This window comes from Cornus florida, unplaced genomic scaffold, assembly GCF_030987335.1.
Source record: "Cornus florida cultivar Cherokee Brave unplaced genomic scaffold, ASM3098733v1 CherokeeBrave_3.0.0_Hap2_Chr11, whole genome shotgun sequence".
NCBI classification, from domain to species: domain Eukaryota; kingdom Viridiplantae; phylum Streptophyta; class Magnoliopsida; order Cornales; family Cornaceae; genus Cornus; species Cornus florida.
In genome coordinates, this window is record NW_026775581.1 from 61,276,015 (window position 1) to 61,348,103 (window position 72,089).

A 72,089-nucleotide genomic window follows, 5' to 3' on the forward strand; every position below is an offset into this window, starting at 1 on the left:
GCCAAGGTCAAGGTCAATCAAGTTGCATGCCTCACAGTTAAGTTTCCAATGTGCATCTGTGCATTGTGAAACTTATAAGAGTGTAAATCCAGCAAGAATCTAATTGAGGCATTTATACAGACTACATTGTATTTACATGATCATTTCAACTCAAATTTTTCTTTATTTTCAAAATTTTCAATTGCTTCTATACACAAGGTATTAAACATATGTTTCATCTCCGACAAGTGTCAAGTTATACTATCATTGCTTAGCAAAAATTATGGAACCAAAAATATGCCAAGAATGCTTGATGCACCCCCAAACTTAAACGACACAGTGTCCTCAATGTGGACATGGATGCAAGTGAGAGACAAAAATGACAACGAGTATAAAAGGAACAACAATACCCAGGGGGAGGGAACGGCATTTTGAGACAAAAACCCCCCAAACTTGAACTGGACTGCGCAACCTGGAAAGTAACATGAAGAACCAAAAGAAACAACCACAAACAGCATTAATAGCACAAGCATAAAGACAGAAAACGAATGTATCAAAAGTTAACAGAACATAAAGAATTTGCATTGCAAAAAGAGTTTACATGATGACAAAAAGAGCTGTACAGGGATCATGTCGACCAGAGCAACCTATACATAGCAAATTCTTATAGTGCAAAAGGAAAACAAAATATACAAGAGAAATAGTTACAAAGGAAACAAAAGAGAAGGTCCACACGCGCAACAAGCTACTGGCCAGAAGGTAAACGGGCGAGGATGGAATGGAAGAGAGATTGAGTCTTACGCCGTTCAGCGGAAGCCAAACGATGGTCCTCAGCAGCAACACGGTGATCTTCAGCAGCAAGACGACGATCTTCTTCAGCACGACGACGATCTTCTTCAGCACGTGAAGAAGACTCACACAGAGCCTGAGTGCACGCGGACAAAGAATGCTCAAAACGATCTAGTCGCGCATGAATACCGGCAATGGAAGCCCGGATGAAAGCCTGGTCCTGGTGAGAGTCGACCGAAGGCTCTACCCTCGCAGTGGCTGCGGCGGTGGAAACTGCCTCAGAAGGAGGAGGAGGTGGAGCGTGGATGAACAGGGGGGCAGGAGGCGGAGGGGTACTAGAATGGCTCAGAACATTGATCCACCGGCGCTGGGTAAAAATTTTAATTTTGTCGCCTTTTGGTTCGTGGGGAGGAACAACGAAACCCTTGTGCTGAAGGAGTCGAGTGATGAAAAACGGCAAAGGCAATTTCCGATTTTCAACTCGCGGAGCCCGTGCATTATGAGCATCATGCCAAAACTTCATAAAGGTGGACCAAATGAGCTCTGGGATGGAGAACCATTGGCCTTGGTCCATGGCATATAAGGCTTGCAGAAAGAGGCCCCGACGCTCGGTGCTGTGCACCAAAGGGCAAACATTGTGCTTGAAAACAGTGTCAATGAACCATAGGCGTTCCGGAAGATTGGTCTTGCGGATAAAAGACCGGGGCCGAGAAGGATCGTCAATAGGGCAAATGGCAGCGGCAATCTGCGCCACAGTTAATGTATCCGGCTCCTCATATAAAGGGAGATTCTCACGATTGACAATGTCATTGGGGCACTCAATGGGGCAACCAGAAACCTGAATGATGTCGGTCATAGTGAAAGTATAGGCGGTGCCATCAATGGATGTAGTGAGAGAAATGGGTGGCTCTTCAGGGCACTGGAGATTCTGGTAGAAGAGGCGCACTACACGGGGGTAGGCAACCCTGGCAAGGGGTGTGCAAATGTGTTGCAGACGCCGGTTAGTCAATTCGGCTACAGCCCACGAAGTTGTGGGTAGAATGTCAAAGGCATCTGTGAGCGGAAATGAGAGTTCGTAGTTGAGTTGTTTGCGATCCCAAGGATCACGTGGTCGCTCACGAGTGACAGCAAGGGCACCTGAAGAGGGTCGAGGAGGGCGAGAAGGACCGGCACTAGACATTTAGAGAGGTGGACTCGGTTGAGGAATTTCAGCGAACACCTGGCGTGCACCACAAAAAGGAGAAGATGGAAGTGAGTGGGATGGAGGAGCAAACCCAAAAAATTTGGCAAGATAACAAGCTCTAGCATAGAGCAACATCAACAACAAGCAACCCAAGCATCAACAAAATCACCGACATGCAATCCCATCCTCCTTATGATGAAATAAAGACAAGGAAAGGAGAAAAATAGGAAGCTCACATACCTTGGGACAGAATAGGAAATGGGAACTGCAGAGATGTAGGGGTGGTGGCAATGTGGGTGGGCTGGTGGTGGATGAGAGATGGATTGGGTGGTTTGGGTAGAGAGAGGAAGTGGTTGCATGCATTTGGTGCATGGAGGGGTTGGTGGGTGGGGTGCCGAGAGCTGGGTGGTGTGAGGGGGTGAGGGTGTGGGGTGAGAGGGAGATGGAGTGGGGAGGTTGGTTGGTTGGTTTGGGGAAGGGAAGAAGCCGAGAGAGAGAGGTGGTTGTGAGGTGGAAGAGGGGTTGGTGGTGGTTTTGTGGGTTGAGAGGGAGGGAGCTGCGAGGGAGAGAAGGGGTTTTAAAAGAGAGAAAAGAGAGCTTGGTTCGAGCACTCGAAGGCCCACTTCGAGTGCTCGAAATGGTGGCAGAGAGTTGGGTTTGGCATAGGGTGTGGGCATGAGGAGTTCGAGCACTCGAAGCTTGGTCTTCGAGTGCTCGAAATTTGAGCAGTGGGTTGCAGGGAAGGGTGAGGGGTGCCGAGAGCTGGGTGGTGAGGGTGTGAGGTTTGGCATGCATGCATGGGCGTGCATGCATGTGGATGCAGGAAGGTTGATGGGTGGCTTGAGAGGGTTGGTAGGAGGGTGGTGAGCTGGGTGGTGAGGGTGTGAGGTTTGGCATGCATGCATGGGCGTGCATGCATGTGGATGCAGGAAGGTTGATGGTGTTGGAGGGGTGATGAGGTGAGAGGGGTGGTGAGGGTGTGAGGGGTGGCATGCATGCATGCAGGGTGGTGAGGGTGGTGTTTGGCATGGTTGGGGAGGGATGAGGGTTGGATGCCGAGAGGTGGTAGTGTTGCATGGTGTTGGATGGTGGGTTGTTGTTGTGTTGCCGAGAGAGAGAGAATGTGGGTTTGAGAGGGATGGTTTGGGTAGGTTGCAGGAAATGGGGTTGTTGTTGGGGAGGAAATGGTGTTTTTTGAGGAAGCCGAGAGTAGTGAGGGTGTGAGGGGTGGCATGCATGCATGGACGTGTATGCATGCATGCAGGGTGGTGATGTGTTGCATGGCCGAGAGGGTGGATGTTGGAGCACTCGAAATGGCCTTCTCGAGGGCTCGACATTGTGGCAGAGAGTGAGGGGTGGATGGTGCATGGAATTCGAGCACTCATTCTTAGATGAGAGTGCTCGAAATGAGAGCAGCAGGGTCGGTAGTATGGGTTGAAGAATTTGGAGCACTCAAATTGGAAGTTAGAGTGCTCTAACTGAAGGCAGTAGGCACATGGAAGCTTGGTTAAAGCCTTGGAACATTATGCTTCATTCTTATGCATTGTGAATGTGAATATGATCAACTGAGAGCTGAAGAATTGATACAACTTTGAAATATGCTTCCAAATCAACTTTGAATTTGATTTTTTTTTCTTTATTATTATTATTTTTTGTTTTTAGATATATATATATATATATATATATATATATATATATATATATATTTTTGATGAGTGTATGGATGATTGCAAGAAGAGTTCCCAACTTTTGCAACCTCACATAATGCATGGATGATTTTGAGAAAATTTTCAAGCTTTGGAACATCTCGTCAATGCATGGATGAGATTAAGAACATTTAAGAAATGCATTAAAAATGAGAGATTGCACATGAGTTGCATGTCAAAGATCCTATGAAATTGCTCGAAAGCGATGGAAATTTCCGGGAATGAAAATGAGAGCTGAGAAGGTCTAAGAGGCCAGTCTAAAATTGCGAAACACAACTGAAGACCATTTCAGAAAAAAAAATCAAATTTTTGGCTTATCTAAACCGTTTCCCAGAAAAATTTTTTTTGTAAGGCACGAGCAATTTCAAAGAGAAGGAAGCTTGGAACATCGAAAGAATTTATTCCCTTGCTTTGCTAAATTTAATGTCGATAGCTAGACCAAGCTAGAGCAGGCACTATTCCTCATAAATGGGATCCGTCAAGGGGACTTCCTCAACTTTTCGGGTTAGAATTGTGCTGTCAATGCAAGGCTTAAGCCTTTGGCCATTTACCTTGAAGAGTGATCCACTTGCAGGATCATGAAGTTCGATTGCTCCATGAGGAAAGACGGTAGTGACAATGTATGGACCATCCCATCTTGACCGGAGTTTACCGGGAAAAAGCTTCAAGCGGGAATTGAAAAGCCAGACCTTTTGTCCCGGGGCAAAAGACTTTTTGACAATGTGTTTGTCATGAAAAGCTTTAGTCTTTGCCTTGTAAATTTTTGCATTTTCATACGCGTCATTACGCAATTCCTCAAGTTCATTTAATTGCAACGCACGATTAGAGCCGGCTTGTTTGAGATCAAAATTGAACCTTTTTACGGCCCAATAAGCACGGTGCTTTAATTCTACCGGGAGATGACATGCTTTGCCAAAGACAAGTCGATATGGTGACATGCCAATGGGTGTCTTATAAGCTGTCCGGTAAGCCCAAAGTGCATCGTTTAGCCGTAATGACCAATCTTTGCGATCCGATCTAACCGTTTTTTCTAAAATGTGCTTAATCTCCCGGTTAGAAATCTCTACTTGACCACTCGTTTGAGGGTGGTAAGGTGTAGGAACCTTATGAATGACTGAATACTTAGCAAGGACGGATTTGAGATAACGATTTCGGAAATGAGATCCGCCATCACTAATGATTGCTCGGGGTGTACCAAAACGACTAAAGATGTGAGATTGAATGAAATGGATCACGACTTTATGATCATCGGTTTTGGTAGCCGCGGCTTCAACCCATTTAGACACATAATCCACCGCTACAAGGATGTACTCATAGCCATAAGAAGATGGAAATGGTCCCATGAAGTCAATCCCCCACACATCAAAAATTTCAACAATTAAAATGTTGGTGAGGGGCATCATGTCTCTTCGGGACATGGATCCAAGTTTTTGACATCGTTCACACGATTTGCAAAAATTGTATGCATCCCGGAACAAGGTAGGCCAAAAGAATCCGCTTTGAAGGATTTTGTTAGCGGTCTTTTTGGCACTGAAATGGCCTCCACAAGCAAGAGTATGGCAAAAATTTAAAATGCTTGTGGCCTCGGTTTCAGGAATACATCGCCGGATGATTTGGTCCGGGCAATACTTGAATAATTCCGGATCTTCCCAAAAGAAATGCTTGACTTGGGAGAAAAACCGGTCCCTCTCTTGTTTGGACCAATGAGCTGGAATTTTGCCAACCGCAAGATAATTGACAATATCCGCAAACCACGGAAGAGTAGAATGTGAAACTTGAAGAAGTTGCTCATCCGGAAAAGAATCACGGATGGCTGCAAATTCTGAAGATTTCTCAATAAGTAAGCGAGAGAGATGATCGGCGACAACATTGTCGGTCCCTTTTTTGTCCCGGATGTCAATGTCAAACTCTTGAAGTAAGAGGATCCATCGAATTAAGCGGGGTTTTGTCTCTTTTTTCGCTAACAAATGCCTAAGAGCGGCATGATCTGAAAAGACGATGACCTTGGAGCCAAGAAGATAGGAGCGAAATTTATCCAAGGCGTACACCACAGCTAGCAATTCTTTTTCAGTGGTGGTGTAGTTCAATTGGGCATCGCAGAGAGTTTTGCTAGCATAATAAATGACATGCGGAAGTTTATCCACACGTTGGCCCAAAACCGCCCCTAATGCATAATCGGATGCATCACACATGATCTCAAAGGGAAGAGACCAATTAGGGGGTTTCATGATCGGGGCAGAGGAGAGGAGAATGCGAAGTTTGATGAAAGCTTCCATGCAAGCGTCATCAAAATTGAACGGAACATCCTTGGCTAAGAGATTACACAAAGGCCGTGAGATTTTGCTAAAATCTTTGATGAAGCGACGATAGAATCCGGCATGGCCAAGAAAAGAACGGATTTGACGGACAGAATTCGGAGGAGGAAGATTAGAGATTAACTCAACTTTTGCCTTGTCTACCTCGATTCCCCGCTTAGAAATGACATGTCCTAAAACAATGCCTTCTTGGACCATAAAGTGGCTTTTCTCCCAACTTAGAATGAGATTCGTCTCTTTGCATCTTTGGAGCACAAGAGATAAATTTTTGAGACACTAGTCAAAGGAGGAGCCAAATACGGAAAAGTCATCCATGAAAACTTCCAAGAACCTTTCAACCATATCGGAGAATATGGACATCATGCACCTTTGGAACGTTGCCGGTGCATTGCATAGACCAAAAGGCATGCGTCGATAGGCAAAAGTACCAAAGGGACATGTGAATGTTGTTTTCTCTTGATCTTGGGGGGCGATGGCCACTTGGTTATAGCCGGAATAACCATCAAGAAAACAATAGAAGCTTTGGCCGGCTAACCTTTCTAGGATTTGATCAATAAATGGGAGTGGGAAATGATCCTTCCTAGTTGATGAGTTGAGTTTACGATAGTCAATGCACACACGCCACCCGGTGGTGGTTCGTTGTGGCACGAGCTCGCCCGCTGAATTTTCAACTGATAAGTGCTTAAATGTTGCACATTTTAGCACCTAAGTTAGGGTATTTCAGTCGTTATAGCTATCTTAATTTCATGTTTTAGTCCTAATTTATGTTTATGTGTATTTCAGGGTAATAAAGTTAAACTGAGCTAAGAACGGTCCATTAAAGCCTTTTTAGAGTCAATCAAAGATATTCAGAAAAAGCTCAGAAAATGGCAAAAAGAAGGTCGCAGCCCATTGCTCGTATAGTGTGTTTATTCTTCAAAAGGGGTCAATCTCAGGCTTTTGATGATGTTCCCAAAGATGAAGAAGCAAACTAATGAGTTCGGGGCTAAAATGGAGCTAAATAGGGCTTAAAGGAAATTTTCAACTCTGGGGGGATCGATCCCCCAGGACTTAGCAACATTACAGTTTTTATTTAATTTTTGGGCTCATTTTGGGAACTGTTGGGCTTTAATGAGATTGGTACTTAAGGCCCAGTGAGCCATTAGATTAGGGTTAGTTTTAGTTTTTATTTAGGTAAAAGATTATTAGAGAAAAAAAAGAAAGAATTTTATTTTTTTTTTCTGTATCGTAGTATCGTATTTTCTCTCTGGAAAAACACGCGAAGAAAGGGAAAAAGAAGAACAGGCTAGGGTTTGGAAGAAAAGTTCAGAGAAGATGAAGCAGATGATGGGGATTGTCCTATCTTCGACTCCATCAACCATGAGTGGCTGATTCTTCTACTTAGGGTTGGATAAACCCTAAGCATGTAACCTATTCTTTCTCTCTTTTCATACTTTTTGGGGATTAATTTATGTAATTAGTGTATAGTCTTGAATATTATGAATTAAATTCTTCCAATTGATTATCTGTATTAATCTCATATTGTCTTATGTGCGGTTGACTGATAAACAAATTTTACACACGAATTCTTTGTTAATTGATTCTTGTGATGGCTATGCATGGTATTGCTTAGTTGTAATTGTGTTTCAAATTGATGAAAAATGCTTACATTTGATGGATGGTACTACATGTTTAGGTTAATTTGTTGTTTAATTAGTTTTAAATTCATGTTTAATTAGTTTAATTTAAGTTTAATTAATTTAATTGCAATTCAATTATTAGGTAAGTAGACCATCCATACTTATGTTTGAATTCCATACTTTTTGTCACAATTGCATTATCTTCTAGATTAATGTGTGTTAAATTTGTAACTTGGATTGATAAATCATGCTTTGAATGGGTGAATTGCACTACACTTAGTTTAATTGTCATTAGGTAGTTGATTCATGCTTGAAATTGATGGTTTACACTTTTCATTGCTCTTGTTAGCCACATATAGATTACATAGTATTATTTCCCCAATTAGTTGAAAGTGAGTAAGTTAGGGAATGTTCTTAGTGGTGAATCCTACACCCTAAGTCTCTTTCCAATCTCTTAAACTCTATTTCTTTATTGCAATCATTTAGTTTAAAATTAGTTTTAATCACAAACAAAACCCTTTTGGCAATCACAGAAGCACTAAAGTATAATTCAATTCTGGAAAACCTATAATTGTTTAGATCTCTTGGGACGATCCCTGCTCACTTCATACTCCATAGTATAAGTGTTTAGTGGTTTTATAAATTTTAAAATATGGTGCCCACTTGACATTATTTCTAAACCTAAAGTGTTGTGCATTATTTTGTGCACACGCTCGGTCGCACCATCAACAACGGTGAGCCCGGATTTCTTGGGGACAACTTGTGTGGGGCTCACCCACTTGCTATCAGAGATAGGATAGATGATTCCCGCATCTAGCAATTTGATCACCTCTTTCATGACCACTTCCTTCATGTTTGGATTTAACCGGCGCTGGACCTCTCTAGTAGGCTTTGCGTCATCCTCCATATGAATGCGGTGCATACAAATGGAGGGGTCAATTCCTTTCAAATCTGCCACTGTCCAACCAATAGCTTCTTTATGCTCTTGGAGCACCGCTAAAAGGTTGGTCTCTTGGTCTTTTTGAAGGTCCGAGGCAATAATGACCGGAAGGGTTTGCTTTGGACCAAGGAACACATACTTGAGATGGGCCGGGAGTGGCTTAAGCTCAAGTTGTGGCGGAGATAACAATGATGGGACCGGAGGAGTGGTGGAAAGTTGGGGAAGTGGTTCTTTTGGAATTTTCCAAGGAGGTACATCCATGATAGCATTAATATCAAGCAAGGAATTGACTTCTTGAATGGCTTGATCAACATCAAAGTTTGAGAAGTCAAAATGAGACATGCAAGTTTCAAGGGGATCTTTGCTTAGGATGAAGGGGAGAGATTCTTCGACCACTTCATCAATGACATCCACAAGAAAACAATCATCCTCATTGGAGGGATGTTGAGTTGCATGAAAGATGTGGAGTTTGACTTGCATGTTTCCAAAAGCAATGTCCATCACCCCGGTTCGGCAATTAATCGATGCATTAGCTGTAGCTAAAAATGGTCTACCAAGGATCACGAGAATGTGCTTTTTTGGGTCATGGACTGGTTCCGTATCAAGAACCACAAAATCTACCGGGAAGTAGAATTTGTCCACCTTGATGATGACGTCCTCAAGAATACCTCGTGGATGCTTGACCGATCTATCGGCAAGTTGCAAAACCACGGAAGTCGGCTTAAGATCGCCCAAACCGAGTTGTAGGTAGACCGAGTATGGAATTAAATTCACACTAGCTCCTAAGTCAAGGAGGGCCCTCTCGATTTTGCTGTCACCAATGACGCACGAGATTGTGGGGGCACCCGGATCCTTATACTTCGGGGGAGTGCTGTGCTGAATAATAGCACTAACATTTTCAGTCAACCTCACTTTTTTTGACAAATGATTTTTAGAAGTGCGCTTTTGAGTGCACAAATCTTTGAGAAATTTTGCATAGGGGGGGATTTGCTTGATAGCATCCAACAGGGGCAAGTTAATCTTCACTTGCTTGAAGACTTCCCACATGTCTTGAATTTTACAATTCTTGTTCCCAAAGTGTGTCGACTCTTGAAGACGTTGAGGAAACGGAGCTTTTGGCTCATAAGTAGTTTCCACATTTGGGGAGACATGTGTGGGATATCCGTGAATGGTATTGGGACAAGAATTTGGATTAGAAGAGCTTGAATTTGGATTTTTCAACGGCGAAACTTCTTCACTTTTGTCTCCATCGACCTTGTTGTCCACCACTCTACCACTCCGAAGGGTGGTGATAGCTTGAACTTGTTCATGAGTCGGCCCACTCGGAGGAGGGGTTTCGTCAATCACATGCATTCCTCTAGGATTTTCAAAAGGTTGAGAGGGAAGCTTGCCCTTGTCCTTTTGAAGCAATTGATTCACCGAGTTAGCTATTTGGCCCACTTGATTTTCGAGATTAGCTATGGATTGAGTATGAGAGTGAACCATTTGGAGAGTAGGCTGCAAGGATGTCAAGAGTTGCTTGTTGGCATCCATTATTTGCTTATTTAATGATTCCATCATTTGCTTGTTTGCAGCTACTATCTCGTCAGTTGGACACACAGGAGGTTGATTGGAGACATTTGGATTGTAAGGAGGACGGTAGCTTGAAGAGGCTTGGAAAGGTCTACCTTGATATTGAGAAGAGGGCTGATTTTGCCGCCCTTGGTTTTGGAATTGGGAATTCTGTGGGGCTTGTTGCCGCCATGAGAAATTCGGATGATCACGCCAACCCGGATTGTAGGTGTTGGAATATGGATTGTTCCCGGGCCGCGAGAACATGGCATTAGCTTGCTCTTGGTTGGGACTAGGAAATTGCTCCGATGTGGGGCAATCTTCCGAGAGATGGAATGGACTAGTATATGAAGCACAAACTGAACTTGCCGAATTTTGAGACAATGAAGGAGGAAGATGTGGTGCCATCAATTGATAGAATTTATGAGCGATGGCATCCACTTGAGATGATTCCTCCCTTATTGACTTTGGTTGACAAGGGTTGGTGTTGTTTGGAGTGGTTGCGGTCGGAGCCCTACGAGAATTGTGTTGAAGTGAATTTTCACTCAAATTCTCAAGTAAGGTCCAAGCCTCATCCGCATTCTTGGACATGAACATCCCACCACAAGAAGAATCAACCATGAATCTATGGGTTTCGGTCAAGCCGGCATAGAAAGCTTGCACTAATTGCCATTTTGGGATCAAATGATGAGGACACTTCCGAAGAAGATCTTGTAACCTTTCCCAAGTCTCGTGGAGTTGTTCTCCATCAACTTGAGAAAAGCTTAGAATGGAACGCCTCATTTGGTTGGTTTTACTCACCGGATAATACTTCTTAAGAAATTCTTGTTGCAATTGAGCCCAAGAAGTAATAGAGTTGGGAGCGAGGGAGTTCAACCAATATTTTGCCCTATCCTTTAGGGAGAATGGGAAGAGATGGAGATGAAGTGCATTGTCTGGAAAACCTCTCAACCGGATGGTTGAACAGATTTCAAGGAACTCATCAAGATGCTTGTATGGATCTTCATTATCAAAGCCATGAAATGATGGAAGCATTTGAATGGTACTAGACTTGATCTCATATTGAGCTGCATCGATGTTTGGCATCACTATGCAAGATGGAGAAGCATAAGTGGTAGGGATGAAATGATCTCTAAGAGTCATTGGCTCGATATTAGGAATTTCAGCCTTTTCATTCCCCGGATTTCCTACGTTATCCCCCATTATATTGAATTCAGTTTCAAGGTCCCTTGTAAGAGTGGGTTCCCTAAGGTTCCGTCTAAGAGTTCTTTCAAGAGAATTGATATCAATGGGCGAATCGATTGTGGGTAAGGAAAGTGACCTACGACCGAACATCAACAACAAAGCATAAACTCAACAAAGCAATTCATCAACCACAACTCCACATACGATGTTCCCTTTCTCCTCAATTATCAAGACAGAAAATGTAAATGGCCACGACAAGGACCGATGCTTGAATACAAAATATAAACAAGTTAAGAGCCTCGACAAGGGCTTCACAACTAAATTAAACACATACACAATATTCACAATACGAAACTAGAAGTCAAGAGACTTACCTGGGGTCCTCTAGACTTACAATTTGCTAGCAATCCCACGGCGAGCTTCGAGTCCCTAGAATCTTACAACACGAAGATGATCAAAACATACAAGGAATATTCACAAGACACAATATGCACAATCAGACTAAATTTAACCCTAAACTTTGGTTGCTAAACCGTTTGCAGTCCCCGGCAACGGCGCCAAAAATTGATCGGTTGGTCAATTAACATCAACCTTCGCAATAGCACGAATCATTGTAAAATAGGGCTATTGGTCGGGTAAGTCGAACCACAGGGACTACGCTAGTCTAATACAACCTAAATGTCTAGAATCATTCTTAGAATGATGAAGGGTGTATAGAGGTTTTGTTGGATGTCACTTAAGCTAGGAAATTAAAAGTGCATAAAACAATAAATTGCAAGAATTCAAGGGAGTGAAGTACAAGTAAAGAAGGCTAGGGAAATGAATCCACCTCCATCCCTATACACATGCTAGGTTAAGATTAATTTAAGGGGAAAACAACATATATGATAGTCATGATACATAACAATACTAGGTTGCTATAATATCCTTAAGAAGTTCATTTAATTAGAAAGGCAAGAATAAACCATCAATGGTTCACATGATCAACTACCTAAACTAAAATGTAGCTTAGAACATGCTTACTAAGCCAAGGATTATCAAGCCCTAATTTAAATGGTGAATGCACATAAAGCTAAGAATCAAGTATAGCCCATCAAAGGGAAACCCTAAGCCATGAACTATCTAGGTTCTCCAACTCCATGCCATTAAAACCATTCCATGATCTAACTTCCATTGTCACCATGGAAGTGCAAGCAATATGATTAAGAAAAGCAACCATCCAAGACAAGATGAATAACTCACAATAATCATTTAAAACATTCAACATTCATTACAACAAAAATGAGGCTCTTGACCATGGAAAGACTATCAGAAATACATTGTAATCCCCAAAAATAAACTATACTAACACATGCTTACAAGGGAGGGGTTTCATCACCTCCCTAGATGAGGTTTAGTTACCCATTGGTGAGCTAGAAGAAGGAAGAAGCATCATCCTCATCTCCATTTTCGAGCTCCTACTGTAGCACTCAAGAACACCCTTCTCCTTACTCTCTTCTCTCTCCTTTCTCTTGCTCAAGATAAAGCTTAATGATATATGTGGCCTTTGGGTAGCCTTTTATGCTCCAACAATACCCTCCCTCCTCCAAGGAACACCTCCAACCACTTCATAAAGAAGGAAGATGGCATTGAGGAAACCAATGTGCAAGTGGGCTGAAATGAGCCATTTCCGAAGGGCATTCTGCCTGATTTTCGAGCACACGCTTGGTGACTTCGAGCACTCTAACTTAGTGCAATGTGCAACATGCTCCTCTTGCTCAGTGCTGACCTATTTTGGGAAAACTGCTATAACTTTGTGCCCCGAACTCCAAATGACGATCTGTTTGAAGCTTTGGAGAGCTGATTCAGTGCTTTAAAAACTTCATGTTTTGATGAAGACCCAATTCTCAAGTCTGATTGGTCGAAAATGGGGAGAAAGGCAGTACATCAGTGCTGCTAGGCAGTTCTGCGCACCTCTGTTGTGAAGATCATAACTCTCTGCTCCGAACTCCGAATGATGAACCACTTGAAGATTTGGAAAGCTGATTCAGAGCTCTAAATCTTTCATGTTATGAGGGAAGTCCAGTTCTCGAGTTTGGAAGGTCAAAATGGCAAGCAAAGTCCAGGCTCTACTGCTGCCAGAATTCAGCATTGGCACCTTTTGTTGCTCAGGATTCCACAAGGCCTTATTCTTGTTCCATTTTGGCCAATGAACCTGAAAATGCATAAAAACATAGAATTGGAGTTAATCTACATAAAATAATTAATAACTGGACTTTGTTAATGTAATTTAGGGCGCTTGAATGTACATTATTCGGCGCTTATCACATAACAAGCCTTCGGAGCTGAAGAAACTGAAGTCAATCTCATGGGACAACTGGACTTGTAATGCCCAAGCTGCTGACATTGATAACAAACAACTCTACCCTTGTCAGATCCAACTGGCATAGGAGTGGTAGAAACAGATCGTGTAGATTGTTGCCCCTGAAATTGAAATGAACCACCCTTGTTCTTTTTCCAAGAAGATCCTTCTGAGGATGGCCCTGCACCCCTCTTCTACTTCCACTAATCTCTTCTCGCATCCTTATCTCTGTTATCCGCTTCTAACATTAAAGCCCTTTCCACTGCTTCAGAATATACCTTGATGAACTGTGCCATGATCAACGGCCTCATCCAATCATTAAGACTAGAAACAAACTTCCGAGTCTTGTTAACTTCATCTCTTACCATTTCTGGAGCAAAGCGAGAAAGTGAAGTGAACTTGTTTTCATATTCTGCCATTGACATGCTCCCTTGGATAAGGTTATGAAACTGGTCTTGTAACTCCCATCTTTTGGAAAGCGGAAAGTACTTTTCATGAAACAATTCCTTAAACTTGTCCCAACTCATCTCCTCCACCTTGTACCGGCTTGTAACTGACTTCCACAATAATTTGGCATCCTTAGCAAACTTATAAGTAGCTAGGATGATCTTTAAATGATCCTCCGTCACATCTATTGAAATCAATTGAGTTTTAACTTGCTCCATGTAGTCATCTGCTATCATTGGATCCGCACCGCCCTCAAACATAACCGGCATCAGCTGAGAAAACCCCTTAATAATCTTGAGACGCTTCTGAGCAGTGTCTCCTCAACTTGAACTGTAGGTTATAGTACCGACTGCGACTGAGCAGTAATCGTTGCCCTCACAACATTTTGCAACAAACGATTCAACTCTAGTGCCACAGAACCTTCACCCACTTCTACGGGTGCTTCAACATTATCCCTCCTTGTGGGGACAACTCTAGGGGGAATCAAGTCCCTAAGAAGTGTGTCCTCATCATTAAGCTTTTCCGGATTGGAGCTGGAGCTCTAGCTAACATCACCCTTAGTCGGTCTAGGGCCAACTTACCTGATTTCCTCATGCCGTGACATCGTTCTATAAAATAAAGGAAACAATTCAATAACGATAACACTAAGGTCCAACCGTGAATAACCCAACGCAACAAGATACTGTACAAACATTTAGCACGTAATACTATGCAATGAACATATTAATATAGGCATATAAGCACATAAGCACGTAAGCAAGTAAGTAGTTAAGCATGTTTTTTCACATAGCAAAACACTTTTCCAAACAAGGAAATAACAATACAAATGACTTCCCCGACAACCCTAGGTAAGCCTCTACCCGTCGTCCTAATGGTATTCGAACCATCGCTCTGATACCAAATTTGTAACGACCCTAGCTGATCCCAAAATTTTAAAAAAATTCGGCATAACCTCCCCTAAAAATGGGCCTTCAACAACCTGTCCCTATACACAAAACACATAATATCATCCAGCATCCCATTCATCCGTTCATTATACCTCAACATAGCTCCTCTCACGGTGGAACATCCACACACCAATTAATCTAAATTATCATAATTACAGTCCCAAAATACATGGTTAAGATTTAAAGTCTCTGTCTTACAACGTTACATGATACAATTGCATGGAAACATGTACCATAATTCAATTAGTTTCATTTAAATCAAACAAAAGATAAATTCGTTCTTAAGTTACAAGGTCATGAATACTAACTTAGTTATATCCCCACAACTATGAATATACATAAAACGGTCAAAATACAAAATAGCAAACAACCTTCTAACAACTTTCAAGCTTGAGGTGGATTGTCGTCCACCGGTTCATTTCCAAGACCTAAAAAAAATAATATAAATAGTAGGGTGAGCATAAAGCTCAGTAGGTGACACTTAAGACACAATTCTTGTGTCCTTGTGAATCCAAACAAAGCATAGGCCAATGGGAAATAGGGATCATGCAATATAGGGAATTGAAACAATATGCACGTCAATTCCAATTATAAACCATGCAGTGCAATGAAATGCAATGCATGCTAATGTCACTCCCCATTTTCATTCATAAAACCATCACTTTCAAATGTTAATACAGCCCGCCCTTTGGTAACCCCGCCGCGACACGAGAGGATGATTGGCTATTGTCCCTAGACCTTTGGTAATCCCGCAGCGTCATCGAGGGGCCCGAATAGCTCAACCACGCTAGGGCGACTCCCTAGTCCCCTCTAGGCTATATTAACCTCCAGTCCGTTGGTAACCCCGCAGCGACCGGGTTTATCAAAACTATTTGACAAAACTCTTTTCCCAAAATTTCCCCATTTTCATTTCAAGACAAATTCTCCCATTTCATGCATCCCAACGACATATGCATGGATGTACATATAATCTCAATATTATGACAATGGGAAATTTGGCACAATCTAAATAAACATGTTCTTATTAGTCATTTTCAGCATGTTAACATATAGTGGGCATAATAAAACAACATCTAAACATATTTTACACATGAAACAAGTCATAATCAAGCTCTTAAAAATTGTCTAGACATCATTCATATAATCATAGATACAATTAACTCCCAATTAAACATGTGTGACACAACAAGGAGGTGTAATTCACAATAGAATAAGAAAGGAGTGGATTAAGATGCCCCTACCTCAAAATGAGCAAAATCCCTAGAATGGGTTCTTAAATTCGAGCTCCTAAAGAGGACCAAAAGCTAGAATTTCTGGTACTAGCACGTAGAGCTTGTCGTGCTCATCGTTTTGCCCCAAACGGTACCTTAATCCGATAAGAGATGAGGGAGAAATCAAGAGTGAAAGCTTGCAAAAGAAAAAAAAAAAAAAAAAGAAATACAAAGAGGCAGAGAGCTGCGAGAGAGAAGAAATAATAGAGAAAAAGAAAAATGAAAAAAATGTGGTCTTGTGACCACTTAAACTTCGTGGGTCCCACACATTTTTTTTTTCTTTTCTCTTTTTCTTTTTCTTTTTAATTACAGACATTACATTTGCAGTGGCAAGGAATGGTTTTCCCAAGATGATTGGGATGTGGTTAGAAGGATTAGCAACTGGTTCGGTATCAAGAACTATGAAATCAACCAAAAAGTAGAATTTATCCACTTTGATAAGAATGTCCTCAACCATGCCCCTAGGTGTTTTGACGGATCTATCGGCCATTTGAAGCACCACCGAGGTTGGCTTCAATTCATTCAACCCTAATTGGACATATACGGAGTAAGGAATCAAATTGACACTTGCACTTAAGTCAAGAAGAGCTCTATGAATTTCATGAGTTCCAATTACACAAGAAATAGTCAGAGCACCGGGATCTTTGAACTTAAGTGGAGTGTTTTGTTGAAGAATAGAGCTCACTTGCTCCGTGAGGAACACTTTTTTAGGGCTTGGTTCCTTGCTCTTCCTCTTTTATGTGCAAAGATCTTTCAAGAATTTTGCATAAGGTGGAATTTACTTAATGGCATCCAAAAGAGGAAGATTGATATTGACTTGTTTAAAAACTTCCATCATGTCATGTGTTTTCCCTTCTTGCCTCCTATGAGGCGAAGTTTCTTTTAAAGCATAAGGGAATGGAGCTTTTGGCTCACAAGACTTTGTAATTTGAGAGGATGATAGAGAAGCTTGAGAATTTTGGTTAGGAACACTTTCTTTCAAATGAGTAGGAGTAGAATTGGAAATTGGATGGGTGATAACTTTAGGTTGCACCGATTCACTATCTTCCTTTGGTAGCTCAACCCTATTGTCCACTTGCTTACCACTTCTCAAGGTGGTGATGGCTTGCGCTTGAGCTTGGGAAGAATACCCCGATGTAGGGTTTGTTTCCACACAAAATTAGGCCTTTGGATTCCTCTCGGGTTGACTAGGTAATTTCCCAATTTCTCTTGCATTCAATGCATTAGCTATGGTCCCAATTTAGGATTCAAGCTTTGATATAGATTGGGAGTGGGAACGCAACAAGTTAGTATCCTTTTCTAAGCTACCCAAAGCCATCAAAACTTTGTCTTCAAATGTGGAATTACTAGAAAGTGCTTGAGGATAATGAAAGCCAACTTGGGAATCATACATTTGAGGATGTGAGAAGTCATTCATTCTTTGATGATGAAAAGAAGAAGAAACGAACCCTTGAGAACCTCCATTTCTTTTATGAGGTGGAATGTATTTTCTTTGAAGATTTTTAGCTTGATAAGGGCTTTCATTCCACAATGGAACATATGCTTTTGAATAAAGGTGAGCAAATGTGGCATTAACTTGTTCAAAGTGTTCATTAACAATATGTCCATGGGGACAATTGACAGTAGTATGCAAAACACTTGAACATGTCATGCAAGGCTCACAAAGATGAGTTGTATGATGAAAAGGAGACACATTGGTAGCCGGTTTTTGATTCAACAAGAATTAATCAAGTTTTTGAGAAAGTGTTTTAACCTCAGCTACAATTTCCCTTGAATTTTCAAATTGACACACTGTTACACTTTCCTCCTTTTTAGTAAAACCATGGTCAAGCCGAGAAGTGTAATATTTGTGCAAAGAATTTTCACTCATTTTTTCAAAGAGGTGCCAAATGTCATCTTCATGTTTTCCAAAATTTGAACCCCCACATGAGGTATCAACTATGTCCTTTTGCATGTCGGATAGGCTTTCATAGAAGTATTGGACAACTTGCCATTTTGGAATACTATAGTGTGGACACTTTCTTAGCAAGTCATTCAATCTCTCCCAAGCCTTATGCAACAACTCTCCTTCCCTTTGAGAAAATTCTCTAATTGAAGCACACATTACATTGGTCAAACTTACGGGGTAAAATTTTTTTAAAAACTCATTTTGCAATTGTGCCCAAGATGTTATTGAATTCACCCCTAAAGTATTGAACCAATGCTTTGCTTTATTTTTAAGTGTGAAAGGGAAGATGAGTAATTTAAGAACTTCCTCCGGGACATCCATATACCTTACGGTGGAACATAGTTCAAGAAATTCATTAAGATGCCTATATGGTTCCTCTTCATCCAAGCCATAAAAGAGTAGACACATTTGAATGGTCTCAGGCTTGATTTCATATTGATTAGCCTCAAAATTAGGCAACACAATGCAAGTGGGTGCATAGTATGCATGAAGATTATAATGATCACGAAGGACCATCGGAGGAATTGGAGCTTGAACTCCGGGTTCATGTTGATTAAAAGGTAGGGTATGCATGAAACGTGGGTCTAAGTAGCCAAGATTACCCTCTAGATTTTCCATGTTAATGTCTAGAATGAATGGTATGACAAGGTCTATACAACACTACAAAATGACACACAAATCACCATAAAACAAGCAAGCACTCCTCCTTCACAACAAATCAACAATCAACAAACTTCCTCCACATACAATGTTCCCATACTCCCATGCTTTGATAACAATGCAAAGAAAAGTAAATTGTCTCCACGCGGGCTCACGATTTATCTAAGAATTTAAAAACAAGCCTCCACGCGGGCCGACGATTTAACTAAGGGATTAAGTAAGAAAGTCTCGCAAAGGTCCTTTAGCACTTCAACTCCAAATTTAAAGCTTAGCTTAGTAAATTTTTTATTTATTTTTTATTTTATTATTATTATTTTTTTTTAGCACTTTTCCTTTCTTGCTTAGCTCCTTTACTTGATGGCTCCTTTGCTTACCTCCTAACTCAATGCTCCTTGTTAAAGATGAACAAACACAATAAGTAATCTAAAGGAAAAATAAAGTAAAGACACGATCAAAAGAGTACTAATTCCTAATTGATTTCACAAATACGACATTGCCTAATCCCCGGCAACGGCGCCAAAATTTGATGGTGTTATTGGCCGTTCCTACACGCCAAATTGATGTAGTGAATGTACGGTTCAAGAAAAGCCTTTGGGGTTAAGTTTAAATTTATAAAAACCACTACCAACACTACTACTAAAGTAGCAAGGGTGAGTAGGGATCGTCCCAAGGGATTGGAGTCGTACTTGATTGTGGAATTACAATTAAGGTTAGTATGTCGAGTGATCAAACAAAGGGGTGATTGGTTAATTAAACTAGAGAGCAACTAAATTAAACCAAGCAATTGAATGTAACAAAAAGTAAGTAAGAAAAAGAGAAATCTTGGGGTTTAAAGGTCACCACCAAGCAATGTTTTTCTACACTTCTAACTAGTGACTAATGAGGGTAATGTGTGTTGCAATAATTGTGTGTGTGTGTGCTTGGTTGATTCAATTAGCAAAGGTGACCAATTAAGCATACATTGTCTAATCAACATGTGAAAAGCACAATATATCTAGCAATTAAGTATATATTGTTTAAATAGCATGTGAAAAGCACAACATATCTAGCAAGTCATTAATCCTTTCATTAAGTTCACAAGCCAAATACACTACAAAGTTAGAAACATATGCTACTTACATTCAAAAGTATGGAATATCAAACAACTAGCATGGATTGTCCTCTCATCTAATAATTATGCTATCACTACACTATAATTAAACTAATGACATGAAATTAAACTAACTAAGCTAAGGGAGAGGTATAATCCATCAAGAAATGAGCATGGACCATCTAGAAAATCACAAGAGCATTCTTTTAAGCACAATGTTTTGATAATCTCCAAATCTATAGCATTAATACACATAGACATGCATCAATTACACAAGAAATAGAGGCAAACACATGAACATCTATTCTAGCATACATAGACATATGGATAGAATGAAATGATTGATTGGAAGCATTAAACCTTATAAATCATTGAATAAACAAGATCTATATGTATAAAAGTGTTAAAACATTAATTACAACACTAATCCCTCAATAATGCACAAGATTAATATATAGAAAGCATGCTTGGGGCTAACTCTAGCCCCAAGAGGATGTCTAGCCACTCATGGTGATGATGCTCCAACCCTCAAGGGCTAATTCCATGGTTGAAATCTGCTCCTTGTTGATGAAGAGTCTCCAATGGTGTCTCTAGCCTCCTCCTCCTCTAAGCTTCCTCTCCAAGAGATGATATGAAAATAATGTTGGCCCTCCCATGTAAAAAGCAATCCTTATCCTTACATAGGTAGGTCAAAATGACACCCAAAATGAACTGGGGTCATGCACACAATATTCCTTAATGATTGGATAAAGGACAACTTTCAATGAGATGGAATTTTAACTTTTTCGCACTGGAGGAAGTTTGATCGATCAAACCTTGGTCTTGGATCGATCGAACTGGCTGAAATCTATCGAACTTAGGCTGGATCGATCCAACTGGTTGAGCTTTTTGGGAAAAGACAAATCCGAGATATTTTGGGAGATATTTATGGGAAAAGGACAAAAGTGGTTAATGGGTGGTACAGCTGTGGATATGATCAATCATTTGAATAAGGACAAAAGTGTTCTATTGATCCAAGGATGGTGTTGGATCGATCAAACTTTTGGACTTTACGCTTTTGGATCTAGACTTGGATCTATTTTGAAGTGCTGAGATCGATTATTGTTCGATCGATCGAACCTTGAACTTGGATCAATCGAACTTTGCTGCTTCCCACTTTTGGCTTCATTTGCTTCTTTTTTTCTCCACTTTGCTCTTTTCTTTGTTCAATCCTAGAATTGCTTCAATTAAGCTCTTATTTGGCTGAGTTAGCTTATTTTCGGGATAAGTGCCTGAAAATAGAAATAATACGAAATCAACCTAAAATGGTAAAGTAAGATAGATAAATGTACTAGAATGCCTAAGCTTAAGGGGTTTAAATACGCACTTTTTAGCGCTCATCACTAGCGCTACTGCCGTGGTCAATCAGTACTCGTCTGACCAGACAGTTGGCCACTAGTAGACTAACTACTAATGGGTCTTCGTACGGGTGTTGCACCCTTCTGAGGTCCCCTTTATGAAAAGAAACTTGTGCTGGATTGGGTTTGCAGTCGACGGTATTGATTTCCCCAATCTTTCGTAACTTATGGGCTTGTTTGAGCTGGATCCTGTAGGAATTTCCCGATTGCTTGTCTTCTTCCGGACGGCCATGAATTGTGTTAATTACCAGGACATGATGGCTCTCTACCGCGGCTTTTGGAATTGCCCGGGCTCGATCTTGCTGCCTTTGCTGCCCTAGGGTAATCAAGTATTCAGTTAACTTGCCCTTGGCTATTAACGCTTCCACCTGTCTTCTCAAGCTCCTACAATCATTGGTCAGGTGGCCGAAATCACTGTGGAATGCACAGTGTTTATTTTGGTCTCTTTGCTCCATTGGCTGTCTGATTGGTAGTGGGATCTGGAAGATGTTTCTTGCCTTGGTCTCTTGGTACAGTATGGCCAGTGTTACTTTGAGAGGCGTAACCTTTTCAGTTGTTCGGGATTTCTTTTCAGGGGCTCGTCCCTCAATAGTTGGGGGTTCCCGATCGGCCCGCGGGGTGCTCGATCACTCCTTCGGTTGATTCTTTACTGTAACCAGTGTCGCTCTCTGCTGTCTAGTTACTTTATTTTCTTCAAGTCTGATGTAGTTTTATGCTCATGAATTCAGCTCCGACATGTTAGTTGGGGTCTTCTTCACCAGAGAAGAATGAAAACGTGAGCCCTGCACCATGGCTATCTTGAACACTTCTATGGCTGTGTTTGGATTACAATCTAGTATGCCCGAAGACTCCATGTTGAATCGGGTGAGGAAGGTTTGCAGGCCTTCTCCCTTCATCTGCCGAATCGTAAAGAGACTGGCAATGGTTTTCTTCTGTTTTTTATTTCCACAATACTGGGCCAAGAGCGCTACGCATAGTGATTCGAAGTTTGGGATCGATTTGCACGGGCGATTCTTGAACCACTCTAGGGCCACCCCCGTCAGGCTAGATGGAAATATCTTGCACATGAATAGATCATTGTGAGCTTCTAGTGTCATTTCCTGAGTATAGTGGTTGAGGTGTTGGAGGGAATCTCTAGTCCCATTGAATTTGATGAACTTGGGCATCGTGAACTTCTTGGGTCTTGTGACCCATTCTATCTCATCTATGAAAGGGGTTTTTATTATTGATGCAGTAAATTCTCTCGCCATGTCTTCGGGCAATTGGGCCTTTAGCCCTTTGATTCATTCGTCCATTTCTTTCCGGAGCCTGGCGATAAAGTCGTTCCCAAAGATGGCTGACCAGCTGCTGGGGTCCATATTTCTTTTCTACCTGAATCCGCGTTATCTGATGGATGGGCTTTGGTGATTCGAGGCCCCCCAATATTGGAGTTCCCCAAGGTGCGCAACTGACTTGCGGCATCGTGGATGTCCTCCAGCGTTTCATTGGGCTATTGGCATGGAGCCTTCTGTTGGTAGGGTGGATTATCATCGCCTGGCTTCATGAGGGGATCTTCGTTCTAACGTTTGGGCCAAGGGTCTTTCGGCTGTTCATTCCGCCGAGCGTTGCCTCAGAGTCTTTCGTTTTCTCTGTGTAGAGTGCTGATTTGTGCCACGTTGGTTTCTTGAGCCTGCTTTAGCATATTGATTTGCTCAGCGCTGGCTTTATTTGCTTGTCGCAGGACGTCCAGTTGCGCTTGCATCTCTTCGCGTATCTTCTGCATGGTCTCCTGTTGTTGCGGTTGAACAGTGTCTGGCTCTGTTGCCATTCTGGAGTGATGCTGTATGCAAGGGATAGGGAACGGACTTTTTGTATCGAAGTTCTCACAGATGGCGCCAAAGTGTGGGTGCAATTTTTTACACCCGAACACCTAAAGGGATCGACTACGGAAAACACACAGAAAAAATTAAGAAAAGAGCAAGTAAATCTTTGAGATAGTAATAGTATTCAGAGTCTCATGCCTTTTACCTTTGTTCAGGCTTTACTTATAAGTGTTTTTTAGCTTAGGAATTTATATGGAGCCGTTTCTTGGCTTTTATTCCAAAATGTAGGTAATTTATGCCTACAGATCGTGCATTTGACATTATTGCGGGCGTTATGGAGTTTGGGCCTTGTCAGAATTGGGCTTGTTTATTCTGCCTCTGTTTTAAATAGGCCTTCCTTCGCTGGGCTTATGTTTCATTATGGGTTTTCAGTTTTTTTAGCCTTTTTGCGGGCTGTCTTTTGTCACCATGTGTTGTTTTGCGATTTGTGTGATTTTTTTTCCCTCCACACATACTATTCTACAATTTCGTATAATAATATGGAACATTTGGTAAATTTGAAGGTGGTGAAATCAAGTGTTGCTACACTCCTATTCATGGAATTCTTCATTCGATTCTAATATGTTCCCTATTTGTGACTGCCTTGTAGTTGAAAGTTTCTATAAGTTCATCTCTATGTCTCTCTAAAAATTATTTATTACAAAATAAATTTGGCCACAATTGATGTCTTTAGGAGATGAATGAGTCCAAATACCTTCGACAAAAGCACATATGTCAAACAGACTTGAAAAAGTAAAAAAAAAAGTTAGTTGTTACTTATTGTCTTGAACTCAATAAAGCTATAAACAAATTGGAATCATTGAAATATTACATAGCCTTGATAAAATTACCCAATCTGACAAATTTGTTAATTGCATAAAAATTACGTGAAATTGAATACAATAAAGGTACTGAATGTGATAGGGTACTACCTTTATAATATATAAAATGTATAATTAATCTCCTATTGTTCAAAAAATTTCCTTACATTTTACAATTTGTGCAGATAAGGACATTAGGTCAATTTAGCCATTGAAATGTCTAAAATACCCAAATAACAAAATTTTAAAAGTATATAATAATAAAAATCAAAATTTCTCTCTCTCTCTCCCTCTCTCTTTTTTTTTTTTTTTTGAAAGGTCTCTCTTTCCGGCCACTTTCATAATTTTATTAGTACTTGGAAAATAAGTTTGTGGTTTGTTTTTATTACTAGACTATTAAACATGCACTCTGGTGTAGAGTAAAGTCACCAATGTTTGATGTTAATAAAGACGGTCTGCATTTCAATTATTCAATTTATTAAATAATATAAATTGGTTGGGATGTTCCATATATTTTAAATTTGTTTTAATTTATAATTGATTTAACTTACTGCATAAACTAATTAAAATTATCGTGTTTATTTTACCGTATTCTGTTAAGAGTAAGACACGGGTTATTCATTTGGCATTTCTTTTCCTAATCACAAATTTATTTGAAGTTGGACCTGGTTACAATTTTCTGAAACCAAAGTCCATGTTTTTGTAATATGGGTTCTGCTAACGCCAGTGGTTTGTAATTTGAGTCCAACATTATTACTTTTATATGTATGTAATTTTTCTTATATTTTGAATACCTTGACAAAAAGAATGACTTATGAGGTAGATTGTATCTTGAAATAGTGAGGAAATTTCTTGATGTAGGAAATTTATATGAAGTTTCCTAATGTGTGAGTGCTTGGAACAAGCTGCCTCTTTAGCCGAAAGATATATTGTCCTGTTAACTTGACTGGGAAAGTTAATAATTTGCAGATTCATTACCCAAACACCATCGATCGATCGAGAAAGATTTGCAAATATAAATTGGGTGTTTGAATGTCTCAATTTGCAGATCCAAAGGCCAAACATCATCGATCGATGGAGAGAGATTTGCAAATATAAATTGGGTGTTTGAATGTCTCAATTAGCAGATCCAAAGGCCAAACATCATCGATCGATCGATAGAGATTTGCAAATATAAATTGGGTGTTTGAATGTCTCAATTCGCAGATAAAGGCCAAACACTGAAGTGAGTTAGAGAGACTTGAGTGTGGTATCATAGTGTTGGTAATAGACGTCCGTTCCTGTTCCAGGAGGCGAATACGAAGTGTTTTTGAGTTTTAGAGGGCCAGACACTCGCCGCACGTTCACAGATTTTCTATATACCTGTCTCAATGACGCAGGTGTTCGCACCTTTCGGGATGACAATGAGCTTCGCAAAGGAGAAGAGATCGGCCCTGAGCTCCTCGAAGCAATCAGGGAGTCCAGTATCTCCATCCCGATCTTCTCCAACAACTATGCTTCCAGTAAATGGTGCCTCCGTGAGCTTCTACGATGTTGAACCATCCGATGTTAGGCATCGATCTGGGAGTTACGAGGAAGCCTTTCGCGAGCACGAGAGGTGTTTTGATGAATGCACTGTTATGAAATGGAAAGAGGCACTCAAACAGGTTGGAGAACTCAAGGGTTGGCATGTCAACAAAGAAGCTGATCAACCATTTTAATACTATCAAATTAGAGGGACAAACACAAAATTATAAGAAGAAAAACAACATGATAAATGTTGGTTTCATGAGTCAACTACTCGTCCCTAAGGTAGAACACATCAATCATTATTTTAGCTACTTGTTTATGTCTCGGTCACTAATTATTTTTCATTTTCATCATGACATTAATCAGGCATCAAGGGGAATTAGTAAAAACGATTGTTCAAAGAGTGTCGTTGAACCTGAAGAAAAAATGCATGTTTACAAGTGACTACTTAGTTATGATGGATGGTCATCTGAATGAAATGATGAGATTATTAAATGTTGGTTCAAATGATGTAAGGATTGTTGGTATGGCATGGGTGGTATTGGCAAGACAACTATTGCCAAGTCCATCTACAACAAGCTCCTCCAAGACTTTAAAAATTGTTGTAGCTTCCTTGCAGATGTTCGGGAAATTGTCAAACAATACAAAGATAAAGGTATTTGTGATTTGCAGAACCAGCTTCTCAATGACTCTCTTAAACCGCACCCTCGCATTACTAATGTTAACGATGGAATCGACGCTATCAGACATCGATTTCTCAATAAGAAAGTTTTCATTGTTCTTGACGATGTGGATGAAAAGTCTCAATTTGATTGGCTTGTTGGAAATCGTGATTGGTTTGGTCCAGGAACTAGGACCATAGTTACAACTAGAAACAAGCATGTTTTAAATGTTCTTGAAGTGGATGAGACTTACGAACCTCCATTTATGAACCCAGACCAATCTCTTCAACTTCTCAACATTCATGCTTTTCAGAAAAAGTTTCCTCCAATGGACTTTGATAGTATCTCTAGAGAGGTGGTATCAGTTACTGCAGGGCTTCCTCTAGCTCTTGAGGTTATAGGTTCATTTCTATCTCACAAGCCAATAACAGTATGGGAAGATACATCGAAGAAGTTGAAGAAAATACCAAATCATGAAGTTCAGGAACAATTGAGAGTAAGTTATGACGTATTAACCCATGAGCAAAAACAGATATTTCTTGATATTGCATGTCTTTTTATTGGGATGGATAAAACATATCCATTTTACATGTAGGATGACTGCGGTTATTTTCCGGAGACAGAAATTAATGTCCTTTGTCTCATGTCTATGGTAAAACTTGAAAATGATAAAATATTGAGAATGCATGATCAACTAAGAGATCTTGGTAGAGAAATCGTCCGTCAAGAAGATCTTGAGAATCCAGAAGGCGCAACAGGTTGTGGGATCGACAAGAAGCCTCGGCTGTATTTGAGGAATGCATGGTAAAAATTTACAGCGCTAAATTTTTTGCATTGATTAATGTTTTCTTAAGTCTCTTTCATGTCATTTCATGATACACATGCTCTAAATAATATTCATGGTAGCAACCACATAGGTTCCAATTATGGAGCTAAGTTGTTGACCAACCTAAATTTGCCAACATCATCTATGATGGGCTTCGACAACTGTCAGCTTGGATTTAAATTGATAATGGAACTCAATTTAAGTTTTTTAGAGTTGTGAGGTGAGTATTTATCTAATAAAAATTTTAAAAAAAATAAAAAAAGTCAAAAGTTTTAACTCATCTCAGACGACCGAAACTATCATTTTCTTTTTTGGGGGTTAAGAAAAGAATTTTAAATGTTCTTGTTACTAGCTAGTACATTACAATGGAAAGTAGGCATGTTGTACATTTAGATTGGTGTAGCATTTGTAATTAAGTTGTAGGCTTCAATGTTATGCACGATCTTTCAATTACTTCAAGTTATTTAGAGTTGTTATAAATGAAAAAAAGAATAAAAATAAAAAAATGAAGAAGAATTTGAAGAAGAAGAAAAAGAAAAAAAAGGAGTTCTGAATGTTTGAATCAACCAACTTGAATCTAACCCAATCTTAACTCAAAAAAATGACCTTTTTTTTTTTTTTTTTCAAGATTAAAATAACTAAACTTTAATTGCTTCATTTTTAATTTTTAATTTTTTTTTTATATATAAAAGCAAAAATTATCTGTAAACACCAATAACTGTTTCTGAGAAGTCATTAAAAATAGGTATTTTTTTTAAAAAATAAGAATAATAATTGATATCTAATATTAATAATTCCGTTTTTTGGCACGGGGCAAATAGTTTCTTTTATTTGTTTACTTTTTTTCATGGTTTTTACATTGATAGGTAACTGAAAAGGTCCAACTCCTAAATCTTAATATTGCTGAAAAAACGTGTGAGCATGACAAATTCGCGGAACGATCTAAACTGCGGTATCTCCAAATAAATGAAGCTGAAGTTGTTGTTGGGGATTTCAAGCATCGCTTGTTAAACTTAAGATGGCTTTGTTGGCAATATTACCCACTGCACTTTGAAGCAACCAATTTTCATATGAAGAAACTAGTCATACTTGATCTAAGCGGTAGTATGATCCCAGAGAACTGGAAGGGTTGGAGTCAAATTAAGGTATATACTACATACATTTTAAAATCTCAAACTCTCATAATCTCAATTCATTTCTCGTCTCCCATTACATACATACATACATACATATTGGAGCATGTATGATTGTTTCTATATTTTTATGTATCTTGTAAACAGATGGCAAATAACTTAAAAGTGCTTGACATTTCGGACACTGAAATACGGGAGCTACCTGATGAAATTAGGATGTTAAAGAAGCTGGAAATTATAGATGCACGTGGTTCTGATTTGAGAGGTAACATTCCAAGTTGCATTGGGAGATTATGATGTTTGAGATACTTAAGCAGCTTTTATTCTACAAGAATTCGAAGCCTACCAACAAGCATTCATACCCTTGACTTAAGAGACTGCTTTAATCTCGAAGCACTGCCAGAGCTTCCCTCGAGTTTACAAGTTCTGCTGTAGAGTTGCGGAGTTTTCATGTTACCCCTAATCTTGCAAATCTGGTTAATCTACAAGTCCTGCGGTGTTATCAGATTCCTGACTACATGAATCAGATAATTTTCAGTGATATTGTTAAATTATCCAAATTGCAGAGGTTGGACTTTGGATGTAGCAACAAGAAAGGGATTGATGCCCTTTCTCAGCTCAAATTCCTCAATCAACGCGAAGGACTTCAATGTATATTGGGTATACCTCCCAATGTGGTTGTTGGTGGTCTGTCATTGAAAAGACTACCAAATCTGTCAAATCTGAAGCTCTTGTCGGAATTGCAGCTTTCTGGGTGCGATAAGCTGACAAAGATTCAAGGGCTTGGGAAACTACAATTATTGACGAGTTTGAGAATAGAATATTGCTTTAAACTGACAAAGATTGAATTACTTGGAAATCTAGAATTACTAGAAAGTTTGACAATACATGAGTGCGATAAGCTGACAGAGATTCAAGGACTTGGAAATCTAGTATCGCTGGCAAGTTTTTGTATGCTTAGGTGCTTTAAAATAGTTGAACTTGATCTGCGCGAATGTTTGGCACCTCTAGCATCCTTAGATATGAGTGGGTACAAACAGCCTGAAAATAAACCAGATCGGTTCAACTTAAACAAGTTAAAAAGATTTGAAGTTGCTACTTGCTGGGATCTCAATAAAATCGAAGGACTACATTTATTGGTATCATTGGAATGTTTGTATTTGTCGGGTTGCTGGGATCTATCAAACTTGAAAATGTTGCACCCTGAAAATAAATCAGATCGGTCCAACTTAAACAAGTTAAAAAAATTTGAAGTTATTGCTTGCGAGAATCTCAATAAGATCGAAGGACTACATATATTGGTATCATTGGAATATTTGAATTTGTCGTATTGCTCATCCATGGTAAGAATGCCGAATCTATCAAACTTGAAAATGTTGAGACACTTGCGGCTCTATAAGTGCATGAGCTTACGTGAGATTGAGGGCCTTGAGGCTTTGGAAGCCTTGGAGGAACTGGACATCAGGTGGTGGTCATCGCTGGAAAAAGTACTGCATCTGCCAAACACACATATTATTTCTGGTGATTATGATGAAGATTCTGATGATTCTGATGAAGATTTCCATTGAGCCTGGTTTGGTTCCCCTTCTTGTTCGACAGATTGTATGCAGTAGCATGTTTTTCCACTGCTCAGATTATTCCATCATTGTGGCTTTCCTTTCCTTGATTACTTGCTCATTATCTTTTCTTTTTATTTATCAATTCAGGTTCTCATATAGGAAATTAAGTTGGGTGGAATAATCAAACATTGGTGAAGAGCATAGTATCAAAAGAATACTCCTAGTAAGAAAGGGTAAATGCTCTCTCTCTCTCTCTGTCATGAGTGAACAATCAATAATATTATTCTAGCTGTAATTTGTTTCTTATCCTCTCCTCCTCATTGTTTTCAGTACTCTATTGGTATGTCCCTGTTCATATATGGTTTGAGAATGAAGCTTAATGATGGCTTTGCTTTCATTGGTGATAAAGGTGAGCTTCTTTCTTGTATTGCAGATCAGAAATTAACGGAGTCTGAAGCAGGTTTAATTACTAATTTGCACTCTTCATCCATGTTCATTTTTTGCTCAACTTAAATCTAATTTGTAACTTCACTTTTTATCGTATCTCCAGACAAGTGAGGTGAGGACGTACAAAAAGAGGTATAAGGTGAATCCACAAGCATTATGAAAGAAATGGTAGCTTACATTATGGAACACGGATGGCAACAAGCTTGTCAAAAGGGCTGTGAAGAATAATTTTCAGATGTTTGTGATCAGTTGCACAAAAATAACTATTGTAGTTAGACAGAGAGGTTTGATGCATCACTTTTTGATTAATTAAATTCGTACATTTGCCTCATGTTCATTCCATTCATTAAAGCAAATAGTCAGATCTGCTAAGTTTGTGAAGAGTATATATTCAATCCAATGCATCGTATCACAACATCTAATCTTGCCATGCACATGGCTTCTTTATAATTGATACTAATGGGATTACAAATTCCATTAAAAAAAAAAACGAAGAGGACCCATTTACTTGATAATGCCAATTTGATTACAAATTCTATCAATGGTATCATCCTACGAATTATAAATTATAGAAAAAAATATAAATGACATTAAAATAGATCAGACGGGTGAGTTTGGATTGATTTGAAGAGAAATACATTTGAAGAGAAATACAAAAAGAGGAAGAAGAAATATATCTAGTAGATGATCCGAAGACTTCCACTGGCAGTGATGGCCTATCAAACGGCGTTGATAACAATGTTAATTGTCACATTAAAGATATTATTTTTAAATATTTTATTATTTTTATTATTATGATGATGTGGCAAAATATATATCATAGATTGAATAGAATTAAAACTTGTCATTACATGATGAATTTAACTTAGAATAATTTAGAAGAATTTTAACTTAGAGATCCTAGTCCTTTGAATATAACAAGGTGTTTCTTGCCCTTTATCTTTTAAAAAAATTATAAATCAATAAATAATATTAATACTATTTACCTAAAAACAGAATGATTTGCTTAAAAATAACTAACTATAAAGAAAATAAAAAAGAGAATAATGTAAATCCCTATTTATGGTTGGACAATTCAGAAGAGAAAACTAACGAAACTCAAGTAACCATCATTCATTGTATTTGAGAAAGATAGTAGAGAGAAACAATAAATTAAAGTATTTTTATTCTGCGAATTGTGTGAAGAAATCAATTATTCAATTGTTTAAAATCACTCTCCTATATTTTCCTATGTTCCATTCTAATTCTAAACAACCAAAACAAAACAAAAAAAAAAAAAAAAAAAAAAAAAATGATTGTCAAAGAGAATATCCTAAAATGAAACATTGAACAAAATTGAACTTGCACCCCATCCCAAATGTACCATTTAGCTCATCCTATACTACATTAAATAGAGAATGGAATACCTTTGCATCATTGTTGTGTCCCCAATTTAATGAAATTGGGCGCCTAATTTAATGTTTGTGATATTGTTGTATCCCCAATTTAAGGATTAGGATGTTCAGGAAATAAATGAATTAGAAGTTAAATTCAGTAACAAAGCTTAAGATGGCAGAATTTACTTGAATGCCGTTTAGTTACAATACAAGTAGGCATTACCCAATCTCTTACCTAACCTTTTGCAATATTTTGTATTAAACAGAAAGAAAAATAGTGATAAGAAATCAAGGTCATAAAACAGATTTTTAGTGAACCACTAAGCTCAATAGATGCCAGGACCAATCTCTCCTGAACTATAAGTTGAAGTTCCTTGCTCTAATGTCACAAAAAGTTTCCTGCTAAACAGTAGTGTGAAACTCAGAAAAACAAGCTGGTTATTCATAATAATGCAACTATATCATGTCTTGATAATTGGTCACAAAACTCTCCACAAGATTAAGGATGCCCACACACACTATCATACCTTTCTAGTGGATAGACGCAGGTAATGCCACTAAGCTCAATAGACGCAGATAAATCCCCTGAAACAGGCACCATGCATATGATCAAATGAAATTAACATGGTGAGCCTTGCATTACTTAACAAGGCAACCGACAAGTCTTCCATAACACCCATCAAAGCACAAGCTCTCTGAAGAAGTCAAATATTTTTATGATTAGTTAATAAACTCAAATAATCAACCTGGAAGCTTTTGCAAGTGGAGTTCAACCAACATGTAAAGCATGCCAACCATTAGTACCTTAAAGCTCTCTGTACAATATACCATGCGGTGAAAGCACAGAACAGGAACAAAAGTACAACAACTCGTATGAGTGAGTGCAAAAAAAAGGACCAGTAGTTCATAAGATTAGGAGGAAACAAACTGAATTGTCCATGCATCATCATACAAGAACAACAAAATGATGCTTAAATTGTACAAATTGAAGTAAATCAATCTTAAGCATAAAAATCAAATGTCTACCATGGTTTTTTGAAGGGGGAAAAAAAAGAAGAATCACTAATAGGACTTTGCAATCCTTCAATTGATGCCGTTCTTCCAGAACTAATGGATGCTAGGGGAACTTCTCCTGAGCTGTATTTAGTACTGCCACTGCCACTACCCCATACAACTACCATATTGGCTCCACATGGTGATTTTCTATGGACTAGTAATACATGATAGTGAAGCTGTTCTTAAATTCCACAAATATTACAACCATTCATGTTCTTAAATTAAAGGGAAACCCTTGAAATTGTATCTTGCCTTGACTTGCCTCGATGACTTCAGGAATCACATTCTGATACTTGCTCATAAACTTGCCCACAAACATCTTTTCAGTCATTTTGAGTGCATATATTAAGCTCAGGTCTTCCTCAATCAGATTTTTCGACATCAAAAGCTGTAGAACAGTACACCATCCTCTTCTCCATGCTAAATAGCAAAAGTATTTGATTTCCTGATCTTCTCCTTTGAAGCAGTCATACACAGTGGTTTTAACTTGAATGCTGCAATAATGTCCACTTCTGACAAACCAAAACTAGAATAAACTCCCAATTTTTGCTCCCCGGGTGATTTGCTCATCATTGATTCATTGCCATTGAATGCATCGCTGACATGAATAGCAAATTTGTGGGATCAAAACCCATTTTTTCAACATCGCTGACCACCTTACTAAACTGATCACTTTTTAAAAGTAGGGACTTTGGTTTATTCATAAACCATTTTAGGACTAATGACTTGGGTACACAATGATTCAACAAGATTGCAATATTTGGTTCCAACACCTTCTCTTCTCCAACTTAAATTCAAGTATTCCATAGCACGCTTTGATTGCTTTCAAGACATCTAATGACTCGAACAGCAGGTATGATTTGGTTCTCAAGGCTTCTTCCAAGGACATAAGGTACAGATGACAATAACTGTGCAATTTCTGCTTCTGAAAAGCCCAAAGATTTGAAATATTCCAACTTCGGCTTAAAGGTTTTTTTGACAAAAAAAATCATTTAGTCAAAGTTGGAATATTTCAAATCTTTATTTTTTCTGCTGCTGCTGATAAAATAAAAAATAAAATTACTGAAGCACGCTCAGATCAGAAGCAGCAATTGAAACACAAAAGCATCCAACACTGCCAAATGACTTCACAATGTGCTGTGCTTATTCATGATAAAAGGCACCATCTTCTGGAGCAGCAAACACACAAGTGCTTATTCAACATAGATAACATACTCAACAAACAAGTGTTTATATAAAATACCAGGAAGGTGGAACTAATTCAAAAGATAATAGTAGTATCTTTATAGTCTTTCTTTATTGCCCACCTCCGTAGCTTATATTAGAAAATTAACAAAAAAATCAAATACTTCACATTAAATAATAAAATAAATATCTGGATAAACTTTTATGTCTATATTCAAATAAAAAGATAGCTAGAAGCTATCTCTTTAAAAGAGAAAACTTTCTAGCTATCTCTTTCAAAGAGAGAGAGCATGGACATCCCATATTTCTCTTTGGCTTCCTTATCCAAAGGATCCTCTCCCAAATATATGGAGATATAAGACCTGCACAGTAGTTCACTTTCAACCTTGCTCACCACCTCACCCATAACTGCACTCACAAAGAACAACTTTTTTGGTTAAATTCAATACTGGCCAAATGCATAGCATGTAAATTCTCACATCCCAAGGCCAAGGACTTGCTTGATGGAATGCTGATCTAGTGATCTATAGGGATTAAAAAAGGGTATCAGATTCTGTATTTGCATAGTACTCTACAATTTCTCTATGTTGCACTCATTGACACATCAGTATTACAGTTTTTTCTAAGTTCCAGATGAAAAGGGGGACCCTAGATCACCCATGTCATGTATAAATCTCCCATTGCCTAGTAGATGAGGGTACCGGGGCTTTAATTATATCGTAAGATGGCACCTAAGGAAGATAAAAATACCTACCATTGAGTTCTGATTTAGAATAAGCTCATTGTCTCACAATAGATGAAATGGGCTTTATTTATGATACAATACTCAGTCCTCTTGGCATCGCTTGTCCCCAGCTTCGGAACCAATAATAATATAAAAAAGGGTTAATTACATTCACACCCCTCGAGGTTTGCCATATTGACAGCCATATATAAGTTGGGCCTTTTTTGAACAATGACACCCCCTTTCATAAATTGAATCCAAACAACCCCTTAAAAGATGTGAAAAGTCAATATTACCCTTCAATATTTTATTAATTTAAATTGTAAAATATCAAAAATATTAAATGACATTTTTGCCCTTAGTTAACCATCTCCATCAGAAACCTAACCCTACTATCTCTACTTTCTCTCTCTAACACTCAGCTTCTCTTTATTGAAATATATATATATTCAGAACTCAAACACCATAACATACCCATACACCACCACCACCACCACCAAACCACCACCACTAAAATAGAAAAATAGAGGTAACAAATAACAACCATGGCAGCTCTAACACTAACAAACCCACCACCAAACCCACGGCCCCTCCCTCAAACCTACCACCAAATCCTTAGCCCTCTCCACCCCTAAATCCCTTACCACAGTTGCTGCCACGACCACCAAAAAAATCGTCACCTTGAACTGTCTGATCTGGTCGCAGTGTCGAGGTCGTTGCCGAAGATAGAGACGAGACCCATCCATGTGATTTTCGGATCCTTCTCGAGCTTGGAGAGAAGGTTGTGATGGTGTCGGCACCGCCTTCCCGTGGCCACCGTCTGAAGTATAGGCATACAGATAAAACCATCACTGAAATCCTTCCACACTGCGCAATTGAAATTTCACCAACAATTGATTTGGTGGTATTCACTGAATATATATATATATATATATGCGAGAATTTAGTTAATACATGGTGCAGCATACATTCCATCACTGCCAAGGTGTACCATACGTTCCATTGTTGCAATATAAACGACTGATTAGAGGCTAATTGATGGGTTTTAACTTCAATTTATATATATATATATTATACAAGGTTAGAAATGTAATTTCATTATTCAAATTAGTCAATTTTTAAGTCAAAGGTAATAATGTCAATTCATTAGGTGTCAGATGTGGCAAGTGACTCATGGGATATCTTTGTTAACTTTATCAAACTTAAGGGAATGTCATTGTTTAAAAAAATCCCAACTTATATATGGCTGTCAATATGACAAACCTCAGAGGGTGTCGGTGTAATTAATCCTATAAAAAAATAAATAAATGAATAAATAACTTATGAATGTCATAATTGCCTTCTTTTTAAAGCAATTTTAATAAAAAGATCTTATTAAATGAACATAACCCATAAGAAACAAATATGACAGCCACAGCCACCTACCGCTTCCACCCTAACCACGGCCACCTCCTCCCACCATGGGCACCGTCCATTGCCAATTTTCCATCATCACAACCATCTCTCTCGTCTCCCTCTTCTTCCCTCTCTCCATTCTCTCTCTCCTCTCCACCTCCTACACCCGCCACCCACAAAGTATGCTGCCTAACTCCTCCACCATCAATCCCTTATTACACCATTTGGTTCTCTAGTCATTACTTATTTCTTTCTTTTATTTGAGGCTTTTTGTAATCCCAGTTATGTAAAAGGGTTAAATCACTTCAAGCATGACGAGGTTCCCAATTAGAGTCGATGAAACCATGTATTCAACTTACCAAACAATGAACATTATTATAAGTGCAACTAAAAAAATCATTCCAGGAAAAAGGTAATAGTCCCCCACTTTTGATTGTATTCTATACTGATTGAACAACAAGAAGATAACTTTTCATGATTATACATTATTAAGTACATGGACAATTCACAACTAAAAACATCATTCCAGAAAAAGGTACTAGTCCTCATGCTCTGTTATAAATGAGGTGTTGGAAGAAATTTTTTGATATAGAATTAAATTTTGACATTGTTTTGACTGTGACGGTTATAAATCAAATTCTATAGATTTGATATGTAATATTTGAGAGTTATTATTACTATTATTGTTGTTAATAAGAAATGAAATTTTAGCCTAGAAAGGTACCAAAAATTAAGCCTAGGTAAGAAATTTTTTGATATAGAACTAAATTTTGACATTGTTTTGATTGTGAAGGTTATAAATAAAATTCTGTACATTTGATATGTAATATTTAAGAGTTATTATTACTATTATTGTTGTTAATAAGAAATGAAATTTTAGCCTAGAAAGGTACCAAAAATTAAGCCTATGTTTCACGATCTCGCTTGTGTAATAAGAATGTTAATGAGAACAATTTTATTCCTTAACAAAATTCCAATCAGATTCACGTGGTTTTATATTACTCGTTATTAGTGTTCAACAATTTAAAGTAGAATTCAAGGAGTTCTGGATCAACATACATCCCAATCAATTCATCACCCTTAAGCCCTCTTTTATTAACAACCCAAGGCCAACCACCACTAAGAAAGCCAATCAACAAATCAACAGTGAAATCGAATTGAAGACTGAAAAATACATATATATACACACATGGAAATCAAATCAACACAAAACATATGCACAGAGAGATTGGTAATTTTTACCCAGAACAGAAGAGCATTCTGGATCGAAACGATGGAAATCTGGATCCCAAATACAAAGCCCTTGCCGGATTTTAGAATGAAATTGAATTTTTTTAAATCAGAAAGCATATATATACGAAGATATATATGCAAATATATAGATTTCATACCTGTTGCTTTCTTCTAGAGTTTCACTGTGACGGAGGAGTGGCGATAGTGTAAGCTAGTTTGAGGAGAGAGAGTGTGGTGTAGGAGGGCAGGGCTGAGGTCGAGATCGGGATGGTTGGAGCTCGTAAAATGATTTACGAAGGATTGATCGGTAACTTGATTTTGCTGGCTTTTAGGGAAAAAAATTTACTTTGTAGTAAAAGATTTTTCTCAATTTTGCGATATTATATAAAATAGAAAAAAAATCACATTGCTCTCTTTATAATTATTTTTGTTCAAAAAAATTCCCACTAAAATTAAACACTCTTAACTAAAAAAAACATGTCACCAAATTACCACATATTCGTAACCAAGGTTTATTAAATTGTGAAATAACAAAATTAACTTTATGATTTAATATTAAATTTAAAATCTTTTACTTTGTAGTATAAGATTTTCTTTAATTTTGAATAATCAAACATTAAAAAATATAAAAATATTTACCAAACAACAGAGCTTAAATAAAATTCAATTTGGACGCTTCGTGATTACTTATAAAGCTTTTTAGTGGAACCATAAGTTTTGAAAAGCCCAACAACTGCACGAGCATCAGTTTAAAGCAGATGTGGACGATATTTGAGCACTTTTGCAAGGTAGTGCAAGAAAGTCCTAAAAGATTCGAACAACAACAAAACTTTTCCAATTTTTCAGTAAACATATGGATGATGCACGCATCTAAATACTCAAATAACTTATTTTTTACAAGAATTCAGCATATAATGGAGCACTTTCAAAACGAGAATACAAAATTTTTAAATCGTTATTGTATTATTGATTTAATAGTATTGTAAGTTTGATTTAATATTGGGTGATGTTGGATCCTCAATTTAATTGCAATAAAAAAGAAAGTACACAAAAGTGTATTGAAGATGATTTAGATTTCCTGTTTTACTAGCTATTCAAAGAGTTTGGATACTTTGTATCGCAATCATGATAGAAAAACCGATTAGCAAGTGGAAGATGGTACATTTTAAAGCTATGACATTATGAAATTGTCAGTTTGATAATCATTTTATTTTATATTTTCAGTTGCCAAATCGATGAATAATAGAAATAAGTGATGAAAATACCTCTCACATATTATTATGATTTGTTACTTTTGCACAATACTGCTCTCTAAATAAAAAAATAAATAAAGCCTAAATTCCAAAAAAAAAAAGATTCCTAATTTATGGGATTTTTTATATGAAAAGAACAATGATGCTGAAGATAAGTAACACCTCACTACCCAAAGACAAAAATGGACATTAAAATTTTAAAGATGAAGAAATCTTCATCAAAATTAGTGATACTAATTTATGAAAATGAATCTAAAGGAGAACTAAAAACTCTATTATGACACTTTTACATTAAGGAAAACGAAAATAAACATGCCACTTGACAACATGAAAGAACCTCACATGTATAGGCTAATAGAATAAAAATAAAAATAAAAATAAAAGAAAAATTCTCATGCCTTGGCCAGATTGCAGTGAAAAAGAAAATAAATGATACTATTAGTTACGAGAGAAAAGGAAAAAAAAAAAAAAGAAATGAGAGATAATGTTAATTGCTTATCGTGTTTGGTTGACTAATGAATGAAAAAAAAAGGAAATGACACTAATCACGTTTGGAAAAAGATAGTTTGTTTGGCATTATAAAATTTTCATTAAAAATGCTACCATTTCCCTCTATTTCCTTCCATTTTTTGAAGGATAACAAAATAACTATTCAAGCTTTAAACATATTCCTCCATATCCTTCCATTTCCTCTCTTTTCCTTCTAAAAATTTATACCTAACACAAAACTCCATATCCCTCCATTTCCTTTCTTTTCATTTCCTTCCATTTCTTCCCAACCAAACTGGCCCTTAGAAGAGAAGTAGTCAATAAATGGAGGGGAAAGATTACGGTGCAAAACATAGAAAGAGACGAACACAATAAAACAGAAATATACTTCCAAGTACCACTAAAGATTGGCAAGGGATAGTGCCAGAACATAACAAGCAGAGGTATCTTTCTAAAAAGAATGCAAAAATATTAAGGAAGCTCCTTACTACAGTTGCCAATTTCTGGAGGAATTTCTCATGTGAATCAACTTTTTGACAATTCAAGGAAGCTCAAACTATGCAAGAGCCCAATTTTTGATGGAATTTGGCCAGTAAACAAGTTTGATCCCAACCGTAAACGAATCAAACTCTGTGTAATTGCCAAATTCAGGTGGAATTCTGGTGTGTCTCCCGGTGTGGGGCCAAATTTGTGTGCAAAATAGTGTGATCAAGTTTTACATTTATAAATACCACTATTACCGCTAATTAAAAATATAACAAGGGTGATCGAGTAGGGATCGTCCCAAGGGATTGGTGGGTCGTATTAGGTTGTGGAATCGAGATTAGGGTTAGTAGGTCGAGTGATCAAAAGATTGGTTGGTGGTTGAATTACACTAAGATGCAATTTAGACTAAAGCAAACAATTAAATGCAATAGAGGGAAAATAAAATAGAGAGATCTTGGGGTTTAGAGATCACCACTAAATATAGCTTTTCTACACCCTTAATAAATGATTAATGAGGGGGAAAACATGTATTGCAATAATGGTGTATGTGTGTGGTTGTTTCAACAAGTATAGATGACCAATTAAGTATATATTGTCTAAACAACACAATGAGTAGCACAATATATCAAACTAAGCCATTAATTCCTCTTTAAGCTCACAATCCAAACACATCACAAAATTAGAGAAAAATGCCACTTGCATTCATAAGTATGGGACATCAAATAACAAGCATGAATTGTCCTCCCATTTAACATCTAAACTACAACTACACTACAATTAAGTTAATGACATGAAATTAAACTAATTAAACTAAGGAAGAGGCACAATCCATCAAGAAATGAGTATGAACCATTAAATAAAACTACAAGAGCATTCTATTAAGCACTATGTCTTGACAATCTCTAGATCTATAACATCAATACACATAGACATGCATCAAGAACACAAAATCTAGAGACAAACACATGAACATCTATTCTAGCATACATACATAGACATATGGATAGAATGAAATGAACAATTGGAAGCATTAAACCACACAAATCATTGAATAAACAAGATCTATGTATATAAATAATGTCAAAAATGTATCACAATACAAATTCCCTCAAAAATACATAAATCAAGATGTAGAAAGCATGCTTAGGGCTAACTCTAGCCCCAAGAGGATGTCTAGCCACTCATGGATGGTGTTCTTCAACCCTCAAGGGCTAACTCCATGGTGGAGATTGCACCTCTTCTTGGTTGATGGAAAAACTCCAAGCTTGTGTCTCTAACCTCCTCTCTTCTTTTATTCCTCACTAAGAATATGGAAATTGTCTCAAGAGTCAAGTGTGTAGCCTTTTTTTTTTTTGTAAAAGTGGCTCATATTCCTTCTATAGGTAGGTCAAATGGCACCCCCAAATATCTAGGCTCGTGCTCTAAGATTCCTCCCCAATGATTGGATATGAGACAACTTTTAATGAGCTGGAAATTGCATTTTCTCGAATTTGGAGAAGTTCGATCGATCGAACTTGTGGTGAGATCGATCGAACATGGCAGAGATCTATCGAACTTAAGTTGAATCGATCCTCTATGGCGGCCCCTTTTTGGATAAAGATAAATCTGATATATTTTGGTGATATTTTTGGGAAAGAGACAAAAGTGGTAGGTGGGGTTGTACAACTGGATAAGATGGAATCTCTTCGATCGATCTGAAGAAAGTTGGATCGATCGAGCTTTGCGGGATCTTTGGATAAGGACAGAATAGCTCAGATTCATCTTGAAGTGCTAAGATCGATCGAACATGTACTGAGATCGATCGAACTTGCTGAATTTGAACCACTTGCTTCCTTTTGCTTCCACTTTGCTCCTTTCTTTGATTCATCTCATTGCTTCAATTATGCTCTTATTTAGCTGAGTTAGCTTATTTTGGGGATAAATACCTGAAAAGGATAATAACATGAAATTAGTCTAAAGCGGGAAAATAAGATAGATAAAGGTTCTAGAATGTTCAAGCTTAAGGGGTTTAAATGCGCACTTTTCAGCACTCATCACATCCCCAAACTTAAATATTGATAGTCCTTAGCAATGAACTACAAAGTAAAGGAATGAAATGAACAACTATACAACTATGAATCTAGAAAGCAATAAATGGATAACGCCACTTTCGTAGGGAACACGATTGCATTTAGCATATGCAACAAGCCTTTTAAACCCCTAGGTTACCCCTAATGGACGAGTGAAGTCTCGTGAGGGTTTCCAGAAATGATACCCACAAACATTAAGCTCATTCTCACTAAAGAGGCACCAATATTGCAAACAAGCATTGGGAGAAAACTACCTCAAGTATGCAATTTTTCAAACATTTTCAAGCAATCTCCCAAAATTTCAACATCAAGCAAGCAAGTATGGTCCTCCACACATCAAGAAAATGATCATGCAAATCAAAATAACACTAGAATCCTTTTTGAGTGGACCAGCATCAAATATGTTGCTATCTAAGCCAACTAAAGAAATGATCACATCATTACCCTCAAACTAGCACACAAATCTAGTACCGATCATCAAAACAAAGAGTGGACCTTTTATAAAAACTTTATTGTTGTAGGTGCACTTATTCTTTTCACTTGATTTTTTTTTTTTTTTTTCACTATCCTAAGGATCAAAGATGGAAGCATAGTGCAATATAGTGATCTATTAAGCTTTCTAGCGATTCATGAGGTCGAGCGTTAGGTCAATGACTCCCAAACCAAACGGCTTTAGGGCATTAGGCGTTCAAACACCCCTACGGACTTACAAGCTCAAATCAACTAGGCTACAAATCAAAACAACCTCCATCTAATCATTTCCCACTTCTCACCTTTTGGGAGAAGTTTTCACTTTTTTATTACTTTTGAAACTTTTTTTTTTTTTTTTTAAGTTCAATTATTAACCTAGAGTTTGGGCCCTCTACCTTTCGGCGTGGGAAATTCAGTGCTTGATGAGGCTAGAATCCCGGCTACTTAGTGAAAAGGGGTTGTTATCCACCTTTATCAAGAATGAAAACTTTCAATGCACTACTAGCTTAATTAGGATATAACCAATTCAATAATCAACAAAGCATGTACCCCACAAATGAATGCTAGTGTGTGCCTGTGCTAGTGTAGAATCCTAGAATTAATCTCAAAACAATCACAAAATTAGGATGATGTGGATCACTAATGCAAGCAAGGTATCAATCTTTAGAAAAATTTACTCCTAAATAGCATCCACAAGGCATACATGGAGTATTGGACTCTCAAGTCAAGCAATTTTTAAATTCTAAGCAATATAATCCTCAAAAGATCAAAATCATAGTTAACATCAATCTCAATTCTCAATTATGCATTTAAAGTTCAAGTTTAAGTAGAATGCAACAAAGTCACCTTACCCCCAAACTTAAACCGCACATTGTCCTCAATGTGCAATAAGAACAATGGAAAAGATGAAAAGAGTATACCGTGGTGGTAAAGACATGAACCCTGGCAATGACCCAATTCGAAAGACGTCTCCCCCAAACTTGGAATCAACAACCCACTTGAATAACCACACTAGCAAACTCACATCAAATATCAAATGGGATAAGAATAATCAAATCATGTATTCTAAAGCAATATAACACAAGATGAAAGAAAGATATGAGACCAAGCCCAAGAGAAGATGAAAGTTGCATGACTACGCATAAGGGTACAATAGTGAAAATAAATTTTTTTTTTTTTTTTTAATAAACAAGATTAAAGGATATGAAAGAAAATATGAATAATGATTGCTAAGTTTAATGTCTCTAGCTAGACGTAATGCTGCTTTAAATAAATAAGCCTCAAATTCAAAAAGGGAAGACAAAGTCAAACCAATAATGTTCAGATCGATCAAGTTCAGATCGATCTCAAAAACTTTTCGATCAATCTAACATGCATAAACCTGCAAACATGTTCGCATGATGAGACAGAGAGGTCTTTGGATGCAGGTTGGATGCAGGTCTAAAATTTTTTTAAGTGTTAAGATTGCAGATCGATCCAAGATGAAGTTGAATCGATCCAAGAACTAGAGATTGATCTAGAAACAAGTTCGAACGATGGGACAAAGAGCTAAAATATGCAGGTTTTCTTCGAACGATTGGACAGAGAGGTGATTGGATACAGGTATAGAGTTCGATAGATCGAACTCTCATTAAGATCGATCGAACAGGCAAAAACTCTTCCATTTTGGATTGCAACCCTCGATGTCTTTATAAATAGGGTCTATTAGATATGTAGCTTCCAAATGTCTTTGGAAGACCTGTCCCTCAATGTAAGGTTTTAATCTCTGCCCATTAACCTTGAAAATGTTCCCTTTTTTCAAGTTTTGAATTTCAACCGTCCCGTGAGGTGCAACAGAGATGACTTCATAAGGTCCTTCCCATTTGGTTCTCAACTTCCCAGGAAAGAGTTTCAATCTAGAGTTGAAGAGCCAAACTTTTTGACCAGGTTCAAAAGACTTCTTCACAATGTGCTTATCATAAAAGGCTTTAATTCTTTCTTTGTAGAGTTTAGCATTATCATAAGCATTATGTCTCAACTCTTCCAACTCACTCAATTGTAATAACCGGTTCTCTCCAGCTTTATCAAGGTCAAGATTAAGTTTTTTAACCGCCCATAAGGCTTTATGGTCCAACTCAACCGGAAGATGGCAAAGCTTTCCATAGACAAGTCTATAGGGAGACATGCCAATGGGAGTCTTATATGCCGTCTGGTAAGCCCACAAAGTATCATTTAACTTTCGTGACCAATCTTTCCGGGTGGTGTTAACCGTTTTCTCAAGAATATACTTAATTTCTCGGTCAAACACTTTTACTTACCCACTTGTTTGAGGGTGGTAAGGAGTGGCCACTTTATGAGTAACGGAGTACTCAAGAAATAAATACCTTAAAAATTGGTTACAAAAATGCTTTCCTCCGTCACTTATCATAGCCCTAGGCATACCAAAACGAGCAAAGATATTGGATTTGATGAATTGGATAACCACGGAATGGTCATTTGTTTTGGTAGCACAAGCTTCCACCCACTTTGAAACATAATCAACGGCAAAGAGAATATATTGAAAACCATAGGACATAGGAAATGGATCCATAAAATCAATGCCCCATATGTCAAAGATTTCTACAACAAGGATATTGGTCAAGGGCATCATATCTCTTCTTAACATTGATCCCATCTTTTGACATCTCTCACACGACTTGCAAAAGTTGTAAGCATCTTTATGGATAGTGGGCCAAAAGAGCCCATTTTGAAGAACCTTCAAGGAGGTATTCTTTGCACTAAAATGGCCACCACATACAAGCGTATGACAAAACACAAGAACACTTAGAATTTCGCTCTCCAGAATGCATCTCCTCACAATTTGATCCAGACAGTAACGGTACATGACAAGGTCTTCCCAATAATATTCTCGGATGTTGGCAAAGAAACGATTCTTCTCGTTCTTTGACCAAGAAGTTGGAAGCTTGCCAATTGCCAAATAATTCATAATGTTGGCAAACCAAAGCATTTGTCTATTAGAAATTTGAAAGAGTTGTTCATCTGGAAAAGAGTCATGAATAGGTGGGCTAGGGGAAGGTTCTATCAATAACCTTGAAAGATGATCGACAACCACATTTTCGGTGCCTTTTTTGTCCTTGATTTCAAAATCGAATTCCTGAAGAAGCAAAATGCATCTAATCAATCGAGGTTGTGTTTCCTTCTTTGTCAAAAGATGTCTCAAGGCAGCATGATCAGAATAGACAACAACCTTAGACCCTAAGAGATAGGACCGAAATTTATCAAGGGCATATACTACAGCAAGTAACTTTTTCTCGGTAGTGGAGTAGTTCAATTGAGCTCTCGAGAAAGTTTTACTTGCATAATATATGGTACATGGAAGATTTCCTATTCTTTGTCCCAAAACTGCTCCCATGACATAATCTGAAGCATCACACATTATTTCAAACGGTAATGACCAATTGGGGGGCTACATAATAGGAGCGGATGATAACATGTCACGCAATTTATGGAAAGCGTCAAAGCATGCTTGATCAAAGACAGAAGGAGTTTCCTGGACAAGAAGATTGCACAAGGGTCTAGCAATTTTGCTAAAATCTTTGATGAAACGGCGATAGAAGCCGACATGACCTAGAAAGGAGCGAACTTCTCTCACCATAGAAGGTGAAGGTAATTCAGAAATGAGCTAAACTTTCGCTTTGTCCACCTCAATTCCCCTTTTTGAGATGACGTGACCCAAAACAATACCCTCTTGAACTATGAAATAGCTCTTTTCCCAACTAAGAACAAGGTTTGTTTCACGACATCTTTTAAGCATTAAATTCAAGTTTTTGAGGCATGCATCAAATGATAATCCAAAGATAGAAAAATCATCCATAAAGACCTCTGGATACTCTTCCACCATGTCCTAGAAAATTGACATCATACACCTTTGGAATGTGACAGGGGCATTGCACAAACCAAATGGCATCCATCTATAAGCAAATGTGTCGAAAGGACAAGTAAAGGTGGTTTTCTCTTGGTCTAAAGGGTCGAGGGCTACTTGATTGTAACCCGAATAGCCATCAAGAAAGCAATAATATTGTTACCCGACCAATCTCTCTAGGATTTGATTAATAAATGGTAAAGGGAAGTGATCTTTTCCAGTGGCGGCATTCAATTTTTGGTAATCAATGCATACTCGCCATGAATTGGCGATACGCTTAGAAATTGCCTCACCTTTTGCATTTTTAACCACCGTAATTCCTGATTTCTTGGAAACTACTTGAGTTGGACTCACCCATTTGCTATCTGAGACTGGGTAAATAATTCCGGCATCTAGAAGTTTGACAACTTCTGTCTTGACTACCTCTTTCATGTTTGGATTAAATCTCCTTTGGGCATCCCTAAAAGGTTTTGCATCCTCTTCTATAAGTATGCAATGCATCCAAATAGAAGGATCAATTCCCTTATGATCCGCCACACTCCATCCTATGGCTTTTTTGTTTTCTTTAAGCACATTCAAGAGCATATCTTCTTGGCCCTTTTCAAGACTTGAAGAGATGATGACAGAGAGAGTGTCTTTTGGGCCTAGAAATGCATACTTGAGATTGGAGGGTAAAGCTTTAAGCTCCAGAGTTGGTGGAGAGACTAAAGATGGGATTGGTGGAGTGCTAGAGAGTGGAGGAAGAGATTCTATTGGAGTTTTCTAAGGTGGAAAATCCAAGCTTGCAACAGATTCCATGAGATTGCTTACTTCATTCATTGATTTTTCATCATCAAACCCACAATTGCCATACATTTCAAAAAGACAAGAAGCAAGAGGATCATCGGATAGGAGAAATGAAAGGTTATCCTTGATTGGTTGTTTCATAACCATGGTTGGAATTGACTCTTCAACAACCTCATCCAACACATCTATAATATAACACTCGTCTTTATCTATGGGATGTCGACTTGCATTGAAAACATTAAGCTTGACCATCATGTTACCAAAAGAAAGGTCCATAACCCCGGATTTACAATTGAAGGTTGCATTTACGGAGGCAAGAAATGGCCTTCCCAAGATAATTGGGATGTGGTTGGTAGGATTGGCAACCGGTTCGGTGTCAAGAACTACAAAATCAACGGGGAAGTAGAACTTATCAACTTTGATAAGGATGTCCTCAACCATGCCCCTAGGTGTTTTGATGGATTTATCGGCCAATTGAAGCACCATCGAAGTTGGATTCAACTCATTCAAACCTAGTTGGACATACACGGAGTAAGGAATCAAATTAACACTCGCTCCTAAGTCAAGAAGTACTCTACGAACTTCATGGTTTCCAATCACACAAGAAATGGTCAGAGCACCAGGATCTTTGAACTTAGGTGGAATGTTATGTTAAATGATGGAGCTTATTTACTCTGTGAGAAACACTTTTTTAGGGCCCTGTCCCTTGCTCTTCCTCTTTTGTGTGCAAAGATCTTTCAAAATTTTTGCATAAGGCGGAATTTGCCTAATTGCATCCAAGAGAGGAAGATTGATATTGACTTGTTTAAAAACTTCCATCATGTCATAAATTTTTCCTTCTTGTCTCCCAAAAGGCGAAGTCTCTTTTAAAGCATAAGGGAAGGGAGCTTTTGGCTCATAAGATCTTGCAACTAGAGGGATTGATGAAGAAGATTGAGAATTCCGATTAGGGATATTTTCATCCAAGGAAGTAAGAGTAGGATTGAAAATGGGACGGGTGACAACTTTTGGTTACACCGGTTCACTATCTTCCCTTTAGTTGTTCAACCCTATTGTCAACTTGTCTACCACTTCTCAAAGTGGTGATGGCTTACACTTGTGCCTGGGAAGAACACCCCGAGGTAGGGTTTACTTCTACACAAAATTCCACTTTTGGATTCCTCTCGGGTTGACTAGGTAATTTACCCACTTCTCTTGCATTTAATGCATTAGCTATGGTCCCAATTTGTGATTCAAGCTTTGATATGAATTGAGAATGAGAATGCAACAAATTGGTGTTCATTTCTAAACTGCCCAAAGCCACCAAAACCTTATCTTCGAATGTAGGATTGCTAGAATGTGCATGAAGATAATGAGAACAAACTTGGGAATCATACATTTGAGGATGTGAGAAGTGATTCATTCTTTGGTGATGAGAAGAAGAAACAAATCCTTGGGAACCTTCATTCCTTTTATGAGGTGGAATGTATTTGCTTTGAAAATTTTTAGCTTGATATGGACTTGAGATTTCATTGCACATTGGAACATATGCACTTGAATAAGGATGTGCAAATGTAGCATTGACTTATTCAAAATGTTCATCAAACACATGTCCATGGGGACAATTGGAGGTAGTATGTAGAACACTTGAGCACATTATGTAAGGCTCACAAGGATGAGAAACATGATGAAGATGAGATGAATTGATAGTCGGTCTTTGATTCAACAAGAATTGATCAAGTTTTTTAGAAAGAGTTTTAACCTCGGCTACAATTTTCTTTAATTCTTCAATTTGACACACTTTTGCATATTTCTCCTTTTTATTAGAATCATGATCAAACCGAGAAGTGTGATATTTATGCAAAGAGTTTTCACTCATTTTCTCAAAAAGGTGTCAAATATCATCTTCATGTTTTCCAAAATATGAACCTCCACATGATGTATCCACTATGTCCTTATGCATATCGGTTAGGCTTTCATAAAAATATTGGACAACTTGCCATTTTGGAATACCATGATGTGGACATTTTCTTAGCAAGTCATTCAATCTCTCCTAAGCCTAATGCAATAACTCCCCTTCTCTTTGAGAAAATTCTCTAATCGAAGCTCGCATTACATTGGTCAAGCTTACGGAGTAAAATTTTTTTAAACACTCATTTTGCATTTGCATCCAAGATGTTATTGAATTTTCCCCCAAAGTGTTGAACCAATGCTTTGCTTTGTTTTTGAGTGTGAAAGGGAAGAGAAGAAGTCTAAGAACTTCTTTCGGGACATTCATGTACCTCACGGTGGAGCATATTTCAAGAAATTCATTGAGATGTTTATATGGCTCCTCACCATCTAAGCCATAAAATAGTGGACACATTTGAATGGTCTCGGGCTTAATTTCTTATTGATTGGCCTCAAAATTAGGAAGCATTATGCAAGTTGGTGCATGGTATTCATGAAGATTATAATGATCACGAAGGATCATTGGAGGAATTGGAGCTTGAACTCCGGGAGGAAATTGGTTGAAAGGAGGATGCTCCATGAAGTTCGGGTCTAAATAACTAAGATGACCCTTTAGATTTTCCTTTAGTTATGATGGGGTTGGTTAAGATCGCACAACAATGAAATCAACTAAGCAAACACTTCGCCCCCTTAACAAATCAATCAATAAATCTCCACATACAATGATCCCATACTCGCATGCTTGAATAACATGCAAAGAAAAATAAATTGCCTCCATGCGGGCTCACGATTTATCTAAGAATGAAATACAAGCCTCCACGAGGGCCGATGATTTAACTAGAGATTAACTTAAGAAAGAGCTCACAAAGGGTCATTTAGCACTTCAATTCAATTTTCAATTTTAGCCTTACAAAATTTTAGATTTTAGCTTTTTCCTTACTTTTGCTTAGCTCCTTGCTTAAAATGCTCATTTGCTCACCTTCAAGCTCAATGCACCTAGTCAAACAAGAACCAACACAATAAGTAACCAAAATTATAACGAAAATAAAGTAAAGACACGATCAAAAGAGTACTAATTCCTCATTGATTCCACAAATACGACGTTGCCTTCATTCAATCCCCGACAACGGGACCAAAAACTTGATGTGTCCCCGGTGTGGGGCCAAATTTGTGTGCAAAATAGTGTGGCCAAGTTTTACATTTATAAATGCCACTACTACCGCTAACTAAAAATATAGCAAGGGTGAGTAGGGATCATCCAAGAGATTGGTGGGTCGTATTAAGTTGTGGAATCGAGATTAGGGTTAGTAGGTCGAGTGATCAAAAGATTGGTTGATGGTTGAATTTAGACTAAAGTAAACAATTAAATGCAATAGAGGGAAAATAAAAGAGAGAGATCTTGGAGTTTAGAGATCACCACTAAACATAGCTTTTCTACACCCTTAATGAATGATTAATGAGAGGGAAAACATGTATTGCAACAATGGTGTATGTGTGTGGTTGTTTCAACAAGCATGGATGACCAATTAAGTATATATTGTCTAGATAACATAATGAGTAGCACAATATATCAAACTAAGCCATTAATTCCTCTTTAAGCTCATAATCCGAACACATCACAAAATTAGATAAATATGCCACTTGCATTCATAAGTATGGAACATCAAATAACAAGCATGAATTGTCCTCCCATTTAACATCTAAACTACAACTACACTACAATTAAGCTAATGACATGAAATTAAACTAATTAAACTAAGGAAGAGGCACAATCCATCAAGAAATGAGTATGAACCATCAAATAAACTACAAGAGTATTCTATTAAGCACTATGTCTTGACAATCTCTAAATCTATAGCATCAATACACATAGACATGCATCATGAACACAAAATCTAGAGACAAACACATGAACTTCTATTCTAACATACATAGACATATGGATAGAATGAAATGAATAATTGAAAGCATTAAACCACACAAATCTTTGAATAAACAAGATCTATGTATATAAATAATGTCAAAACATATATCACAATACAAATCTCCTCAAAAATACATAAATCGAGATGTAGAAAGCATGCTTAGGGCTAACTCTAGCCCCAAGAGGATGTCTAGCCACTCATGGATGGTGTCCTCCAACCCTCAAGGGCTAACTCCATGGTGGAGATTACTCCTCTTCATGGTTGATGGAAGAACTCCAAGCTTGTGTCTCTAGCCTCCTCTCTTCTTTTCTTCCTCACTAAGAATATGGAAATTGTCTCAAGAGTCAAGTGTGTAGCCTTTTTTTTAAAAGTGGCTCATATTCCTTATATAGGTAGGTTAAATGGCACCCCTAAATATCTAGGCTCGTGCTCCAAGATTCCTCCCCAATGATTGGATATGAGACAACTTTTAATGAGCTGGAAATTGCATTTTCTCGAATTTGGAGAAGTTCTATCGATCGAACTTGTGGTGAGAGCGATCGAACATGGCTGAGATCTATTGAACTTAAGTTGGATCGATCCTCTATGGTAGCGCCTTTTTGGATAAAGACAAATCTGAGATATTTTGGAGATACTTTTGGGAAAGAGACAAAATTGGTAGGTGGGGGTGGTACAACTAGATAAGATGGAATCTCTTCGATCGATCTGAAGAAAGTTGGATCGATTGAACTTTGCGAGATCTTTGGATAAGGATAGAATAGTTCAGATCCATCTTGAAGTGCTGAGATCGATGAACTTTCGATCGATCGAACATTTACTGAGATCGATCAAACTTGCAGAATTTGCACCATTTGCTTTCTTTTGCTCCTTTCTTTGATTCATCCCAAGATTGCTTCAATTATGCTCCTATTTAGCTAAGTTAGATTATTTTGGGGATAAGTACCTGAAAAGGGCAATAACACGAAATTAATCTAAAGCGGGGAAATAAGATAGATAAATGTCCTAAAATGTTCAAACTTAAGGGGTTTAAATACGCACTTTTCAGTGCTTATCAAATTCCACCAGAGAGCTCATTTGATATTAACAGCAATTCAGATAAGTTCCTCTCTAAGAGAGAAGTTGGAACTGACCCATTGAGAGAATTGCGTGAAAGGTCCAACGCAACAATTGGCCAGCTTATTTGGTATGTTACCATGAAGCTGATTCTGCCAAGCAAAGAACAGAGAAAGCTCCTTCAATTGCCCAATGCTTCATGGAATTTCACGAGCAAACATGTTATCCAATTTAAGTTGCTTCAACCTTGAAAAGCTGCCAATGAATTCTGGAATTTCGCCAGTAATGTTGTCATCAGACAGCAGAAGCTCCTGCAATGCACCTAATTTTGCCACAGAGAGGGAAATTTCACAGAATTCAATAACTGTCAAGCCTGAACTATTCCCAATGTTAAGATCTACAGTATTGACTGAGTGTCTTTAGTTTTTTAAACTCTCCTATTCTATTTCGAATCTACCCTGAAATCCCAGTATCGGTTCCCAAAAAAAAAAAAAACTAGTAACATGATATACATGGAGCAAAAATACATGGAGCAGAGACTCATATAAAATTGAATTTATTCATGTTAATGTATATCACAGACGGATAACAATATGTCATGGAAGAAAAAAGGGAAAAGAGGAGGAATTCAATGTACATTAAAGCTTTAAACCAACACAAGTATATAAGCCGTTATTATTCAATACCTCCACTAAAATATTATATATATATATATATATATATATAGATGTTTAGTTGTAAATTCCAATTAATCATTGAACCCGAAAACGACCAACAACACAGAACTTCAGGCGAATTTGAAGCTTTCAAAATCGCTATAAATGGTGGAAATTAAGAAGAAAAAAGAGAGGAGCTCAATATATACATATCAACACATACATACACAGAGATGAAAAGGAGACCTGCTTTATTTGAAGACAATCTTGAAAGACTCGATTGAGATGTAATCTTGCAAGTCAGCTGGTTGGGTGAATGCCATTGTTTCTCAGCTCAATCAAAAAATGTACTTCTACTGGATAGATGCAGGTAACACCTACTAAATGGGGCAGAGCTAAAGCCCCTAAAACAGGTGCAGCGTATACGATGCAATAATGCCATTAATTAAAATTAAATTAAGAATGGTCTTACTTAACATGGCGAGTCTTGCATTATTTAATATCACAACTCGCAAGTCTTTCATAACGCCCACCAAAGCACAAGCTATCTGGAGAAGTCCAATAATTTTATGATTAGTTGATAAACTCAAATAATTAATCTGGAAGCTTTTGAAAGTGGAGTTGAACCAACATGTAAAGGATGCCAGTCATTAGTAAAAAGCAACCACCTACCTAAAATTACTCTATTTGAGAAAATGACAGCTTCGTATAATATGTTATGCAGTGAAAGCACAGAACGGGAACAAAACTACAACTCATATGAGTGAACCCAAAACAAAGAACCAGTAGTTCAAATAAAAAAAGACTAGGAGAAAACAAATTGAATTGTCCACATCATCGTACAAGAACTACAAAATGATGCTTAAATTGTACCAATTGAAATAAATCAATCTTAAAACATAAAAAGAAAACGTCTACAATATGCCTTGTCAATCGATGCTGTTCCTCCAGAACTTCTGCATTTTACACTGCCATTGATGCTGCCCCATACAACTATCAAATAAGCCCCCAATGTTTAGTTGCTAGAGACTTGTTCTAATGCGTGAATGTGAAGCTGTTCTTAGAGTCCACAATATTACAACCGTTCATGTTCTTAAATTAAAGGGAAACCCTTGAAATTCTATCTTGCCTTGACGTGCCTCAAACAACTTCAGGAATCTCATTCTCAAACTTTCTCACAAACTTCCCCACAACCATCTTTTCAGTCATTTTGAGTGCAAAAATTAAGCTCAGGTCTCCCTTGATCATATTTTTCGACATCAAAAGTTGCAGAACAGCACACCTTGGAACAATCTTCTTCTCCAAGCTAAGTAGCAACAGATTTGGATGCTTGGAAATTACTTTAGGCTTCAATTTCAGCTGATTAACAAAGAAGCCCATTAATTTCCTGATCTTCTCCTCTGAACCCAACATATATACTGGTTGTAACTTGAATGCTGCAATAATGTCATCTTCTGGCAACCCAAAACTAGAATAAATTCCCAATTTTTGCTCCCAAAGTGATTTGCTCATGACTGTAAATGGCTAACATGAATTGCCGACTTGTGGGATCAAAATCCATTTTTTCAACTTCGCTGACAACCTCACTCAACCAATCACTTTTTAAAAGTAGGGACCTTGGTTGATACATAAACCATTTTAGAACTAATGGCTTGGGTACACCATGATTCAACAAGACTGAAATATTTGGTTATTCGAGACCAAGATTTGATTGCTTTCAAGACATCCTCATTGGTGCCAACAATACGTCTAATGACTTGAACAGAAGGTATGAGTTGGTTTCCAAGGCTGCTTTGAAGGATAGAAGGTACAGATGACAATATCTTTGCAATTTCTTCTTCTGAAAAGCTCAAAGATTTGAAATATTCCAACTTTGGCTTAAAGTTTTGCTGTGCATTGTGTAAATATAAAATTGGACGCTTCATGGTTAAGCTATAAATTTGAATTTCACTGAAACCATAAGTTCTGAAAAGCTCAACAACAGTATGTGCATCAGTCTCAAGCACACGTGGATTTCTTTTGAGCATTTTGACAAGGTTAGTGCCAGAAAAGCCTAAAGATTGAAACAAATCAATATTGGGTTTGAGGGTTTTGTGTGGATCAGCTAGAAGTATCAGAGGACATTTTGTTGTCAGATTGTTTATATTAGTCTGAGTGAAGCCATGGGTTTTGAAAAGGTTCAAGATTGAGTCTAGTTGGTCAGTTTTTACAAATTGGAGCTTCTTAGAAACTGATTTTAAAGACAACCCGCATGAGTTTAACAGATACGAGACCGTAAGAGATTGTTGGTCCGTTGAATTTGAAGTTATGTTGGGATTGACTATTAAGGTTGAAAAGAAAGATAAATGGCATGTAATTGGAGCTACATGCCTTGTGTGTTGAAGTCTACTGCTAATAAAATGAATCATTGAACTGATATTGAGGATACCGAAGGTAGAGTGGGCCGAGTCTGACCCAAGACGAGCATCGGGTTAGGCAGCAAGTTCAAGCCCAAGCACAAAGACTAATGCTACAGGCCCAACACCGGAGATTCACCGGATTGAGTCAAGCCCAAAAGGAAGGAGGCCCGAAGACTGAGAGTCCAACATAAGAAGTTAGTTATAAAACTTGTAATTGTCTATAAATAGGCATAGAAGATATAGAAAAAGGGGAGAGAAAAAAATTGTAGAAAGAGATATTAGAGAAATGAGGAGTGATATTTTCTTGCATTTACAATTGGCGTCGTCTGTGGGAAACGTTGAAGGTTGATTCTTGTTTGATCAACGTCATATTGATTCAGACTGATTGGTGATGACGAAGCTTGATTTCTAGAAGTTTAATCTAGATCTAAGAGATTACGGTTTGTTCTTGAGAAGTTCTTGATTCTTGATTGATTTTGAGAAATTGGTGTTAGGTTTACGCAGCTTTGATTCACTCTATCGCGGCTCAATCCAGCAAGCTCAGATGCCGGAAAAGCTCTGATCTATCGAATGGAGAACATAACTCGTAAAATTTGAGTCCAGATCTGACGTGATTTGTGTCAGCGAAACTCAGATTTAACTTAGAATTTGTGATTCATGCCTTTGCTCCGTTCTGGAATGATGACTAGGAGTGAGAACTCTAATACAGTAGAGAATGTCCAGCAGATGAAACTTGATGAGTTGATGAGCATGATTGAAGCTCTCAGGAGAGAGAATACAGATCTAAGGACTGAAATGCAGCGTCAAGAAGTTCCGGTGATTCCGTGACCGCTCCTAGCAGGAGAAGAAGTTGAACGTACCGATGCGGCATATCACGGTGAGGAGGTAGGGAACAATCAGACAGATCTTCACTGCGAGGAAGTCCGGCTAAACGATTTGCCGCCAAATCCTCGTCGTGTTGATGATCGTGAAGGATCAACTCACGTGGATCCACGGCATGAACAGATCAGGCGAAACGAAGCCATGACTTTCGATCCACATCAAGAAATGCTCAGCCGAGAAGAAGCAATGGAGTTTGATCGCCACAAAGCTATACCACCGTGGCACAAAGAGTTTATGGAGGAAAGATCATTCGATCTGACTTATCGGCCGTCTATAGCGACACTCGACTATTGAAGCTCAGAAAGGAGATCTATAGATCAGAGAGCAACCCCGGGGTTCCAGAGGGAAAATGAAGCCCTCCGTTCAGCAACTCGAATGGTTAATTCGCCGTTCGCCGATGAAATTCTGAATGCTCCGAGCCCGAGGAAATTTTCCATGCCTGTTTTCATTCTGTTCGATGGGACGACCGATCCGATTGATCATGTATATCACATCTAGTTGAAAATGGCTCTGAACATTAAGAATGATTCCTTGATGTACAAGTGCTTCCCTACAAGTCTAGCTGGACCAGCGCTCAATTGGTTCAAGAACCTGCCGAGGGGCTCAGTGGATAGTTTCCAAAGCTTGTGTGACCGGATCATAAGCTAGTATTATGGAAATAAACGTCCAGTAAAGGACATTTCGAGCCTATTTACAATGAAGCAGCATGAGGATGAGCGTCTCCAAGCTTTCCTTACCAGGTTTAACCTTATTAAGAGCATGATGATTGAATGTCATCCTTCTACGGTGGTTCAAGCGTTTAAATTGGCCATGACTCGTGGCACTCCATTCCACACAAGCTTGGTAGTGAATACGCCGAAGACTATGGATGAACTTAATGAAAGAGCTAATGGATTTGTGCGTTTGGAAGAAGAAGAGGCAGCTAAAGCTTAGGAAGAAGAAGAGGCAGCTAAAGCTTAGAAGACATCCATCATATCAACAGAAGAGAAAACCAAAGCAAATATCAGACAAAAGCAGGTTCAGCCACAGCGTCAAACCTTATGGAAATCTGAGAAGAGGCCCAGGGAGGAAGAGCTGGTTACTCCATTGAAAGTCACCTTAGCAAGGCTGTACCAAGAAAATAAAGATAAGTTCCGATCTCCTTTACCAATCAGATAGCCCCTCGAGCAGAGGGATCAGTTTAAGCATTGTGCATTCCATTCTGACTTTAGCCATTAGACTAATGAATGCAGGAACTTAAGGAGACAGGTAGAGATACTGATAGCCAGAGGGGAGTTCGCAAGTTATATTCAAGGCCCGGCGGTAGAACAGAACCAACCGATGGAGCAAGTGAAGAGGAATCAGAAGTCGAACTCCCACAATACGCAACTAGTTCGAATAATCAATGCAATTCACGGTTGGCCTGAACCTACTGAGGAGTCAGATGAACTACTTCGAACACGCCTTCGCCAGGCACAGATGAAGAGGAGGATAGGCAGTGTAAACACTCTACACCAGCAGAGTGCATCAACACAGATCAAGTTTGACAGAATCGACCTATTACGCGTTCAAATTCCTCACAAGGATCCGTTAGTCGTCAGTTTGATAGTAGCAGAATGCCTGGTATGACGAGTCCTGATTGATCCTGGGAGCAGTGCGAATGTTATGTCGAGGGACACATTCGATCGGCTCGAAATAAAATCCAAAAGGCTCAAGCCCACTGCAAATCCCTTGCTAGGGTTCGATGGAAAACGGGTTGAACCCATCGGTATGGAGGAAGTTACAGTACAGGCTGCAGAACGGGTTCTGATAGAGAGCTTTGTGGTAGTTGAGATCCACCCGTCTTACAACCTTCTAATGGGTAAAGGGTGGAGTCATAGGGTTCAGGGTGTTCCTTCAACTCTGCACCAGGTAATGAGGTGCTTAGGGCCTGACGGAAATAAGGTAATTGACATTCACGGGGACCAGGTTATAGCTAAAGAGTGTTATTCTGTGACGATGAAATCCGTTGGGAAAGGAAAAATAGCTATTCGCTCGGCAAGCTCGAAATAGCAATTACAGGAACCTCCACCCACACAGAATGGGGAGGAGGAGCCTATGGACTTAACTGAAGAACCTCTTGCTGATGTGCAGATCCACCATGACAGGCCAGAGTGAACAACCAGAGTGGGAATAAGACTTGTCGCGGACGAAAAACGGGAGCTAATTGATTTTTTGTCTCGGAATGCTGATGTGTTTGCATGGAGTCACTTAGACATGCCTGGAATCAGTCCTTCTGTATAATGTCATTCGCTTAACATTAATCCAACCATGAAACCTGTAAGGCAGAAGCAGAGAAGGTTTGCTTCAGAACGCAATCAGATTATAGCCGAAGAGGTTGATAAGTTACTTGATGCAACGTTCATTAGGGAAGTACAGTACCCAGATTGGCTCTCAAATGTTGTTGTTGTGCCAAAGAAAAATGGCAAATGGCGAGTGTGTATTGACTTCACCAATTTAAGCAAAGCCTGTCCGAAGGATAGCTTCCCGCTCCCAAAGATTGACCAAATGGTAGATGCTACCACGGGGTACGAGCGTTTAACCTTCCTAGATGCTTATTTAGGCTACAATCAAATCCCCATGAACCCCACTGATGAAGAGAAAACTTCTTTCGTTACCGAACGAGGGACTTACTGCTACAGAGTCATGCCGTTTGGACTAAAGAATGCAGGAGCAACCTACCAGAGGCTGATTAGTAAGATTTTTAAAGATCAGATGGGAAAAACTGTGGAGGCTTACATTGATGACATAGTGGTAAAGAGTAAGAAGAAAGTTGATCATTTGAAACATCTCCAAGACATGTTTAATGTGCTAAGAAGATATGGAATGAGGCTTAATCCAAACAAGTGTTCATTTGGCGTGAGTTCTGGCCAATTCTTAAGACATGTAGTTAACCACAGAGGAATAGAGGCTAGCCCAGCTCAGGCAGAATCTCTGATCACAAATGTGGAATCGAAGACAATCAAAGAAGTACAAGCTCTCACGGGTCGAATAGTTGCGCTAAGTCGGTTCATCTCAAAGCTATTAGATCGTTGTAAGCCATTCTTCGACACAATACGGAGCCATGGGAGACAGGTCTGGGGGGATGAACAGCGACAAGCATTGACTCAATTAAAAGAGTATATGCAAAATCCACCAGTCTTGTCTGCTCCTGATCCAGGAGAGAAGCTATTTTTGTATCTTGGGGTATCTAGCATTGCAACAAGTGCCGTTTTGATTTGTTGTAAAGAAGGAGTGCAGTACCCAATTTTTTATGTTAGTAAAACGATGACCGAAGCTAAACGAAGACATTTGAAAGCTGAACAGGTAATACTTTCGCTCGTTAATGCCAAGAGAAAGCTGCGGCATTATTTCGAGTCCCATCCTATAGTGGTTCTGACAACTTTCCCAATCAGAGTGCTCATACACAAGCTAGACCTCTCGGGAAGAATGACGAAATGGGCCATAGAGTTAAGCTCATTTGACATAACGTATGAGCCCAAAACAGCTATCAAAGGGCAAGTGGTGGTTGATTTTTTGCTGGAGTGCGATTCAGAAGATGTAGAGGAAGACCTTAGTAGATGTCCATGGAATTTCTACGTAGATGGCTCCTTCAACCAGATGGGGGCAGGTAATGGGATCAAATTGCAAACGCTAGAGGGCACGTCTTTGAGCCAAGCACTCAGACTTGAATTTCGAGCCACTAATAATGAAGCAGAATACGAGGCGTTGCTCAATGGACTAAAGTTGGCCAAAGAGCTTAGGGTCAGCAACTTAACCGCTTTTAGCGACTAACAGTTAATTGTCCGTCAGGTGAATGGTGAGTACGAAACCAAGGACAAAATGATGGAAGCATATCGTTTTGCCGTGCTGCGTGCAGCCAAAGGCTTTGAGAAAATTGAATTCATCCAGTTACTGAGAGAGGATAACGACGAGGCCGATTGGTTAGCATGCAGTGCTTCGAGTTCTGGGGAGACATTGGCAAGGGTGATTCCAATAGGTATACTGAGCCAGCCATCCATCTTCGAAGAGCCTATAGGCTCCGATCCTTGGCAAGTGAATCTCATACCGTATGAACCGAGTTGGATTAATTCGATCATAACCTATATTCGGGATGGTACGTTGCCCGAGCAACGGGAAGAGGCTAGGAAGGTCAAATCGAATGCTGCAAAGTATGCCATAGTGCATAACCAGTTGTACAGAAGATCTTTTTCTGGACTATACTTGAAATGTGTCACCCCCGCAGATGCTTGGCAGATACTGTGAGCTATTCATGAAGGTGTATGTGGAAATCATTCCGGGGGAAGATCTTTAGCGCACAAAGCAATGACACAGGGGTACTTCTGGCCGAACATGTCAAGAGATGCGGAAGAGTTCACTAGAAGGTGTGACAAGTGCCAACGATACGGACCATTGATCCACCAACCACCTGAGGAGTTGCACATAATGGCCACACCATGGCCTTTCGCACAATGGGGGATGGATGTGGTTAGTCCTCTGCCAACTGCAAGAGCTTAGACCAAATATGTGCTGCTGGCTACAGATTACTTTACTAAGTGGGTGGAAGCAGAGCCGTACCCGAGCGTGACTCAGACTCATGTGAGACGGTTAATTTGGAGTAATATTATTTGCCGTTTTGGTGTTCCGAGGTCAATCGTCATGGATAATAAGACCAACCTTGATAGCAAGCAAGTAAGAGAGTTGTTGGAGGAATATGGAATTAATCAAAAGCTGGCGGCAGTAAGTCACCCCCAGGCCAATGGACAAACAGAAATCACGAATAGAACAATCTTTGCTTGCATCAAGAAGAAGCTTGAAGATCAGAAAGGAAAATGGTTAGATAAACTGTCGAACGTCTTATAGGCTTATAGAACGACCCCAATGCGACCGACCGGAGAAAGCCCATTTGCCATGGCGTATGGTACCGAGGCAGTTATACCAGTCGAACACATGGTTCTGACTGTCCGAAGCTTGGCATGGAGCCGAGAGCATAACGACAGTATGTTGAGGTTTAACCTCGATATGTTAGAGGAAAAGAGAGATACAACGGCAGTAAGGCTCGCATCCTGCTAACAGACATTTATGAATAGCCATAATAAAAAGGTAAAGCACAGAGACTTTATACCAGGTGATTTGGTTCTGAAGAAGAAGGTAGGAATGGTTAAAAAAATGGTGGCACCTTGGGAGGGCCCATATAGAGTTGCAGAAGTCTTCGGAAAGGGAGCTTACACCTTAGAAACAATGACTGGAAGGCTGGTCAACAATCCATGGAATGCTACATCTCTGAAAAGGTATTATCAATAGAAAATCGAGTTCCAATTTTATCATTGCTCATTTTCAAATTATGTATGCATGAATGTACGAAATTTTGAAATCTATAAAGAGCTATCTTCCTATGAAAAAATTAAATGTTTGAAAATCTGAAAAGTTAGTGGGAGCTGGCACTATGAGCCGAACGCCAAAAACTTACCAAAAATAAAGAGTGATAGTGGCAAGTGGCATTCTAGCCGAGCACCAACCACTCTGAAAAGTTAGTGGCAGCTGGCACTATGAGCCGAACGCCAAAAACTTGCTGAAAATAAAGAGTGACAGTGGCAAGTGGCATTCTAGCCGAGCGCCAACCACTCTGAAAAGTTAGTGGCAGCTGGCACTATGAGCCGAACACCAAAATCTTGCCAAAATAAAGAGTGACAGTGGCAAGTGGCATTCTAGCCGAGCGCCAATCACTCTGAAAAATTAGTGGCAGCTGGCACTATGAGCCGAACGCCAAAAACTTGCCAAAATAAAGAGTGACAGTGGCAAGTGGCATTCTAGTCGAGCGCCAACCACTCTGAAAAGTTAGTGGCAGTTGGCACTATAAGCCGAAAGCCAAAAACTTGCCAAAAATTAAGAGTGACAGTGGCAAGTGACATTCTAGCCGAGCGCCAACCACTCTGAAAAGTTAGTGGCAGCTGGCACTATGAGCTGAACGCCAAAAACTTGCCAAAAGTAAAGAGTGGCAGTGGTAAGTGGCATTCTAGCCGAGCGCCAACCACTCTGAAAAGTTAGTGGCAGTTGGCACTATGAGCCGAATGCCAAAAACTTGCCAAAAATAAATAGTGACAGTGGCAAGTGGCATTCAAGCCGAGCGCCAACCACTTTGGAAAGTTAGTGGCAGCTGGCACTATGAGTCGGCACTATGAGCCGAATGCCAAAAACTTGCCGAAACTGAATATGGAATTAATTGTTGTTACTGACGAGCAGGTGTAATCAATGAGAAAATAAAAAAAAAAAAAATTGGAACAAGGTTCAACCAAAAATTTGCCATCTCATTTATAATAGAAGTTTTTGAGGTTACAGCCTATGAAGTATATAGATGACATGAATACAAAAAAAAAAGACAAAAAAATTGTGGCAACAGGAGAGCCCTAACTGGCTGTCTCTGTTCCATCACCCTCCTGGTTAAGCTGACTTGTCTCTTCGCTACCATTGGTCACCCCATCTTCACGAGGAGGAGAGTCAAGCTGAATAACAGAGTTGATCTGTTGAGTCTCAACCTCGACAGTGGTTGCAGAAGGGACCAGGGTGGACAGAGGAGGCATGTCAAAGGGCTGATTAGTGGTGGGAGTAGGAGTGACCCTGGAAGAAGCAATCTCCTGACACTCATAAAAAATATGCTCAACAGGAGTGAAGTCTGGATCAACATAGGTTCCCGGAGGATCAATGTCCAACTCCTTGTCAACCTCATCCGGAGTAAAACCGGTCTGGCCTTCAGCAGGAACGCGGTCGGTGTAACCCTCTCGGAACCCCTGTGCATACCTAAAGGCACCTACCCTGGAAAAGCATGCATGAAGAGCCATCATACCGCCATACACTTTGCCAATAATGTTAAGTAGGGCGTCACGCTCTTCCAAGGCCCTCCTCTCGAAATCCATTCAGGCAGTCTGCTCATCACTAAGCAGGCGCTGAAATTCACCCTTCTCAGCCTTAAGAGAGTCACGCTCAGTGTGCCAGACACTCTTCTTGATTTGCAGAGCATCCTTCTCATCCTGGAGAGTGTCTGCCTCCTTTTTCAGAGCGTCTCTCTCTTTCTCAACCTTGTCATGCTGAACCACCAGCTCGGTATTTTTGGCGCTGATGATTCAATTCTCCTTTTTGGCTGCATCAAGGCCGTCAGAAAACTTACGAGCCTTGGCATTCCCCAACTCCACTTGCTTCTGCATGGCCATTATACCGAATAAGGTCTGCAGAGATATACATGAATACTGGTTAAATCAAGTGCATGGTCAGAAGGGATCAAGGGAAGAGACTATGAAAATATTTGGTGATTAAAGGGAAAAACAGATACCTCCATGGCAGATAAGGGGAAGCGGCTGAACACTTCCTTTTGAGACAAGCCTCTGGCCACTTCAATGTCCTTGGGAGTCCACATATTCTTGTAGTATGCCAAGGCAGTAGGACCATCCCTGAACATTGTCTCGCTCGGTTTCACGCTTGTCCCATCCGCTCGGAAAAATCGAGGACTCCATGGCGCCATTACAGAGGCAGAAGCATTGGCTGTGACAGACCCAGAGGGTGGAGGGGGCCTGATTGGTGGAGACACAAGCGCATTCAGCCCAGAGGTGCGAACCCTTCTGCTTGGAGGGACACCATCTAGATCAGATGTACCCTCAGGCAGAGGTCTCTTCCTTCTCTCTTTTTTCACGAGTAGCAACAGTGGCAGTGCTCGGAGGGTTGCTGACTAAGAAAGTTGTGCTCGAATTGGCAGGCAAAACGTTGATGACCGAGTTTGCAGTTACCACGGTCGGATTGATAGGAGGGGAAGTACCAGAGATAGTGGCAGAAGAAGATGCCGAGGCAGGAGAAGAGGTAGCAACAGAAGCATCAGTGGTCCTTGGGGGGTCCTTCTTCCTACCAAAGGATGGGATCTTGAGCTGACTCATTGCGTTGCCGAGGACTGAAAGGGCAGAAAGGTTATCTGAAGTAAAGAGGTTTGAGCAGGAAGGGATGTTGTTCAGAACGTACTTCTTCAGGTAATTAACCCTATCCCTGCAAACACCATAACTCAAGTCATTACAAGGAATGCCCAGGGAACGACATAAGAAAGTGCAAAAACGAGGAATACAAGTTTCACAGGGACAATCGTTCTTATGAGTTTTGTATTTCTTATACAAAGAAACATAGCATATGCCAAAGGCGCTCGAGATTGGATAATCCTTTGCAGCCATGGAAGACCAGGCCCCCCTAACCCCTATTATGTTCTTTCTCCAACCCTTCTCAGACTTGATTGTGTCCTTACATATGGATTTCTTGTCAAATGGGTAGAAGTGGTAGAATGGTTCCTCAGTTTGGATTTTGCTAACCTTGTAACAAAGGAGAAGATCTATGAGATTAAGATCCAGACCTCTGTCACGGGTCAAAAACAACATAACGGATATGATTCTAAGGAAATTTGGATTTACCTGCAGAGGGGAAATCCCTAATCTATTAAAAACATAGTTGAAGAAGGGGTACAGAGAGAACCTAATGATGTTAAGATGAAGATGGGAAAATAGAACTTCGTCGGGAAGGAGACCCGTACCAGTTCTAACGTCTACATCCTTGGGGCATACTCTAATTTGAACATCACTAGGAAGATTAAGTTTCATGCGAAGGATGTCTAAGTCGATTGTCATGATGAAAGCGAACAAGAACTCTGGGAAAGTAAAGCAAATCCCCAGAAAGAAGAAATAGAAGGGAAACTAACCTCGAAGACTGTAAACTTCAAAAAACACAGCTAGATCGCTGGAAAAGGAGCTTTCACAAGAGTTCGCCGGAAGAGATTTGATTTGATTCGAAAGGGATAAGCAAGGATTCGTCTAACAGTAAGGCAAGATGGAGACGGTAAAGAGGAATGTGGGGCCATCCTTGAGGCTTATAAAGACAAAGTGGGCCCGAAGGCCGAAGCGTCAGGAAACCGATGGGTTTTTTGAATCTCAAGGCATCATTTCTAGGTCCAACTGCCTTTTTCCCAAGAGATCTTCTTGAGCTGTCAAAGTCATGATTTGCAGCCATTAATAATTACCCCCAAATTTATTAGGGAGTAATTATGAGGGCAGTTGAGGATACCGATGGTAGAGTGGGCTGAGTCTGACCTAAGATAAAAGCATCGGTTGGGCAGCAAGTTCAAGCCCAAGCTCGAAGACTAATGCCACAGGCCCAACACCGGAGATCAACCGGATTGAGTCAAGCCCAAAAGGAAGAAGGCCCGAAGACTGAGAGTCCAACATAAAAAGTTAGTTATAACACTTGTAATTGCCTATAAATAGGCATAGAAGATATAGAAAAAGGGGAGAAAAAAATTGTAGAAAGAAATATTAGAGAAATGAGGAGTGATATTTTCTTGCATTTACAGATATCTATATAAATCTATAAATTTGTATGTATGAGCTTACCAGATCTGAGAATCGAGAATACATACACTTCTGTGCACTCCAATGGCTTCCCTTTTCATTTTTGTTTCGATCCACCAGAAAAACCCTAGGAAGCATTGCTAAACATTTTAAAGAAGCATTTACAAAGAACTTCAAATGATGTCGTTTAATTACATGTGACTAATTCTGATCATTTGTTTTTGCTAAATATTTTTAAACGAAACGCTTCCCCCTTGTTCAAAAGTCTGTTTTATGAGGATCGTAACCACTGCACCACATAACTTTTCATTATAAAACTTTAACAAATATATTTAAGGCTAAACTGCACTAAATAACTTTAAAAGGTTGCAAAAGGAAGAAGGCCCGAAGACTGAGAGTCCAACATAAGAAGTTAGTTATAACATTTGTAATTGCCTATAAATAGGCATAGAAGATATAGAAAAAGGGGAGAGCAAAAAATTGTAGAAAGAGATATTAGAGAAATGAGGAGTGATATTTTCTTGCATTTACAGATATCTATATAAATCTATAAATTTGTATGTATGAGCTTACCAAATCTGAGAATCGAGAATACATACATTTCTGTGCACTCCAATGGCTTCCCTCTTCATTTTTTTTTCGATCCACCAGAAAAACCCTAGGAAGCATTGCTAAACATTTTAAAGAAGCATTTACAAAGAACTTCAAATGATGTCATTTAATTACATGTGACTAATTCTGATCATTTGTCTTTACTAAATATTTTTAAACAAAACGCTTCCCCCGTGTTCAAAAGTCTGTTTTACGAGGATCGTAACCACTGCACCACATAACTTTTCATTATAAAACTTTAACAAATATATTTAAGGCTAAACTGCACTAAATAATTTTAAAAGGTTACAAAATACCTCTTTCATTTTTTTTTAGGGGCCACAAACTCCATCAATTTATAAACTATCGCAAAGTACCCTTTTTGGTCACTTTTCGACTGACCAAGTACTAAATATAGTTGAGAAATAGTATAAAATTACATATAAATAACCCATCGTCCCTGCAATTTTTTTTATGAATAATCCGTTCACTGCAATTCAACATCTCCAATTATCCATATTGTTATTTATATATTCTGATTTTAGAATTAAAAAATAGATATAGTTCAGACATAAACTCAATCAAATTAAGTTGGATCTGACTTTATTGGATAAATATTACATATACAAAATTCAATCATGGAATAGAAAACTTGTGAACAAAATTATTATGTTGAAAGATAAATATATATATATATATATATATATATATATATATATATATATATATTGATATTGATATTGATATTGATACGGAATATTAGCACAAGTGAAAGTTTAGCCAACAGTAAGTCAAAAAAATTTGGATAGACTATATGTAGATGGGATATCAAAGATTTTTAGGTGGAGTAACTCTTCTAGTCTTTGATGGAAGAGTAAAGGGAACCAATTCCCTAGATGGATACGACTATAATTAATTTTCCTACAAAGGAAAAGTAGAAATAAATGGGAAGTATGTGCAACATATCCAAAGTAATGGGGAACAAACCCAAGCAAATTTAAACAAAACAAACCCACCATTCTCAACTATTCTCCACAACTTGTTATCGATCAATCTGGATACTTAAAGCTCTATTGGTACTAAAACTACACTTTGAACGCCACATCTACAATTTTAGTACAGTAAAAAATGGAAGGAAAGACTAGACCTAACTTTTAGCAATATTTTGGGCAAAAGTGCAAAATACCCCCTGAGGTTTACTCCATCGAGCAAAATACTCTCCTGAAGTGAAAAAGTGAGCAACTTAATCATAATAGTTCTGAAATTGAGCACTTTGCCCCCTCCAAACGTCGGAATCCTCTTTCCGGTGATATATATAAGTGCAATTACATATATACCCTCTATAATTATCATTTTAGAAAAAATTAAAAAATATGAAAATGCAAAGTGTCGTATATACTGTAATGACCCGAACCCGGAGGTCCGAACCGTTAACCGGGTCCTTACTCGAACCCGAGGACACCTAAGTCAATCCATATCATGGCTAGTGTCAACACATCCACATGGTGCCCAAACATGAATCAAAAGGGCTTAAACAACTTGTCGTAGCTCGGAAATAAACCATGCAGAAAGGAGCAACAATGCACCACTACAACAGCTAAACCGGTCGACCGAAGTGGTGTTTTGGCCGACCGAAATAGACCTGTACCAGTCAACCGAAGTGGTCATTTCGGTTAGCCAGTTGTGATATGGATAGCAAGTGAAGTCTCTAGATGGTTCGGTCGACCGAAATGGCCCTGCGCGGTAGAAATTCTGCAGAAAATACCATGAACCTGGGAGTGAACAAAGGGTTTATCACGGGGGCTTAAAACTTAGTATGACCTGTCCCAAAACATTTAAAATTATGAATACAAACTTTCAACACCCAACCCACAATGTAATACATGATTTACTACATAAGTTAATGGCCTCACTAAGGCACTTACATTAATATCATGTTACAATCCTTGAGCAAAACCTAAAATGTACAAAAGAACCATGGTTCATAGTTCTATGCAAAAGAGACAGCAAAATACAAGTTCCAACCCTCCTAAAAATGTGGTGAATCGTTATCCACCACCTCCTTTCTTGAACCTGAAAAATGTTGAGATATAATGGGGTGAGCATAAACCCAATAGGAAGTGTCTAAGACACACTTCCTATAGCCCCGTAAATCCACGCAAAGAGTCGGTAGAAAGGGACGGGATCATACCATAGGGGATACATATTAACAATCACAATGCGAGTATATAACAAATGTCATCTAAACATATACGCACCATAGATGGTAATGAAGTGCAATGACATGTAAATGTCACTCCCTATATCTGAAACATATCCGTTTCAAGTTTCAAATCGTTAGTGTAATTCGACCCAAGGCACCTCTAAGGCGTCACGAAAGAAGAGTTGACTAATTATCCACGACAACAAGGCACCTCTAAGGGGTCGCATCCGGCCTAGTTGGCTCAACTACACTCCCTTCTAGACTACACAACATCACGGACCACTAGGCGCTTCCTAGGCATCTGGTTTTCGCAAACACTTTTAGAAAACCTTTTTTCAAAAAAATTTCATTTGTTTTAATACACTTTTCCCCCTTTCTCTTTCCCAATGAATGCATAAAATGGTTCATACTTGAATTTATCAATCAACCATAAAACTTTCACACATACTATGCAAAGCAAATTTATAAACTACATACTAAAACTCTCATTTAACGTTAACTTTGGATTTAAATTCATGTAAGCATGTTTAATCATCATAAAACAACTAGCATGTTTAATTACCCTAAAACAACTAACAAATAATCACATATATTCCATGCTTATCATTTACACAAAGTTTTGCACAAAATTTTACATCAATTGAACATGTTAGACATCAATTTAAGCTAGAAAACTCACAAAGGTATAAAAATTCATGCATTAGAACACCCCTACCTCAAATTTGTAGAAAAACCCTCAAAATAGGTCTCAAATTCTAAATCCTAGGGGAGGCCAAAAGCTGAAATTGTTTATACTCACACGTAGATCTCGCAGTACTCTCCGTTTTGCCATAAACGGCTTCCAAAAATTCCCACAAATGAGGGAGTAATTGAAACTTGAAGTTTTGTAGTCAAAGAAAAAGAAAAATGAAGAACAAGAGAGGAAGAGAGATTTTATGGGTAGAGAGAATTGAGAGACCAAATGTGGTCTCTAGGCCACTGATATAAGCTAGTGGTGGGTCCCGCCACTAAAATTAAACTTTTTGGTTTATTTTCCTTCTAATTTTTCCACCACAAAATTACATACATGCACATAACCATTTAAAACCCACATAAACACATTAAAGAAAATAAATGATATACAAATGGACCCAACCAAAACTCCAGTCTACGACAAATCCGGTAGCGGGTCCCACACGGGACCGTCCGACCCGAAAAATAATAAAATGCAACAATAACAACCCTTACATTTCCAAGAGTCTTGAACTCCTTGGAATGCTCCAAACAACTCTCGGACCCACTCGTCACAGTGTTCAGTACGCGAAAAGACGAAAATACCCTTGCCGAAATGAAAAATTCTAAAAATGAAAAAATGACAAAAAACGGAAACATCACAATCTCCCCAACTTACAAGGATTTCATCCCCGAAATCAAGTCATACCTGAGCGAGAAAACAATGCCGGATACTTGGAGCGAACCTCTTGCTCGAGCTCCCAAGTAGCCTCCTCAACCCCATAATGCCTCTAGAGAACCTTTACTAACGATATCATCTTGTCCTTCAACACCTTCTATCGTGTGTCAAGGATCTGAACAGGTCCTTCCTCATAGGAAACATCCTCATCAATGTCTACATCAACCCAATCAAGAATGTGGGACAGATCCAGCTCATAATTCCGTAACATCGACACGTGAAAGACATTGTGGACTATGTCCAACTGTGGTGGCAAGGTAAGTCTGTAGGCCACCTTTCCTATACGATCCAAAATCTCAAACGGTCCAATAAATTACGGCAATAACTTGTCACTTTTCCCGAACCTTATCAACCCCTTTCGTGGAGAGACCCGAAGAAAAACGTGGTCTCCCACCTTGAAAGATAGCGGACGTCTCCGATTGTCCGCATAGCTCTTCTGTCGGCTCTGAGCTATGAACAACCTCTGTCTAATTAGCTTAATGTTCTTGGTAGTCTCGAGTACAATGTCAGGTCCTAAGACGGCTATCTCGCCTACCTCAGTCCAACAAACCGGAGATCTACAAGGTCTGCCATACAACGCTTCAAATGGAGCCATCTGAATGCTCACCTGGTAACTATTGTTGTAGGTAAACTCAATAAGTGGAAAGTGATCCTCCCAATTAATTCCAAATCAAGAACACAAGCCTGAAGCATATCCTCCAAGATCTGGATGGTACGCTCCGATTAGCCGTCCGTCTATAGATGGAATGCCGTACTGAGATGCAACGATAAACCAAACGCTGCTTGAAGTCCTTCCCAAAACTTTGAGGTGAACTTGGCATCCCTATCCGACACAATGGCCACTAGAACTCCGTGTAACCTCATTATCTCCTTCACATATAGTATGCCAAGCACTTTCGCATCATCTGTTGCCTTGATAGGTAGAAAGTGAGCCGTCTTGGTTAATCTGTCAACAATGACCCATGCGACTTCATTTCCCCGTTGTGACCTAGGAAGACTTATCACAAAATCCATAGCAATTTGTTCCCATTTTTACTACGCTACCGGCAATGGCTGCAATAAACCAATTGGTCTCTAGTGCTCGTCCTTCACCTACTGACAGGTACGACACTTAGCCACAAACTGTGCAACATCTTTCTTCATTCCATTCCACCAATACTGACGTCTCAAATTGTGATACATCTTGGTACCACCTAGATGAACTGCAAAGCAGGAAGTATGAAACTCTTGTAGAACGTCCTCACGATAAACTATGGGAACGACCAACAAACCTCTGAGCCGTAGACCTCCATCTACATGCAAGGTCCAATCTTTCACTGTTTTACCATTAGAGATCAAAGTGTGAATGGCATCCAAATTCAGCTCCTGCCTTTGTGACTCAATCACTCGTCCGACAAGAGTAGGTTGAGCCACACCACAAGGCTAAACAAGAACGCCGACTCACTGTAAACATCCTCATCAAAGTAACACAATCCTATCTTTGCCAGAACCTTAAGCATTTTTCATTTTTGAATAGCTGAACGAGCCAAAGTCCCACGAGATTTCTGGCTTAAGGCATCAACTACCACATTTGCCTTGCCCGGATGATACTGCAAATCAAAGTTGTAGTCCTCTAAGAACTCAACCCATCGTCTTTGTCTGTTGTTCAAGTCCTTTTGAGAGAAAAGGTATTTTATACTTTTATGGTCCGAGAACACCTCAAATCTCTCACCATACAAATAGTATCTCCAACACTTCAAAGCAAACACGATTGCCGCTAACTCCAAGTCATGAGTAGGGTAGTTAAGCTCGTGAGTTTTCAACTGTCGAAACCCATAAGCTACCACTCTACCTTCCTGCATCAACACATAAACCAACCCATCGCATGAAGCATCACAATAGATCATATAACCTAAGCCACACTCTGGTATCACCAACACCGGAGCCATAGTCAACTTTGTCTTCAACTCCTAAAAGGAAAACTCACAGGCTTCGTTCCATGCAAACTTAATCCCTTTCCAGGTCAATCTGGTCATATGAGCTGCCAAACGAGAAAAATTCTTCACAAATCGCTGATAATAACCCACTAGGCCAAAGAAACTCCAAATCTCAAAAACATTCTTGGGTTGCTCCTAATTCAGAACTACTTCTATCTTTGAAGGATCAACTGAAACCCCACCTTCTGAAACAACATATCCCAAAAACTTCACCTCTTGTAGCCAAAACTCACACTTTTCATATTTGGCGTATAAACGGTGCTCCCGTAGAATCTGTAACACTATACTCAAATGGATCTCGTGCTCTTCCCGAGTTCATTAATACACAAGAATGTCATCCACGAAAACTACCACAAACTGATCCAAGTAATCGTAGAAGACACGGTTCATTAGATCTATGAATGTTGTTGGCACATTAGTTAGGCTAAAAGGCATAACAAGGAACTCATAATGTCTATACCATGTACGGAATGCTGTCTTTGGGATATCCTCATCCCTAATCCGTAACTGATAGTAGCCTGACCTCAAATCGATCTTCAGGAAACAACTGGCTCCCTTCAACTGATTAAACAAATCATCTATCCCTGGTAAAAGATACTTGTTCTTGATGGTGGCATGATTCAATTTTCGGTAATCAATGCACAACCTCAAAGAACCATCCTTCTTCTTAGCGAACAAGACCGGTGCACCCAACGGTGACACATTTGGTCGGATGAAACCTTTTACCCTCAAATCATCAAGCTGCATTTTCAATTCTTCTAACTCAATCAGTGTTATACGATACGGTGCCCTAGAAATTGGCATGGTACTAGGCATCAAATCAATCGCAAACTCCACCTCTCGATGTGGAGGCAACTCTGTCAAGTCCTTAGGAAACACATCCAGAAAATCGCGCACAACCACTAGATAATCGACCCCACGAAACTCAACATCTTTATCAGCAAAAAGGCTAGCTGAAAAGAACCCCTGTCGATCTCGACCTTTAACACCGTAAACTAAAGGAGTGGGAGAATCACATCGGTCTACCACAAAACAGAAACAATCCCCATCCGGGGTACACACTGACA

The 72,089-nt window shown here is 39.0% G+C and overlaps 3 protein-coding genes and 1 long non-coding RNA gene across 7 annotated transcripts; 2 read left to right on the forward strand and 2 right to left on the reverse strand.

Annotated features, from left to right (window-relative positions):
* Positions 1-21,340: 21,340 nt before the first annotated feature.
* On the reverse strand, positions 21,341-21,823 carry LOC132281153 (uncharacterized). The gene has a single exon (XM_059782884.1). It carries the CDS (start codon positions 21,821-21,823, stop codon positions 21,341-21,343), a length of 483 nt encoding a protein of 160 aa, XP_059638867.1.
* A 4,247-nt stretch (positions 21,824-26,070) lies between these two features.
* LOC132281154 (disease resistance protein L6-like) lies at positions 26,071-28,457 on the forward strand. The gene is made up of 4 exons (XM_059782885.1): positions 26,071-26,697; positions 26,797-27,000; positions 27,894-28,172; positions 28,308-28,457. The coding sequence occupies exons 1-4, from the start codon at positions 26,071-26,073 to the stop codon at positions 28,455-28,457; spliced, it is 1,260 nt and encodes a 419-aa protein (XP_059638868.1).
* Positions 28,326-30,405, forward strand: LOC132282456 (uncharacterized). Of its 4 annotated transcripts, none has more exons than XM_059784147.1 (4): positions 28,326-29,762; positions 29,867-29,952; positions 30,050-30,128; positions 30,270-30,405. In XM_059784147.1, exon 1 carries the CDS (start codon positions 28,679-28,681, stop codon positions 29,726-29,728), a length of 1,050 nt encoding a protein of 349 aa, XP_059640130.1. In that variant the 5' UTR covers positions 28,326-28,678; the 3' UTR covers positions 29,729-29,762; positions 29,867-29,952; positions 30,050-30,128; positions 30,270-30,405. The 4 variants fall into 4 exon arrangements, with proteins under 4 accessions (XP_059640130.1, XP_059640132.1, XP_059640131.1 ...); XM_059784149.1 differs by having other exon boundaries at positions 28,326-29,733; XM_059784148.1 differs by having other exon boundaries at positions 28,326-29,952; positions 30,050-30,179.
* A 4,379-nt stretch (positions 30,406-34,784) lies between these two features.
* On the reverse strand, positions 34,785-37,432 carry LOC132282457 (uncharacterized). The gene is made up of 2 exons (XR_009471770.1): positions 37,294-37,432; positions 34,785-35,374 (listed from the first exon to the last, which is right to left on the reverse strand). It is a non-coding gene; the product is annotated as an uncharacterized LOC132282457 (long non-coding RNA).
* Between the last annotated feature and the right edge of the window lie 34,657 nt (positions 37,433-72,089).

Excerpts from the sequence above, each read along its gene's own strand:
- LOC132281153 (XM_059782884.1), bottom strand. The coding sequence starts at position 21,823 with ATGGAGCAAAGAGACCAAAATAAACACTGTGCATTCCACAGTGATTTC.
- LOC132281154 (XM_059782885.1), top strand. The coding sequence starts at position 26,071 with ATGGGTGGTATTGGCAAGACAACTATTGCCAAGTCCATCTACAACAAG. Across the intron at positions 26,698-26,796 it reads AAGTTCAGGAACAATTGAGA|GATGACTGCGGTTATTTTCC; the intron begins GTAAGTTATGAC and ends TTTTACATGTAG. Across the intron at positions 28,173-28,307 it reads AGGGTTGGAGTCAAATTAAG|ATGGCAAATAACTTAAAAGT; the intron begins GTATATACTACA and ends TCTTGTAAACAG.
- LOC132282456 (XM_059784148.1), top strand. The coding sequence starts at position 28,679 with ATGAATCAGATAATTTTCAGTGATATTGTTAAATTATCCAAATTGCAG.